Genomic DNA, 51,937 nt, shown 5'->3' on the forward strand with positions numbered 1-51,937 from the left:
CAATAAACTCTTATGGTGCTTTATTACAGCATTAGAAAAGTAGCTAAGATACTTCCCCTGGGCCTCTCAGGATCAGGGAGCTTCTATGGTCCTGGATGGAAGAGTCAAACATCTCCTTCCCATGCACCTCAGTTACTGTTGCCCCTTTGTGTTCTGTACATTGCAAGCATTTCATCTCCCTTTCCTTTCTTCTCTCTGTTCCACTTCAGTAAAATCTCCCCGCCACCACATTAGAACCAGCTGTCACCATACAAGACTGCCGATTAACCTTGAACAAACTTCCTCCTATTTTCAAAGTCCTCCCCATCACCAAGGAAGCACGGAGAATGTTTTCTTTTTCCCTGACTCCAACCAAAGGGAAATTCAACTCTGAGTCCCTGTTCATGGGCGTTAAAACACTGCCATCACCTTTTCCACTCCTAGTAGAGACAAGGTGGAACTGAAAACATGATGTAATTGAGCGGGGGTTGGGGGGGTGGGAGGGGGTGGGGGAGTTGCGGGGGGTGTCTCAGCTAGAACATGTTTGCCTAGCGTGGCCCAGGCTTTAGGTTCCATCCCCAGTGCTACGTACACTGAGCAGGGCAGCAGATGCCAATGATCTCAGCACTTGGCAAGTAGAGGCAGGAGGATCAGAAGCTCAAGGTTATCCTCAAGGAGACAGAGAGTTCAAGGCTATCCTGGGATACACAGCCTCAAAAAATTATGTGTGTATATATTTTTATATTACACACACACACACACACACACACACACACACACACACACACACACCTGGGATAAAATACAAACGCAATCTAAATATAAAAGGGTTTAGTCTGACTCAACAGTTTGAGGGTAAACTCAATTTTGGTGAGGAAGCCATGACCGTGGGAACTTGGCGGAAGCTGTTTACATTGCAGCCATGGTCAGGAGGCAGGTTTCCATGAACGCTGGTTCCCAGTTTGCTTTCTGCTTCTTCTTCAGGTTGGAATTGCAGTCAGTGGACTGGTATTGCCCACAGTTCTGGTGGGTCATCTTACCTCAGTCTAACCTGCATAATCCACACAGACATCCTCAGAGGCTTCTTATCTCTTCAGTGTAGAACTGAGATGGATACCAGCAGCTACCGTGCCTTACACAGTCTAAAGACTCATGTCTGCCTTCGTTAATCTTCTTTATTTAGCATTCTTTTCCTCATTGTTATGTTTGAATTTATCAAATGATTAATCGTGCGATTCAAGCCAACACAGTTAGTGGGCTTCTTTTATGTGCATATACCTGTGTTGAATACTCTATTTTTTCCCCAATTTCTATTTAAGAAATATCATCAAAGCACCTCATTCACATGCATCTAGGTAGAAAAGCACCTTTTGCCTATGGTGTCCCAAAGGCTACTTTTACAAATTCTCTTTTTAATGAAAAGAACAAACAGAATCATTTAGACCAGAAGCAAATAATTGAAAAACTGAACTCTCTCTCTCTCTCCCTCTCTCTCCCTCTCCCTCTCCCTCTCCCTCCCCCTCGCCTCTCTCTCTCTCTCTCTCTCTCTGTCTATCTCAACTAATTAATTATAAAGATAGCCACTAGTCAGTATTGATACATTCAGAAAAAAAAGTGTCATCATCAACAAGACATCTCTGCTCTTTAAACAGAGGCCTAGGAAACAAACACCTGTAACTCCAGCTCCTCTGGAGGCTGAAGCAGAGCGATCACAGAGCCTGAACCATCAGCAAGACCCTGTGTCAAAATAAGAACTACAGGGCTGGAGAGATGGCTCAGCTGTTAAAGGGTAGGCTCACAACCAAAAAATAAAAACTACAACTTAGGAGGGCCCAAGGGTAAGAAGCAGATCCCGTTTGTGTGCGGGCCTGTGCTCGGTTTCCAGCACCTCGGAACCGGTGTGGTCAAGCTTGTTACCTCAGCTGAAGAGAGACCCAGTCTCAAAGAATCCAGGACTGGGCTGCTGTAGACTCAGTGCTGGATTGCTAGTCCTGCATGCACCAGGCTCTGGGTTTGGATCTTAGCACTACTTCACTAACTAGTTAAATAAGAGAAAACGTTAAGGAACGAAGGATAACATTTAAACATGTTTCTATTAATAGATAATTTCTTTTAGCAACCAGGAAAACTCTGTGTTAATGAGTTACACTATCATATTATCTCCATGTTTACTCTGAGGAACAATAAATATTTCTTAAATAGGAAGATCATGGAACATTACATGATGAATCAAATCATCTTTCAGCTGAGCTTAGAGTGATTTTTATTAAATAAGGCTGGGGGGTAAAACAGAGAATAGGTGAATTTCGTTACCATACACATGGGCCCAAACAAGAAATTACTTAGACCAGCGGCTGTGGGAATCTACCTGATTTATTCAGTTGCTCTTTCTTATTCTAAAAGCCCCATGTGTGCGCATTGGGCTGAGTTCTGTTAGCACTAGCTATTAACAGAAGCCATTACATTATAGGAAAGGGTATATTTTAAAGGATTTATCACTTAATCTTAATCTTTATTGACTACAGAACAGAAACAGTAAAACAAAAACTATTGTTCCCATGAAAAAATAAATTATATTTTATTGGTATATTCTTTCTAGGAAGCAACTCACTACTATCATTTTTAATATGATAAAATTTAATATAAAAATCTTATTAAAATAGTATTTCTTTACTGTTTGCAGGGGAGATTCTTTATACAATTTTAGGAAATTTTTTTAATTGTTCTTGCCTTTTTTTAATGATCCAGAAATTTACCAGGGTTATAAGATATTCAATAAATTTATTCAGATCTTGAAAGAGTCAAGAAATGGAAACTATCTTTTTGAAAAGCCTAGGAATGTTCGTCGTTGATGTTTTTATGGTTTAGATTTCTTTATGACTTTCTCTTAATAAAAAGTAGAAAATTTTCAAAAATGTGCGCTGTCCACAGAGTTTCCGAGCAATCTGGGGCTTCACGGTAATTAGGAGCTTTATTCAGTTCCAAGTCCTGGAGTTCTAACAGGAGGACAACACGAAGACATTTCAGATATTCGTTGCCTCACAATGACCTTTCAACAATCTCTATTAAAAATCTCATATTAAAAATAAGCATGATTGGCCGGGCGGTGGTGGTGCACGCCTTTAATCCCAGCACTCAGGAGGCAGAGTCAGGCGGATCTCTATGCGTTCGAGGCCAGCCTGGGCTACCAAGTGAATCCCAGGAAAGGCACAAAGCTACACAGAGAAACCCTGTCTCGAAAGACAAAAAAAAAAAAAAAAAAAAAAAAAAAAAGCATGATCATCTCAGCACTTGAGAGGATTTCAAGTTCAAGTTCAGCCTGGGTTACCCAGGGTCTGAGCAAACAGAACTAACCATGGATGACTCCCCTGGCCTCCGCTTTCCCCGACTTCCTGCCTTCTCTTCTGGCTGTCCTGCCGCATTCTCCTCCCCTGCCTGCTCCCTTCTCATCTCTCACCCCAACTACCAGTGCAGCTCTAAGGGCCCCAGGCCCTTTCCAGGGCTCGCCTTCTCCAGCACGTCCCTTTTGAAACACTCTGCTCCTGCCTCCCTGCTCCCTGACTACCCACCACCTCCACCCCAGGGTCTCTTTTGGTAGACTTCTGTATGAGATTATCATGTTACACGGTCTCAAATTCAAGTCCTAGGTCTCCTGGGCTTCTCATGTTCTGAACTTTACTGTGGTAGTCTGATCAATCTCTCTATCAACTGCCACTTGTATTTCCTTTTCTGACCCAGCATTCCTCTGGGCTCCGGATCTGTGTATCCATTCACACTGTCCATTGCTGCTGGATCTCAAGATCTCCTCAAACTTGACTTGGAATAGTGGCCATCACTCCTTCATGCCAGTTATTGATGTCTCAGGAATGGCATTGTAATCACGCAGCCGCACAACCCACAGGCGTGGGTATTGGTTTTAAATCCCCCTTTCCACTAGCCCCGTTCCCTCACACTGTCCCCTCTCAAATGCCGCTCAGACCACCCATCTCTGAGTCTGCCCTAACCCACCTCTTTCTGCCTACACGGTAGGTAGCCATCACTTCTCTGACTTCCCACCGCGGCCAGAATCTCTTCTTTTTTAATGCCAGTTTGATTAAGCTGTTCGGCAGATCACTTCTTAACATTTCTTGCAGTAGTGATCTTATGCTTCGACGGCCTCTCCTACCCCATCTCCCTCCCCAGGAACTCCCTCCATCTCTCATCTGTCCTGCTAAGTTATTTTCAGCTATTTAAGGTGCTCTCTTCCCCTCAGCAGCAGCTGCCCAGCTTGCCTGATGCTGCTTTCTCTGCCTTCCTGAGGTTGCCTAGGTAACCCCTAATCAATTGACTAGATGTAAGGTCACTTTCTCACACAAGCCTTCGCTGGCCCTTGAGAATGAATCACATGCCCAGTTCTACACTTCCTCCCGGTGGAAATTGTCATCATCAGATGGTTATGGTGGTGTGAACCTGCAATTCCAGAACTGCAGAGGCTGAAGCTGAAGGGTCCCCAGTTCAAGGACAGACTAACATCGTTTCAAAATCACCAAAGGCTGGGGCTATAGCTCAGTGGGAGGGTGTTTTCCTACTATGTACAGGGTCCTGGATTCAACCGACAGCCCCACAAAAAGTCACCACTATCTAAAGAGAATAACGGTGGGAAAATGTTGGTCTTCTGTTCAGCTTTGGTCACTGAGGGCAGGGACTTTACCATTTTCCCTCAAAGCTCAGTACAGTGGCTCATACATAGTGAAGACTCGGTAATATGAGCCGGGTGTGGTGGTACACATTGTAGTTTCTTCACCCATGGGCAGAAAGATTGCCTGTTTGAGGCTAGCCTAGGCTACATAGTGGGATCCTGTCTCAAAAAAGAAAGAAAAAAGAGAAAGAGAAAGGAAATGAAAAAAAAGAGAGGCATCTGCTGATTGAACAAAAAATAAACAAATGAATGTCATAAATTTGTTCATAGTCAAGGCAGCAAGTTGAAACAGTGACCAGTTTTTTGTTTGTTTGAGACAAGGTCTCATATATTCAAGGCTGTCTCAAATTCAAAATGTAGCCTAGGCTGTCCTTAACTGGCTGATCATCCTATCTGTAGCTTCCAAGTACTGAGATTACAGGCGTGCACCACCTTGACAACCACAGCCAATTATTGTAATTTATAGTTCGAATCACTAGACTTCTGAACAATGAGCTTGTCCTCAATTTCATTCTGAGTCATTGGAACCACAGCAAATTCACAAGCCGTCGAATCCAATTTCTCGGCCGTACCATTTCCTTCAGATGGCATTTATTTAGCAAGGGGATGCTGTAGGTATAGTCATTTTCCATTTTTCGGTGAAGTATATGCTATCTGGTTGCTTCATCTTGGATGGGCTATTATAGCAAACCATGCCACTATTTCTAAGAAGAAGAAGAAACCACGTGTAGGTCAAAAAGAGCAATTTTGTCTTTTGCAATAGAGTTCCTTGTTCAAAAAAATGCTGTTAATTTGAAAACTGATACCTCTCAAAGCACATCTTATTAGGTGAGATAATCATCATCATATTCCCAGCCTAAACATGAGAAAAGAGAGGGCCACTTTGCTGTGTGAAAGTGGCCCATGTGTTTTATAAAATTCATGTAATATGGTCAGTGGTTCATGAAGCAGCTGGCGCACTTAAAAGACAAATGAGTTACCCGTGAAGATGCTGGAGATCTGCTGCTCAAGGGTCTTTGTGCCATGGATGAAAACGGATTCATTATTTTTAAACTGCCTCTGCTCACGTCAGAGGCTCCCTCTTGCAGCCCGTCCACTGGTTATAAGAACCCGGGAACCGCTGGCAGATCGTAGGCTGGGCCAGGCGAAGCCAACCTCCTGGTAAGCTTTACTGCCTCTGTCTGTGTTTCAGCTTCCATGTCACACCGTGGGATGGAAAGGAATCTCTGCTTATGCTGCTGTGGGTGTCTGTCCATCTGCGACGTGTATGTTGGGGACATTTCTCAGTTTAGGGTATTTCAAGTATTCTTTTTTGTTGCTATTTTAAATTCTTCTTCTTCTTCTTCTTCTTCTTCTTCTTCTTCTTCTTCTTCTTCCTCCTCCTCCTCCTCCTCCTCCTCCTCCTCCTCCTCCTCCTCCTCCTCCTTCTTCTTCTTCTTCTCTCCCCCCCTCCTCCTCCTCATTTTCTCTTCCTCTCTCTCTGTATCTTTCTCTCTCAGTTTTTGTAGTACCAGGGTTTGAACCCAGGGCTTTGTGAATGTTAAACAATCAATCTACCACAGAGGTATATCCCCAGCCAAAGTACTTTCTATTTCTTTACTATTTTGTTTCCACTAAAAAAAAAATCTGCTGCCTTAAGACTAAAGAGTGTATATAGATGTATATACATTTAAATGGCATACCTAGACTTTCTAGGTACAGTCACATTGCTTTTCTCAGCACAGTATAGTTTTTCCATCATTGTGAAGTGTTTTAAGCTAGTCCACTAAATTTCAAGAGCCTCATTTGCAGACAAACCTAAAAATAAACTGATTATAAAATTTAGGTGAACCATAATGCTATTTCTTCTCCTTTATCTGCCTGGGTCCTTGTTCTTTCTCTTGTCTCTGAGTGTCTTGGTGACCATAATTCCCCCTTTTATACAGCACCATGTCAAAAGTAACCCTCCTGCTGCTGTGGGCTGCCCTGGTACTGGCCAGCCATGTACATGGAGCCATGCTGAGAAATAAAGACTCGTGGAAGCCACTGAGCAACCCCAGGAACAGAGAACTGGTAAGAACACACCTGGGGGGCACTGGCTCAGGGATGCAGCTGGCACCTCTCAAGAATTATATGGAGGCAGGCAACCAAGAATTGAGAAGATTCTCATCAGGACAGGACTCGATTTTGCTCTCATAGTAGCTGGCATCCTAATATTTCTCTAGCTAGTTTACATTTATTTCTCTATGGAGATCAAGTTGATATTAGAAGTGATTTTATACGTACACAGCATGTCGCATTTGTACGTGATCTTATATATACACCGACACTGGAGCATTGATTTCTAATACACATACAATATGAAAGGAGTATTGGGACTTAGCTTGGTGTTAGAAAGCTTGTCTAGCATACACAAGGACCTGGGTGTGGCTCCCAGAACAGCAGAAAAAGGGGGAGAGGGAGAGGAGGAGATGGAGAGAGGAGGAAAGGGAAAGCAGGAGAGAGTCCCTTTTTTGTAAGGCCTATATCGAACTAATGACAAAACGGATTGTCCCACAGCAGCGTTTGCAAAACTTATTTGCAGAGACTGGAAGCGGACCCTGCACAGCTAGCTGTCAATGTCCAGCAAACAGATATCTAGAAAACAGAATTCAAAAGATCGGTAAAATACGCTTTTAAAGTATACCCAGATCAATGAGCACGTTGACATGACTATTTCAAATGCAGTTTTTCTAAAGAAAGTGATGTGAGCTACAACCACGAAGGCTTCGCTCTCTGCACGGCTTCTCGCTGTTCACTTGCTAAAGGCTTGTCTGGAAACAGAGACAGTGGTCCAGGACGGTAACTGGAGTCCCCTCAGACAGTGGAGAAGCGAAGCTGACTGCTTCGTGGAATGTGGTTTCATCTCTGACCTTGCTGGTCGGAGATGGTTCCCTATGAATCTCTGCCTGAAGTGTGACTTCATAATTTATACCTTCCCTGCGTTGCCACCAAGAATGCTGAATTGCCCTGTGAGAGCTGAAATATCTGAAAGCGGGCAGGCTTAGAAAGAAATGGGAGAAGCTTAAAGCCATTCTAGTTGATCCACTTCCTCTCTTCTCTGGTTAGCGTGTAAGTCGATTCAGGGAGAAGGCAGGGAGGTAAACATGAGGCTCTGGGCATTTGGATGTTTCTTTTGTAAGTCACTGAGCATTTTGTTTCTTTAGTTTTTCAGAAGCCTCCAGGCCTATTTTAAAGGCAGAGGACTTGATCTTGGGAACCTTCCGAATACTTTCTCCATGAATGAGGACCCCAGACCTCAATCTTTCCAGGCAGAACATATTGCTTCTGCGTTTGCAGACTACGAAGAGCAGAGAAACTCCCTCCCTAAGTCCTACAAGGGCTGAAAGCCTCAGAGCCCAGGTAATGCTGCCCCTTTGGCCCCAGGGTCTGTGGAAGCACACAGCCATGCAGGAGAGATTTTGAAAAGCTTTCTTAGAATTCAGTCCTCAGTTTTGATTATACCCATCACTATTAAATATTTAGATTTGGCTCAGGCAAAGTCTGGTTTTTAAAATAAATGATAGTGATGATGTTGAAGCACAGCCTTCTAGAGAGAAGTACAGCAAAATCATAGAATTGTCACGCTTAGGAGGATTTTTAAATTAATGAAACAGCACATAGTCTTACTTAAGCATTTTTTTTTCAGACCTGGTCATAAAGTAAGTTATATGGAAAATTATATGTAAAGAAATACATTAATTACTCGCAATAAATGGGAAAGTTAAAAGAGTAGTTCTTTGGGGGGAAAGGTGTGCATATCTTTGATCTTGGACTTTCTCACCTAGAAAAACAAATTACAATATTAGCAAAGATGGCATTTTTCTTATAGGAAAACATTTAGAATCTATTTATGGTTAAGATTTGAATTTCATTTTTTGCATTCTTATCAAACAAATAGGTATGGTTTTAGAAGCAGCAGGTTTGCTATATTCAAAACATTATTATTCTAGCTTGTTTAGCTGGCCAATAAAGGCAATGGGATCATAATTAAAATCCTTCCCCATTCTTCCGAAAGTACATGGGTTTCTTGTGAGTTAGCAACCACTGTTCCCTACTGCATTTGTGAAAGGCTTTCCATTTTAATTCTCTTAAAAGTAACAGGAAATGGTTGTTATTCTAAAATGATGGGATTTAACTTGTGGAATATGCATTTGAATGCTGCCCTAAAATGAGAATAACGTAGGGCAAAGGGAGAGGTCAAGAGCCTTCCCTTGAGTTTTTTTTTTTTTTTTTCCTACAGAGGCTCTAGGGTGTGGGGGTCTAAGACAGAGAACAGTTACTCCAATTGTAATTCCTACTCAGTGTGAAGCGTCTTCATGGCTACTTCACTACTCATCCCTAGCTCTTAGGAAACTTCAGAGAAAACAAGACAAATGCTCCTGTACACAGATGAGGAAGTACCTAGGGACATGAGACTAAGCACACCAGAAGTACTCACAGCTGAATTATGAGCTATCATCCAGCTATTTCTGGGATCGATTTGGGGTCCTTTATGTTACCAAATGCTCCTTATTGTCTTACACTGCAACTCTCTCTTACTTTTTCAGGTGTCGTCATGTTAAAACTGCAGAAAAGCTTTTCAGTAGAAAATTCAACCATGGCTGAAGCCTCGTGTGCATTTTCCCTTCCCTATTAGTCAATTTATAGTAATTTTATTCTACATTTCTGGATTTTGCATGTACACAATTGGACCTTTGCAACATATGATACTGACATGCATATTTCGGGAGTATTTTCCCCTTTATGACCATAATTACTGAGTGGGAGATTGCATGTATTTGAAGGAGTTACAAAAGTACAAGTGAAATAAAATGATGATTTTCCAAATTCAATGTTTTCTTGGAGCATGATTTAAAATCATCTTTTATATTTATTACCTATTATTAAGCAAAATTTTATTTAAAAATGTTTACTTTTTACTACAGTGTATTATACATAACAGGGATTCAGACCTGTTTATACAGTTTATCCTATATAATAGGGATTCAGATTTAGAATTTGTCTATATTTTTCCTTTAAAAAAGATGAGGAGTCCCACTTTTAGCTTGTGCCATTGAAAGACCTCATCACCTACTGAATAAGGGTGATGAATGTCCACTGGAGTTGAAGCAGAAGACAAACAGGATTCTAGTTGCCACAGGGTCTCTGGGAGATGCTTTCATGCTGCCTTCAAAGCTAAAAAGGGCCCCATGTCAAATATCCCATCTCTACCCTAGCCCCCCTTTAAATGCAAGTCACTCAACAAGGGACAGTAACAAAGGTGCATGTCCAGTCGATCAAGCAGTCCAGGACAGTCAGGGTTAAACACACAGAGAGAGAGAGAGAGAGAGAGAGAGAGAGAGAGAGAGAGAGAGAGAGAGAGAGAGAGAGAGAGAAGGGGAGGGGAGGGGAGGGGAGGGGAGGGGAGGGGAGGGGAGGGGAGGGGAGGAGAGAGGAGAGGAGAGGAGAGATAGATATGGGGGGACCCTATCTCAAAAAGGAAAAAAGTATGTGCTTCCTGCCCCAGAATGAGACGTCCACTTTCATGATGTTTGATATACAAAGATGAAGTATTGGAAAAAAAATCCACACGCTTTTGCAGAAGAATGAGAGGCCCATGGAAAAATGGTCTCCTCAGGAGCATCACAACTCTTTCTGTGTCGTTCCCTAACAAGGGAAAAAATAGAGTCACCTCTCTGTACTCTTTAATTCAATTGTCATGCTATAAATTCAATGTTCTACTTCCTTTAGACTTTCCATTTTGAGTCTCAAAAATCAGTCTGAAAGACACAATTGTTTCTTCTTGGCAGTTTCATTACTGCTGTAACAATTGGGCTCCATCTCCAGGTAAATGTGGTTGTCTCTGACTCATCAATGGACAAATCACTACAAGGAAGTAGAAAATGAAAAACAAGTTCAATTTGAAGACATTCTGTTATATTCTGACCCCTAGAAAACTTCCATGTCCTGAGGATGGTTCTTAGCAGAAGACATCTCCTCCCACCTCTGTCCATATCCCCTCTCCCTTTGATATGCATCTGTATCTATTGACCTGCCATTCTCATATTCCAGTCGGTCAACAGTAACAAGAGCCAACCTAAGCATTTATGTCTTGAGTGATTCCTTGAGAGGTAACCACGCTTCTTCTCTTTCTTTCTCTTTCCCCTGGCGACAGTTCTAACTTCTTAGACACAGTTCCCCAACTGCTTGAAGACTCCAGGGGAGTAGTCACCATAGCAGTTTCTGGGGATACAGTAACACACTCCATCTGCTCCTGTGTGTTTTCATGCCTGTGTAGGACACTGAGGATCCTTCTCCGTGAGAAAGTGACTCCTAACTGTAGATGTAACCAACCATCTTATTAAATAAGAAACACAGAACCAATGTAAAAGAGAAAGCCAAGAGGTCAGAGCTCAGAGCTAAAATCTTACCCTTCCTCCTGCGGTGCTCCTACCTCTCCGAAAGAGAGCTACTTCCTGTGTGTTTGTCTTTAATACAGTCTTTCTGTTCTGCCTTCTCATTGGTTGTAAACCCAAACACATGACTGCCTCGTCACTGCCTGTAAGTACAGCCCTCCAGGTCTCCAATGCTGGCTGTATCCCTGAACACACAGAGATCTATCTATCTCTGTCTACCAAGTGCTGGGATTAAAGGCGTGCGCCACCACCGCCTCGCTCTTGCTATGGCTCTAATAGCTCTGACCCCCGGGCAACTTTATTTATTAACATACAATTAAAATCACATTTCAGTACAAATAAATAAATAAAATACTACCATACCTAACTGAGACACCTTTCTGTCTTCTGACAATCTTGCTCTTGCTGGTCCTGCCCTCTGATTCTGTCACCCTGCTACAGATCACCTTCCCCTGGATTATCATAATGATGGTCAGGGATAGGCTCCCCGTAGCCTGTCTCTGAAGTCAGAAGTAGGCTGAGCTCAAGTCCTTTGCCCAAAGTTCCAAAGGCTCTTTTAGTTTCATTCAACTTGATTCACAAATCTGTTTTGAGTATGTTATTAGGTTAGTCAGGTTTATAATGACACATAAGCTAATGTTCTCATGGGTAGTAGTGCCTCAAGAACAGGACACAGAAATAGCTTTAATACAAGATAAGATGCAAATCATAGGAGCTCATAGGAGTAGAAAATGTTTCTCTCATTCTCTCTCTCTCTCTCTCTCTCTCTCTCTCTCTCTCTCTCTCTGTGTGTGTGTGTGTGTGTGTGTGTGTCTGTGTGTCTCTCTGTGTGTACATGTACATATGTTCATCGGTAGTGTTCTAGAATAGGACAAAGAAACACCTATAACATAAGACATGATGCAAACACAGGAGCTTATAGGAGTTGAAAATAATGGCCCGCCTCCCCCTCCCCTCCACCCCTTCCTCTCCTCAGTGACCGCCCCTCCCCCAAACCTTTCCACCTCAGGTGTTGCCCTTCTCCCTTTCATTTCGCATGCGTTCTATTACCCTCCCCACACCTCTCCCTTAGACCGTCCTTCTTCTCTTAGAAAAGCATTCTTTTGAGAGATGTATGTGACAGGCAAAAGAGCAGCCACCCTAGACGAGGAATTTCATTCCCTTTAAAAGTCTGAGTGTCCGGGACAGAAAAGTTGACTGACGTTAGAGCTAGAAGCCCAGGCAAACGCCGTGGGCCTGTGCTGCATCCCAGATCATGTCTCCTTCAGCCAGCAGCCCAGGGGAAGCTGGCTTCTGAAGCACGCACGCCTTGGGCTCTTCTCTGCCTGCAGGAGGCGGCCCCGGGGCCTAGAGCGCCGGCGGAACCCGAGTGCGCGGCCGCGGCGCAGGCCGGGGAGCTTTGCGGGGCGGACGCATCGCTCCGAGGCGCCGGCTCGAGCCCGGGTGTTCCCGCTTTCCCGGTCCGCTGCCCCCGCTTCGGCCCCCGCAGACATGTCGGGGTTCAGCCCGGAACTTATCGACTACCTGGAAGGGAAAATCTCCTTTGAGGAGTTCGAGAGGCGGAGAGAAGAGAGAAAAACCCGGGAGAAGAAAGTGAGTCGCTGGGCGCCGGTGCTCGTCGGTCCTGTTTTCCCGAAACAGCGGCGTGCGGTGCCCGCGGTGGGCGGGGGACCCGGCAGCTTCTTCCTCTCCCAGAAACTCCGGTTTTCACCCCCCGACCCCGGCACAGCGCCTCTGGAGGCGTCCCCCCCGCTGCAAAGCTGGCCTCCCCCGACTCCTTAGTGCTAATTCGGTGATAGCCCAGTGGTCTCCAGCTGACTGGAGCTGGGGCCGTCTGCAGCCAGGGTAGTCGTGACTCGTCCTCAACCTGATCTTGCCCCTAGGTTGTCACCGTGGGTCGGGCACCTACCTACGCGCCACCATGCTCTAGGAACCAGGCCTTTTGTTTTCGTCATACGTTTCAGTGGCCTTGGGGACCAACACTCAAGGCCTCCAGCTTGCAGGGCAAAAGTGCTCGCCCCTCCACTGAGCTACATACACCCCCGGGGTGCCTGTTTTTGAGGAGGCTCAGTGGTGTAATTTTATCTTAGACATAAAAGTGAACATATTTGCCTGAAAACAAGGTCGTCTTCTTTGTTTTTCAAATTTTAATAAATATCCGAGTTTTAAAAATGTTCTCACTTATTTGAAGGCTAAGGGAACGTGAAATCTGTTGACTTTTGAAGTTAGCCCGTGGTTTCTTATTGATCATGGACTACTAAGCATCCTATGTCTTATTTAAAGTGTTAAATTAATGAAATTAAAACATTTTAAATTATACATACTTGCAAGTGACTTACATAAACTAAAGTTAAGACTTCTCAGTACTTTGAAATGCTCCGAAACTATTCAAATTTAGATTCCATATCCCACAAGTGCAGGTTCAAGTTTTATAAAGATAACGCAAATGCCCAGTCCTAGGCCAGAAGAGTAAAATCTGCATTAGTTTTTGAACTGTTTAACTAATTTTCAATTGTGTCTTCAGGAAAAAGGAAAATCATCACCCAAAGAAAAACCAGATTCGGAAGTCCCATCCTCTTCAGGAATTGACTCTGCCAAGTCCCAGGACAAAGATGCCAATGAAGGTGTGTCGAATTCATTTGCTGCTTTAAATGTTAAGGGCACTTAAGCTCTGGGCTGCGGTGGTACACACCTTTAATCCCAGCACTTGGGAGGCAGAGGCAGGCTGATTTCTGTGAGTTCCAGGCCAGCCTGGTGTACAAACGGAATTCCAGGACAGCCAGGACTGTTACACAGAGAGACCCTGCCTTGAGAAACCACCACCAACAAAAGAGCACTTAGGCAAAGTGATTCAGTAATAACGTTATTTGCTTTCATTGTAATGATAGCCCAATTTTATTGCTACTATGTATCAGTGTTTGATACATAGTAGCTGCTTAATGTATTTCTTTAAACCGTTGTATTATCATGATGGTTGTTTTGTTATAGCTCCAGTGTTGTGAGGTTTAACATTGATGCCAACATTTGTTTAGGACCTTGTTATTGTCATTTTCAAAATTGACCTTTTCAATGGGACACTTCTTCTGGGCCGTACCAAATTTGTACTGCTGTAGAAACGTACATGCTTAGGCGGGACTTAACCTGCATCGTAGGTATTTGGATGTGCTGCCTTGCTCTAGCAGCCAGACTGGGATGCTTTTCGTCAGCTTGACACAGACTCGGGTCACCTAGGCAGAGGGACCTATTGGTTAGTAGGCATTGTCTATAGGTCGTTTTCTTGGTTAATGATGGATGTGGGAGGGCCCAGCAGCCCAGCCCTCTCTGGGTGGTGCCACTCCCCGCTAGGTGGTCCTGGTTGTGTGAGAAAGCAATCTTAGCAAGCTTTGGAGAGCAAGCCGGTGAGCAGTGTTCCTCCATGGTCTCTGCTGCATTTGTACGTCCAGCTTCTTACTCTGGCTTTTCCTGGAAGATGATGGCCTGTAACCTTGAAGCCAAATACGCCCTCTCTTCCTTCAGTGGATTTTGGTCACTGTGTTATCACAGTGACAGAAAGCAAAGTAGGACCCAGCCCTTAGCTTTTCATATCCAGATACTACATTCTGTTAGTACATCTGGGCTAACTAAGCCCATCATGACCTAAATGAGTATCTAAATGAGCACAGATATTTATCAGTTTCTAGTGACTGATGTATATTTCTAATGGTTAGAATGCTGACAGCTAATCGTATCCATTTACCTCTGTCATATTACTTGGGATGCTGGTGTCAATTAGAATGCAGCTTCATGTTTAGGGGCCTGGCTGGTGAGCTCGACTTTTGTGTGGTACTTTTCTCTCTGAGCAAGTAAGCTCTTGCATGGAAAACTCACACTTGATCCTGAGTTTCTGGACCATGTTGGAAGAAGAGACAAAGACAGTATTGAGGTTAGTGTCTTCCAGGCAAGCAGGGTAGGAAGGGACTGAAGAAGCGCTGGACAGCCTGTGGGTCTTCTGACCTGCTTAGGGAAAGGCGAGCTCTTCCGTAGACAGTCTCTGGGGCACAGTTACAGCAGTGGTGCCTCTGGTGATCGCCAGCCTTACTGTTTAAGGCCATTAGGGCCTTTCATGGGGGAGAGAGGATGGGAATAGGGTCAGCTGAATCCATTTCTGGTGGGTAAGAACTGGCTGGCTTGAGCTGAAGTCATCCTGTCAGTCCTCTGGAAGGACTGTCCGAACTCTTTGGAGATTCTCCATAGTGTAAGCATGTATTCAGAGTAGGTAAAAGGTCGCTTTGGACAAGACTGGCAGAATCTACAAATTGGAAAGATGTGGTCCCTAGAATCGTGTCTTTTTCCTCTTTAATGTTTCTGAATACCAATCGTTAAGGTCGTTTCCTACTACTTACCACACAGACCAGACCTTTTAATCTCATCTGCAGTTCATTATTGTTGGTTATAAAAGTGCCGTCCTGTGATCCCAGCTACTAGGGAGGCTGTGACAGATGGATCCCAGGTTCAAGACCATTCTGGGCTACAATGCCAGCCTGAACTTAGTGAGACTGTCTCAAAAAGAAAAGGGGAGTGAGGATACAACTTGGTGTGGAGTACTTACCTAGCACAGCGTATGCAAGGCCCTGGGTTCAATTTCTTTAAAAAAAATATGAATTTTTTTTAAAACCTGTATCTAATAACTTTGCCAGATAACTGTGTATTCTTACAGTTTGTATATAGAACCTTTGGGATTATATACAATATATCGTGTCTTCTGCGAATAATAATTTTATTTCCTTTGTTAAGCATGTGTGCATATGCATGTGTATGTGTGCATTTGTGCCCATGTATACATTATGGAGGCCAGAGATGAACACTGGGTGTCTCCCTTTATCACATTCCAGCATGTTTTTTTGAGACAGAGTTTCTCACTGTCTCAGTCACTGTTCTATTGCCATGAAGAGATACCATGACCACAGCAACTTGTATAAAGGAAAGCATTTAACTGAGGGCTTGCTTACAGTTCCAGGCTTAGTCCATTAGTATCACAGCATTGAGCGTAATGGCAGGAGGTACTGGAGAAGTAGCTGAGAGCTACATCCTGATCCTTAGGCAGAGAGAGAGGGACCCTGGGCCTGGGTGGGCTTTTGAAACTTCAGAGCCCACCCCCAGTGACGCACTTCCTCCCAAAAGGCCACACCCACTTCAACAAGGCCACACCTCCTAATCCTTCTCAAATAGTGCCACTCCCTGGTGACTCAAGTCTAGGAGCCTGTGGGGGCTGTTCTTACTTAAACCACCACACTTACTGAACCTGTAGCTCACCAATTAGCTACATCAGTTGGCTAACAAGCTCCTCTCCTGTCTGTAGCCTCACGCCTCTCAGGTGTCACTTACAGGGCATCATGCCACTAGGCTTGTCTAGGTCGTACATCTGTGCTGTACGTCACTAGGAAATGCTTCCCCTCTCCACTTTACCTGTTTCTGTACGTGCTTTTGACTCATCTCGTCATTTTGCTCTCGTATGTCTGGATGAGGTGTAGAGGGTGAAGCAGCCATGCCTGCAGAGTAAAAGACATGGCTTGTGGTAGCTTTTCTTCTTTGGGTGTGGAGAGGGTGTTTATTTGCCATTACTTTCAAGTTTGTTGTTCCTGTGGTTAGGGATTTGTACTCCAGGAACTAGCAGTTTTTAAAGTCATTTTTGTTGGTGTCCCTCCCACCCCCACAAAGTTCAATGTGCCTTTCCTTAGGAGAAACATCCGATGGAGTGAGTAAGTCAGTTCACAAAGTCTTTGCTTCCATGCTCGGGGAGACTGAAGATGATGAAGAGGAGGAGGAAGAAGAGGAGGAGGAGGAGGAAACATCTGAGCAACCCACCGCAGGCGATGTATTTGTGTTGGAGATGGTTCTCAACCGTGAAACCAAAAAAATGATGAAAGTAAGCTGTTAATTATTTTAGTACTTATAAAAATGTGAGAAAGTGAAAGTCATTTCAGTTATAATTAGGAAACAGTGCAACAGTAAGAGCAAAACCTGGGAGGCAACTGCCGTCATTCATTTCTTTCCATTTAAATTTTTATTTTTATTTTATATATGTGTACTGTATTTACATCATTTCCTGCCCTGTCTTCTCCCTCCCACCCCTCCTGTGTCATCTCTGCACCCCACTTTCAGATCATGGTCTCTGATTATCCTTGTTATGTGCGCGAGTGCTCGTGTGTGTGTGCGTGCGTGTGTGTGTGTGTGTGTGTGTTTGTGTGTGTGTGTGCGTGCGCGCGCGCGCGCAAGAGAGAGGGAGAGGGGGAGGGGGAGAGGGAGAGAAAGGGAGATATATATAGAGAGACAGAAAGGGAGATACAGAGAGAGAGAGAGAGAGAGAGAGAATAAATATATAAATACAACTTGCTGAGTTCCTTTAATGTTGCTCTTACGTGTATGTGTTTAGGGCTGACTGCTCGGGGTTGGTAACCTGTCAGGGTTACTAAGCTGATTCTCCCTCCCTTCCTCAGCAGCCTCGGTTGCTGTAGCTCTTCCTCCAGGGCTGGGGCCCTGTGAGATTTCCACCGTCCACACTGGCGTGTCAGTCGGCACTGCCATTCTCAGGTGTTACCTGGGTAACCATGCCGCTGAGATGTCATGGGTGCAGCTTCACGTCGAGGGCACTGTCTCTCCGCAGACATCCTGCTTCTCTGGCTTGGAACATCTTCGCAGCCCCTTTCTGCGGTGTTGCTGAGCCTTGGCTGTAGGAGGTGTGCTGGAGACTGTCATTTTGAGCAGCTGTGGCTTTCTGTAACCGTCCATGTGCTGCGGGAAGAAGCTTCTTTGGTGGGGTGAGAGCTGCCCGTCCTGTGGATGTAAGGATGAGGATGTAGAAGAACTCAGCTGTGGTGGTTTAGGAACGTGAGCTCTTCTCTGCGCTCCGTGGTTTCACCAGCCGTGAGCAGCTGCCCAGTTTGCAGGGCCGGGCACGCATCCCCTCTGGTTGAGGGGCTAAGCCCAGTAAGGTGGCTGTTGGTTACCCCAGGGTACATCTGTGCCATTATTGCGCTTTTCAGAGTCGCTGCTGCTCCGGTCGTAGTTGTGGTTTGTAGGCATTGCGGCTAAGTGTGACTGTTTATTGCTTTTCTCCCTTGGCGAAGGAGAAAACCTTTGGATATTATGAGAACTAGTCAGTCCTCTGGGAGGAGTCTTTCCGGTCCCTGCTAGTTCTGTTCTTCCATTCTCTGTCTGAAGTGTGTTTTGTCTTCAGCGAGAGAGTCTTACCTTCAGTTCTTATAAGCAACCAAGGGCCAAGGCAATGGCCTGTATTGTTTTGTGGGGTGGAGGTGGGGTCTTCTGCACTCCTGAGCAACAGCTCCAGAGGCATTTCCTCTGCCTGGCACTGGGCGTTTGTTAGATTAACTATCACTCTTGGGGGGAGCGTTCAACCCTAGTGGTGTAACTTCAGTAAACATTCATGAGCGTGTGCGCAAACACACACACACACACACACACACACACACACACACACACACACGTTTTAAGTAAACATAAACTACTATGATTTGTATGGCTTTTTCAAGCATCTTGTGCGCTGCTTACCCTCTTCCCCAGGTAAGTCTTCCTCACCAGCTTTTCCTGTTTTCCTTTCATAGCACCGTGTCCTGTTATTCCCTTCTCTATAACACCCTCCCCTCCTGCAAGGAAGACTTTCCATGTTTCTGCAGTTACTCCAGGTTATATGCTCACATCTGAAGACCTGGAGCCAGGATCCATAAACAAGAGAGAACATGTGATGTTTGTCTTTCTGGGTCTGGGTTACCTCGCTCAGTAAAATGCTTTCTAGTTTCATCCATTTACCTGCGTATGACATGATTTCATTTTTCTTTATAGCCGGATAGTATTCCATAATGCATATATACACACATTTTCATTATTAATTCATCTGTTCAAGGACATTTACATTGTTTCTTACCTATTGTGAATAGAGCAACAGTTACTATGGCGGAGGAATTATCTGTGGAGTGGGATGCCCTTTAGACATATACCAAGGAGCGCTATAGTTTAATTATATGTATTTTAGATTAATTTTCACTCTTTGAGGATTCTCCCCACTGATTGCCAGAGTGGCTAGACCAGTTTGCGTTCCCACTAACAGTGAACAGTCCTGCCCTCCATTCCTCCCCCATCCTTGAGACATTTGTTGTCTGTTGTTTTGTTGATCTGTGCCATTCTGATTAGTGTAAGATAAAATCTCCAAGTTATTTTTATTTGCATTTCCCTAGTAGATAAGGATGATGAACACTTCTTGAAGTATATCTTAGTCACTTTTATTTCATCTGAGAACTCTCTGTTCAGATTTCAAACCCATTTTTTTAATTGAATCATTTTTTTCTTGACTGTTTGTTTTTGAGTTCTTTATATATTCTGGATATTAATCCTCTGTCAGACGTGTAGTTCACAGAGTCTTTCCCACTCTGTCGGTTCCTTTTCACTTGGCTGATTATTTCCTGTACAAAGGCCTTTTGGTTTTATGAGGTCCCACTTGTCAGTTGTGGCCTTAATCCCTTGGGAAATGGGTCCTGTTTAGGAAGTCCTTCCTGACACCCGTCACGTGGGGTTTCCTGTGTTTTCTTCTGGCAGTTTCAGTATCAGGTTTCACATTGAGGTCTTTGCTGCATTTGGAGTTAGTTTTTGTATAGGGTGGTAGATCTGGGCTTTATTTTATTCTGTGTGTGGATATCCACTTCTCCCAGCATCTTTTGTTAAAGATGTTGTCTTTTCTCCCGTGTGTGTTTTTTTGGCATCTTTGATAGACAGGAGATGGCTGTAGCTGTGTGGACTCATGTTTGGGTCTTCTGTGTTGTTTAATTGGTACACTTGTGTGTCTTGTGTGAGTGCCATACTGTTTTTATTGCTATAACTCTCCTACTGTACCCTGAAATATGGAACGTTAAACCCTCCAGCATTGTGCTTTTTTCTCAGAACTGCTTTGGCTGTCTGGGGTATTTTGTGGTTCCATATGAGCTTTAGGATGGTTTTGTTTTTGTGGTTCTTTTTTTTCCCCATTTCTGTGAAGAACGTTTCGGGTGTTTTGACTGGGGTAGCATTGAATCCGTAAATTCCTTTGGTAGAATGGTCATTTTACAGTATTCTGCCAATCCGTAAGTTGGAGGTCTTTCCATCTTCTAGTGTCTGCCTTAATCTCGTCAGAGATGTGAAGTCATTGGAGAGCCTTTGACTACCTGGGCCTGGTGTAGACGTTTCCTTTTCTCTGAGGCGCTTGAGAATTGTCATTCATTTCCTAGGCTTCATCTTGGAGAATGTTGTATAAGCCTTGATTGTTCATATGTCAAATGTTTTGTAGTTCTGCTACTGAAAAATCCATAGTGTAACTCAGTGGGGTTTGTTGTTGTTTGTTTATCAAGTTTATGTTGATAAATTTCCAAGAAGGAGGACTTTCTGGTAAGTGTCTGGTATGGAATGGAATGGAATCATTTTGTTGTGTAATGATGCTGTATGTTGATGAGTGGTCCAGTAATTCTGACCATTGGGCAGTTTGTATTTAATTGTGCGTTGAACTTTCAACTATTGGAAGGTTTTGTTTTGTTTCTGTTTGTTTTGACTTTCTTTAGTGTTCCTCTTCAGAGAGTATCATAAAATAATTTGGTTCTTTCCTGCATTTGAATTTTAGCTTGCTTTGTGTAATTAGACCTAAAATTAAGGCATGAGAATTCTAATTACTACGTACCTAGTTCTGAGTTTAGAAGATTTAGAAGTTTTATATGTGTGTTTGGAATTGAAATCTGAGCTTTACTCTGTCTAAATCTCCTTGTTGTTTTCCTCTGGACAGGAGAAGAGGCCTCGGAGTAAACTGCCCAGAGCCCTGAGAGGTCTCATGGGTGAAGCCAATATTCGCTTTGCTCGAGGAGAACATGAAGAGGCGATATTGATGTGCATGGAAATCATAAGACAAGGTGTTTTCTGCAGGGACTTTAATTGATAATAGCTAACTGGTTGACTTCTTTAGCAAATGGGGAAGCATTTGATTGTGCTACTTATATAAAATACATTCAGAAGTCGAGGTGACTGTAATAGTAACCTGCCACTTTTCACATTGGTAGGAGTTACTAGAAAATGGAGACCACGGGATGTGATTCAGTGAAAAATTAGTAATATCTTTTGAACTCTTTCTGGCCCCTCTCTCCCCTTTCAACTTTTCATTTTAGGAAGTTTAGACTCTTATAGCATTAATCCCTTTTTGGGGGGAAGGGGGTTCCGAGACAGGGTTTCTCTGTGTAGTTTTGGCGCCTGTCCTAGAACTGACTCTGTAGACCAGGCTGGCCTCGAACTCACAGAGATCCACCTGACTGCTTCCCGAGTGCTGGGATTAAAGGCATGTGCCATCACCGCCTGTCTAGCATTAATCTTCTTAAGTCAGCCAGTTTCTGTATCCATTCATCCATCTGTCTCTATTGTGTTGTGGTTGAATCCACACCTTTCTGCACTATGGGCAAGTGCTCTACCAACTGAGTTATACCCCCAGCCCTGTTTATTTTTATATATATTTTAGTGGTGAGTGTATTGTTAGAATCACTTGAAGAACATTCTGATAAATTTCAGAATTTTTGATATTGTTAGTGATTTTTGTTCATTTTCTAGATTAGACAGTGCTAAATTATTTTAATCTATATTTTTGTAAAGACACATTTAGGTTTGTCATTTTATCCCCATTAGTTGGTACACCTTAGATATGTTGGAGGACGTCTTCAGTAGTGATTGTGACCAGTTGCTTCTGTCACATCACTTTTTTGGTTGCTATCAATTTGCCTTGCAGAGTGCCTTGGGTAGTTGTTACACTGCTAATACATTCATTCAGTGTTGTGGCATTTCCTTTTAGTTAGACAACTTTTAGAAGTCTTACTATAATCCAGGATTACTCATTAGGGTAACTTGTGGCTACTACATATTTCCTCAGTCCATCAGAAATAAGATTAACCAAGCATTTCTGTAGGATGTATTATTGCTTAGTTCTTGTTTTCCAATACTATTTATTTCAGCTTATAACTGTTTATTTTGGAAGCATTTTGACTTTAATGTGCAGCAGTTTTTGAGATTTTTTTCCCATAAATAATATTTTAGAAATATAGATTAACCGTTACATTTGACATCCTAGACTAAGGTCCTGTTTGGGTACCCTGTGTGCGATCATCCTCTATGATGCAGGAGTTTGAAATAGTGCAAGTTTGACCACACTGATGTGACTGATGCTTCCTGGGTGAAATCCCCAAGTTTTTAGGCCATATTTGGCCTTAGTATAAAGAGATTTTCACAAGGAAGGTGTGGTAGAAGGGAGGGTTTTCATGAAATTGTATTTTGTTAAAGGAAATAATGCTTTAAGAATGATGTTAGGTATGATGGCGCTTGCTTTGAATTTCTAGAACTGGGGAGGCTATCGGGGATCTCAGGTTGATGACCAGCCTGGTCTACACAGTCAGTTGAGGTCAGCCTGACCTCGGTAGCAAGAGTCCACCTCAAATGTAAATCAATAATAATGTCTAAAAGTGTTTGAAAATAAAGTATAATATAGTGTTTTGCATTTTTCAAAGTTCTGTTGAATAGTTTTTATAATTCTGTTGGAATGAGTTTAGATACTAGAAAAAAAAATCTGCACTTTGAACTGTAGTATCAATATCATCTTTAGCTTATTCCTTTAGCCAATGAAATTTATTTTGTTATTTTTATTATTATAGCTCCTTTGGCTTATGAGCCATTCTCTACACTTGCCATGATATACGAGGACCAAGGTGACATGGAGAAATCATTGCAGTTTGAGTTGATTGCTGCACATTTAAACCCCAGTGACACAGAAGAATGGGTTAGGCTGGCAGAAATGTCTCTGGAACAAGACAATATCAAGCAGGCTATTTTTTGCTATACAAAAGGTAATGACATTTTTCTTGTGTAGATGGGAAGATTGTTTTTTTGTTTTGTTTCATTAGGCGTTATATGATGGGTCATTAATGCATTTTTTTTGTGTGTTTTGTTAGCTCAAGTGTATTTGTTTCTCTCTCTTTTTTAAATTAAATTGTTTTGAGAACTTTATACATGAGGACTGTGTCTCAGTTGCTCCTGCCTCCCCTCCAGTCCCTCTCATGTCACCCTCTAAATTCATGCTCACCTGTTCATTAGAGAGAGAGTGTGTGTGTATACGTAAAGGTATATGTATAACCTACTAAATCCATTTGGCTTCCCTTACATGTATTTGTGTCCAGGGCTAACCACTTAGGATAGGAAAATAGCTCCCTCCTCCCTGGAGGAGACAGATTCTCTCTCTCAGTATCCATTGGTCACCTGTCATCTCCTAGGTGGGACCATGTGGAATTTTCCTTCCTTCTCCATGTTGACGTATCACCTAGTGGTGTCATTATGCTGGTCTTGTTCAGGGAACCGGGGTGCACTCTCCACGTCATCGTGTCTGGGGACACTATCTCACACCAATTACAGTCTTTCCACCTCATCTTCTGTGATCCCCGAGGAGGCTGAGGTGGACAGGTTGTGTTGCCAGCACTATTAGTTACGTGACAGCTGTTTCTTGCGTTTGTTGGCTTGTGCTCCTTGCCCAGATGTGTTTGTTCCTTATGGTCTTTCACGGCGTGTGTCTGGAGCCCTCGTCCTCACGTTCATCTGTGGCTTACTTTACATTGTGTTGAATACAGCACAGAATTGGAGAGTCCCACCGAGCTCAGTGTTGCTTTCAGGCCGTTAACTTTTGTGACTTGAGTAACCAAATGAGGATTACTGTAGAAAGTCCAGTCTGGTCTTAGACCAAGCGCAGTCAAGAATTCTTGTGAAGATAGATTTATTCCAGAATTATTTTCTTATTTCCAATGGGAAAGTGTTTATTACATTTTTGAGGTAAGTCACACCTTTTTTGATAAATAGTAATTTTTTTATTCTTCTTTTCTTTCTAGCTCTTAAATATGAACCTACTAATGTTCGTTACCTGTGGGAGAGATCAAGCCTGTATGAACAGATGGGTGATCATAAAATGGCCATGGATGGTTATAGGCGTATTTTAAATCTTTTGTCTCCATCTGATGGAGAACGTTTTATGCAGTTGGCTAGAGATATGGCAAAGTAAGTTTGAAGTGAAACACACACACACAAACACACGCCTTTATTAGTCATTTTGCAAATCAAAGCTATGTAAAATAGAATGTATTTTTGCATTGAGGTTCAAAGAAAATTTTTGTTTTCTGTATTTTATATTTAATCAATTATAGCATTTTTTTATTTAGTGATTTTTGGTTTCCAAGTCAACTGTGTGATTGCTTAGAAAGTTTTGTATGTGAGATTGCATTTCTAGGGCTCAGAAGCTGAGAAGTGAGGTGTTTTCTGCAAGGGGGTTGGACTCCAGGTTTCTGCGACTTAGCTGAAGTTGTATGTATTTGTGATTTTTTAAATAAGATTTTTTTATTGCAGATGTGTCATTGAAATCTTTGTGGTCTGCAATCTTCTGTAATCATCTTGAGTCAGCACTGGAATAGTAGGCTTCATGTTGCCCTGCCGCTGACACGGGCTCTTTCTTTAGAACCCACAGCATTTACTTGTCCTGCTGGGTTAGGAAGCAGAACAGAGCAGGAAGCATTTGGCGAAGTGGCGTTTCCTGCTGCTCTTTCTGTTTGAAGAGCACAGTGCAGCATTTCATCCTGGGCTTCACTGTCTCCATTTGGCATATTAGGATTGACCTGTTCGTCCTTTGCCTTGCGTTCTGATGCTGTGTAACTGGACTGCCCATCACCCTCTCAGGACAGTTACACAGGAGCAGTAGATACGTTTTTACAAGTTCAGTCAGGGAAGCAACTTTAGATTGATGGCTGATGCTATGTCGTGGGCACAGAGGGTCTTACCAGATTAGCTGCAGCTCATTTTGCAGCTACTAGAGTGCTTAGTCTAATGGACCTGAGGGGCATTAGGTGTCTCGTAATGACCAGCTTGGTTTTCACGTGTGTTATATGTGGAGCGTGGCAATGGCCAGTTGATTGATTCGGCTTTGCTTTGGTCCTCATTTGCCCTCCAGAAATACTCATTGACTATATCTTCCATAGGCCTGGTACAAGGAGCCAGGATGACCACTGTCAAGCAACTATTAAAAGTGCTCTGCCCTCCTGAGTCTGTAGCCCTGTGAGGGGAGATAGGCAGTGATCACATGACAGCCAGTTACTCAGTGTATCACATTGATCAGTGATGGAGAAAAGTTACACAGGGAAGGCAAAAGAAGTGTAAGGTATGGAGTGTGTTACTTTAAAGCATGTGAGTGAAGGACTCGGCTCCCCGCCTTCTGTGGTCCTCACTGAAGGGAGCTGGCGCTTAGGGAAGAGGACACAGCGATGTGCAGGGAACAAGAGGGAAGCTGATGTGTCAGGTGAGCACAGCAGGAGGTCCCAGAGGAGCAGAGCAGCCGGCCCGTGGGGGCTTTTACTCCAAATGAGTCTGGAAGGCACTGAAGGGTCTGAGGAGAAAGGGGCATGATTTGACTTAACTTTTAAGTGCATCAATTTTGGTTGTTCTTTTGAGCAAAAATTGAAGAGTGGGAAGGGACAGACAATTACTGAAATGATACTTGGGAGGGAAATCATAGCTTGATCAGGGCAGAGACAGGAAATTACTGAAATGATACTTGGGAGGGAAAGTCAGAGCTTGATGGGGCAGAGACAGCAGAAGGCAGTAAGGTGACCAGATTCTGGATGTAAGTGAAGAGTGTGGCTAAGGAGTGTGAGGTAGATGTGGGCAGTGTGCACGTGGGCTCGTGTGTACGGGAGGGGTGGAAGAACGGATGGTGAAAGAAGAAAGCTCTGAGGAAGGACCGACTCCCGAGTCACTCCAGCGTTTAGACGTCAGGGGAAAGAGGAGGCAGGCCGCAGATGAGAAGAAAATGCCCAGTGCGGGGAAGAAGCGAAGAACGGGGCATGCTAGCTTCACTGAAGAAAGCACTCCAGTGAGGCGGGTGGTCGTCCTTGGGAAGCTTGGCAGACAGGTCCCATGGAGCAGGAACTGAGGCAAGCTGCCCGGAGATCTTTGGCGGCGAGGTAGTGTTGGCACAGTGGGCGCTAGGTCAGGCGCTTCTCGCTTCTTCGTCTCTAATCCAGAGAATTGAAAGGAAGAGTCCACACAGCAGCAGGGAGCTTTTCAAAAGAAAAACAAAATACAGTTCGGAAAGAAACTGCAGGCCACACGACTGGGAGAGTATTCACGTGCCCAGGTTTCCCTCTGGGGTCCAGGAGGAGTTTGATTGTTTCGGTTGTGAAAGGCCATAGTCGGACAGTTCTCTGTTGTGACTGATAGATTAGGTGACGTATTCACCGTATTTGCTTTCTTACTGCACATGTCCCTTCCCATAATGCATCTGATTTTAATCCTGTACACACCCAGTTATGCATAAGGCTAAGATGGTAAATCGGGGATTCTCCCTAAAAATGTCCTGGAGGACCCTTGCCCTACTGCACATGCACCCAGTTGAATACAGAAGGCAAAGAGGATGGGACCTAAACCATTTTATGACATTGGTTGAATTGGTTTTCCTTGTTTGTAAGATTGTAAATACTAGGTGATCTGGTTTCCAGGCCTTTTAAAATCGGTAAGTGTGTCAGACTTTTCTCCTGCAAAGAATGAGAACTCAGCATTGGTGACATTATAGTTCTTAGACGGATTTTTTTCTTATAGCAATGATGTCATTGTCAAAGGCTCTAAGAAGGAGACCTAGAGATGAAGAAACTGGAGATGACTCAGGTTGTCATGAAGAGATTCACTTCTCTTCACTGGAGTGGCAGGGTCAGGGTGTTGGGGTCATTTGATGGAGGGCTGTATCTGTGCACTAGTTTACTTTCTGGTTTTCGCTACACAGCCTGCTGAAAGAACGTAATTCTGTTCTTGGGGCTACCTCCTTTTTCACAAATGCCCTTTTAACAAAACTAGGTCGGTCATATCCTAGTTGCTGTGAGTGTGTATTTCTGAATTTAAAAATTAGTATTACTGTGCTTTAGGTAACTAGAAAGTCTTACAGGCTCTCCTCACCTATGCCCTCTACCACTGCTAGGCTGTGCTAAAACAGTGGCTTACGATATAGGCGAGGTGGCAGTGGACACTGTCGTCATATTGACTCTAGACCTTTTCCTGCCCTGACGGCGCTCGGTGCCAGCCTGTCACCGACAAGTTTGAAAATAAAGTATAGTGTGTGTATGTTTTAGAATTCAGAGCAATACATACTTTTTTATAATTGAAGTTAACAAAAAGAATGAGAAAATGAATCTGTTACGGTAAATTTATAAAACTTCCTAAGCAAAAGTAAAATGACAGAAAGCTAGAGAGTGAAATTGCGTGTCACTCACAAGTGGAGTAGTTTTAGTAATTAACAACAAATCAAGGAAGTGCTCAGGCTGGATCAGCCAGTCCAGTCCGCCCTGGAAACACGGGAAAACTGAAATGATCTGAGTGCGACTGTTGCCGGGGAGGAGGAATGCACCCCGGAAGAGTTGGTGCCAGTTTTTTATGTTGGGAATGAGTTGGAAGTAGCTTTTGAAAGTGAGATACTTGAAATTACAACATTGTCAATATATCGTGAAACTGTATGTTTTTCTCTGCATCAGCTCTGATCATGACTATATATTTTACAAATAGAACATTTTTTCACTATTTAAAAAAACTAAAATCATGCAGATTCTTGGAGTAGGGAATTATCTCAATGGCACTGTGCTTGCCTAGAATGTACAAGATCCTAGGTTTGATCTAGGCACTAAATAAAACAAAACCAACAACAAAAATCCAGGGTTTTGGACCTGTTCATCAGCTTATTTAACAAGAGTACACCTTGTCACAGTTAACTCTCAAGTGAAGCCTCCTGGGTTTTCCCATTCCAAATTGAGCTTTTAAAGTGTTTTCACTTTTCTAACGAAGACATCCTGAGGGAGATTATGTCTTTTGTAATGTTACCTGGATTCGATCTACTGATCTTGTCTTTCATGTCATTTGTTTCTATGCTTCTCAGTGTATGATTCCCATTATCTTCTCCTTTGGGTAGACCTGGTGCTGTATGGAAGAGCTCTTCCATACTTCATTGTTGGACTCTTAGGAAAACCGTGAAACAAATGAGTAGTGATAGTCCTGGCACCAGCAGAGCTTACCGTGTCCTGGCACCTTTGACAGTAAGATCTGCGCCAGGAATAGGTAGTCGGGTTCTGCTTTGAAGACCTTCATTAATTACTGTGGATTCTCTACAGACCCATATTCACTTCAGATAGGACCATTGAAGTGCCGTGAATCTTTATGACTACTGTCCACCTGACCCACAGTGCTGGGGGTTGACCTCAGGGTTTTGTGCATGTTAGGCAAGCAGGGTACTCCTGACCTATGCCCTCCAAGCTCCGGTATTTCTTATATGGAGTATAGTATGTGCTTTCCCTTCATAGCAGTTTCTCTTAGGAAATGGGCTGTGACTTGTGTGTGTTCTTGTTCAGTTGCTCACGTGTGTGTGTGTGTGTGTGCGTGTGCGCGCGCGCGCGCGCGCCTATGCATGTGGAGGCCAGCCTTTGGTGGTATTCGCAGGACCTATCTATCTTTTTTTTGAGACAGGGTCGCAGCTAGAACCTGAGATTCACCAACTATGTTAGGCTGACTGCCCTGAGCCCCGGGGATTTACTTGTGTCTGTCTCCCAGCACCCGTCACCATGCTTGGCTTTTTGCTTGGGTCCTGGGACTTGAACTTGGAACCTCATGCTGACATAGCAAATACTTGACATTCTGGTGAATCTCTTCAGCCCTTGGGTCTGTTTTTGCCACCTTTGATTTCTTTGTGATGCTGGGGTTTGAACCAGGGCCTTTCACATGTTAGGCAAGTCCTCTGCCACTAGGCTGTCTGGTGTCACTGTTTGTAGGCATTGACCCTTCTACCCTTTAGTGCTGCTCTGAGAGGGAGGTGCTACTGCAATTCAAAGGCTTCCTCCTCCTAAGAAACTGAAATCACTTCATTGTTAGAGGGCCTAAGCAAGACATTGAGTTTTAGAGTCAGAATCAACTGCTCACTCACTTGCCTCTCACCTTTTTAGGAGTTACTACGAAGCCAATGACAGTGCTTCAGCTATAAACATAATCGAGGAAGCCTTCTCCAAACACCAGGGCTTAGTCTCCATGGAGGATGTTAACATCGCAGCTGAGTTATATATCTCCAACAAGCAGTATGACAAAGCTTTGGAGGTAGGATGCTCACGTGCGGCTCCTTTAGGATTAGACCTCTGCTTACGTTGCAGAAATGCTTAGAAATTAGCATCTTGTCATTTTGGTTATATTCTAAATTGCATATTTAAACTATGTAGAAATAATAGATTTCTGGATTCTGTGTGAAATACAAACTGTAATTATATGATAAATGATGTTGCCACTATAAAGCCTGTGTATCTAAACTTGATGGTGGCAGGACTCACCAGAGCCATATCTGTTGGAGAAAGGAGGTTGGTTTGCAGTTGAACTGATAAATCTTTGGTTTAGTCAATATGATGTAATAATGTTAATATTCTATAGTTAGAATTTCTTATTTCAAAGAGATTCTTTTTTTAATTTTATATTGTAAGGACTATTAGAAATAAATACTCACAAAAAGGTTTTTATATATAGCTTTTATTTCTCTTTTTTTTTTTTTTTCATTTTTTTAGGTAATTACAGATTTTTCTGGAATTGTCCTAGAGAAGGAAACTGTGGAAGAAGGCACCTCAGAAGAGAATAAAGGTTGTAGTTAACTTCACGTAGGGACGCATGCAGAACCCCTTGTTAGATGTAATGTTCTCGTCATGTCCACAGCAGGAGTCTGGCTTCTTATATTGGCTTTTATGAAATCTTCTTTTCTGTTTGCAATGCTAGGGTCAAACCCAGAGCCTGAGCATGAAGGACAAACACTTGACACTGAGATATATTGCTAGACCTTGGTTTATAAGCAATTTTAAAATATGTCTTGAGTTCCTTTATTAATATGCCCATTTGGACTTGCTACTTATCTTTTGTTTGTTTTATTCTTTTTGTCTCTCTCTCTCTCTCTCTCTCTCTCTCTCTCTTTGGTTTTTTGAGACAGGGTTTCTCTGTGTAGCTTTGCGCCTTTTCCTGGAACTCACTTGGTAGCCCAGGCTGGCCTCGAACTCACAGAGATCCGCCTGGCTCTGCCTCCCGAGTGCTGGGATTAAAGGCGTGCACCACCACCGCCTGGTTTATCTGTCTCTTTTTGAGATAGGATCTTACTCTGTAGCCTAACCTGGAACTTACCATGTAGCCCAGGCTGGCCTCAAACTCATGGCAGTCCTCCTGCCTCGGCCTCCAGAGTGCTATGGTTACAGGTAAGCAACATCATACCTAGCCAAACATAATTTTTTAGAAGAAAAAAAGTCTAAACCAAAAATCATGGCTAGGCACGGCACGGTGACACAATTCTGGCACTTGGAAGGCAGAGGCATGACAATTCTGAGTTTGAGGCTAGCAAGAGCTACACAGTAAGAACCTGTCCTAAAAAAAGACAGACAGAAAAAGAAGGGGACAGAGGGAGGAAGGAAGGAAGAGAAAGAGGAAAGAAAGAAAAGAGAAGAAAAAGTATGGCTGTAAAATAACGGGTGTCGGTCTCAGCTCTGTGTGGCATATGCAAACTAGCAGTGAGCCCTTTAGCTGCCCAGACTCCGTCTTCCTTCCCACCATCCTCAGCTGCTGCCTCATTCATCTCTCAGGCACCGACCCCAGCAAAGACCAAGACCTGTGCAGAGCGCGCAGGCCCTGCACCTGACCTCACTACCGCAGCCTCCTCTCTCCTCAGAGCAGCAGTTTCTACAGAAACTCTCTCACCATTGCAGTCCTCCCGCCCCAGCCTTCACATGCTTGGATCACAGATGTGCATCGCCACACTCAGCTCCTATTGATTCTTAGAAGAAAAGGAGTGAGTTACTGAGTAGATCGCACCTTAGATCCAGAGCAGTTTACTTTTCCCCAGGGCTTTAAGTGATCGACTGTTGAAAACTCTATTTAAGACTTAGTATTCACATAAAAAGTAGAGACTGGTATGGTTATCCTACCATGTGTGAAAGCTCAGGTGTATAATCACGGTCTGAGTAGACGGCTGTATCTGAAGTGTGCCTTCGCGTCTCTTCTAGCTCCTGCCTGGTCTTTGCACCACACCCATTGACCTAGTCTAAGAAAATGTTAACATGTATGACTTAGCCTCCAAGGTGGGACACACTTCTCATTTGGGGTCATAGTGTGTGTCCTTACTCCTGTGAGAGAGTCCCTGTGTGGTAGTTTTCATCCTTATCTTGAGAGGATTTTGGCAGGAGTTATGGGAAGTGAGTTGATGCCAAGTACTATCTGCTTCAGATAGCTTCCTGTGTATTTCATTAAATAGTTATTTGAGCTGCTATATCAAAACACTTTAGACTTGGTGGTCTACATACAGAAATTTCTAGAGGCTTGGAAGTCAAAGACCAAGGCAGCAGAGGTTTGATACGGTACCATCTGTGTGTCCTCATGTGGGAGACAGACACACAGAACTCCTTTAGACCTCTTTATAAAGACATGAATCCTCATCCTGAGGGCAGAGCTCTTGTGACCTTACCTTCCAGAGACCTTACCTCTTAATGCCATCATATACTATACCATGTGTTGGGGATATAAACATTCAGACCATGTTAAACAATAAACCAAAATGCTAGTATTTGGGATATAGAACAGTGACCGTATTGGTTAGTACTTTTGTAGGTGGGTAACCACAGATACAGTCTTCAGAAGAAGTATGCTGTAGGTACTGCCTTTAGTCAAGTAGACTTGACATGTGTCCTTAGGGAGCCTAGGTCTTGAGAGAGTAAAATGTCATGGTAGGAAAATTGTGTAGCATAAATATCAAAGTTAAATTTGTTATCATTTACTATCATGGTGTTCATTGTTAAAACAGTCTCATAATGAAATCATATTCCTATGATTGGTTAGCTCAGACAATTAACGGCAAATTCTGTAAAACGGATGAGATTATTTAATTTGTAAGTAACTTAAATTTGAGTCTACCACTAAAGGCACATCACTAATATCATGTATAGTTTATGAAATAGAAACAAACTGAATTGTAATTTAATGTGCAAAATATGAAATAATAGAATGCCTTTAATTTCCCAGAATTTTAAAAGTTGTTTTGCTATAATGAAGTTTTAGAAAGCAGAAAAGTATTTAGCCCCTTTTATAAATCTCTCAAGTAAAGTCTTAAGTGAAGCTTTTGAATTCAAGAATTTAAAAAGAGAGGTTTCATATATCCTGGTCATTTTTTATTTTTAATCCTCTGTCATCTGGTAAAAGGTATGGAAATTTGTGTTTGTCTGAAATAAGTTGATGTTAGGAAAAAGGCAGGCTAAAGTACAAACAAAAGACAGACTGAAGGAGGTCAGAAGCTGCTAACAGTTGACTAGAATAGCATTGACTGGGATCTTCCCTTAGAGTCGTTGGAAATTGGCTCTTGGGTGCAGGCTGGAGTTGCCTTAGGGTGCTCTACGTCCTGAGCTTGCACATAGGAATGCCTCTCTGATGTTCCCCAGCTGCGGAGACCGTCACCTGCTCTATACCTGACAGTGTGCCCATAGACATCACGGTGAAGCTGATGGTGTGCCTGGTGCATCTCAACATCCTCGAGCCACTCAATGTAAGTAGCACCGGGAACTGCGCCTGCCTACGCAGTAGGATCCTTCCCAGATGACCAGACATTGTAACTTGACTTTAGATTGTTACATTTCTTACAACGGGGAAGACACAGTAAACCTCAAATTTTCACCAGTAAAACACAGTAAAAATCAAAATTTCATGGGAATGGCTCATAAAAACAAAGTGTTTTGGAACTGGGCTTGCAATAATTTTCTTTTAAAGTGAGAACAATCCAGAGATCAGAAGTTGTGATTAGCCTTTAGGCAGTCTCTATAGTTGCTAGATCTCCTCTCTTTTTCTGACTTGGGAACAAGTATTTTATTGAATAAAAAATGTACTGGGCATCTGCTTTGTTGATCAAACCTTCTCTTCAGGGATGGATCTTTTGTTTTAAGGGATTAAATCTGTAAGTTATAGGTTGATGAAAAGTGTTATAAAGAAAAACAAGAAATATACAGAATGTAGGAATGGGAGAAAGCTGTATGTTTTTAGTAGAGGGGTCCCCTGAGAAGGTGACGCTTGAGTAAAAACTGACAGAGTAGCCTTTCAGGCATCAGCAAACACATGGAGCCAAAGGCACCGGCTTGTTGGGCTGGAGAGAGAAAGCACTCCCAGTGGGCTTACTCCCTAGCCGCTGCACACGTCGATGAAGGAAGGAATGAGTAAAGAAACGGTGAAAGTCTGAATCTTTTTAATAGACTTGCAGAGATGAGCAGAAAAATGACCACCAAGCCGTTAGTTTTGTTAGTCCTCACTGCTTTTCGGCTTATGTGGTGTAGCTGGTACAGAGATGTGGCTATTAGGGATGAATGTTTGACCTCGGGTTTTATTTGGGTTTAGCCTCTCTTAACAACGCTGGTGGAACAGAATCCTGAAGATATGGGCGACCTCTACCTTGATGTTGCTGAAGCTTTTCTGGATGTTGGTGAATATAATTCTGCGCTTCCCCTGCTCAGCGCGCTGGTCTGTTCTGAGAGGTACAACCTGGCAGTGGTTTGGCTCCGGCATGCAGGTAACGCTCTGCCGGGGAGGAAACAGTTTTAATCATACAGTCAGGCAGGCCTTTATATTCCCAGCACGGCAGTTATTATAACACAGTAGACTTGGTGCAAGTGTTTCCGGCTTCGTGTGGCCGGAAGATTAGGATTGCAGGAGTCTTGCTAGATTACTAAGTGTCAACATCCTTGAGCCCATTCCTTATGGGATATTAGGCTCTACTCCTCACGTAAGTGACATTAAGATACTTGAGGTCCAAGCCACAGTGTTCTCTCTAGAGGACAGTGAGTTTACTCGATATGGACTTTGCTGCACATCCTAGGGTGATAACAGAAAAGCTGACATGCCCCTTAAATACCCTCTTTGACTTGTCGTAACATAGATTATAGAACGGTATTATCAGATGGGCAAAATTATTTTTAAAGAGTTTTTATAAATGTATGTTTAATGTTGTTTTGAGAGAAAATAGTTAATGTGCTTTTCTGTGCTATTTGAGCCACACATGCTCAAGATTAACCTATTAATCATTTTGTTTTATTGTGATTTAAGTCCATGGTAGTCTGAAAATAAATCATTCAGAGTAAAGAGAAAACAGCTTAAAGCAACCAAATCTCTTAGACACATAAAAATAAAAGATAGTCTGATAGGTTGTCTTAAAGAAAAGAGATTTTTTAGTGCTGGGTCTGGTGGTGCACACCTGGGAAGCAAAGGCAGGCAGATTTCTGTTGAGTTCGAGGCCAGCCAGGGCTACATAGTGAGAACCTGTCTCAAACAAACAAAGTAACCCCCCAAAAGAAAAACAAAAGATATTAACTGAACAGTTTTCATTTAATATATTATATGTTAGAAAGTTTTTAAAATTATTTGAGAGAAGAAAGTCCTCTATAGCCAGAGAAGAACTACTTGACACGTTGGGACAGTAGCTCCATCACAGGCAGGATCTAGGAAAACTCCTTTCACTATTAAGAGGACATTTTTCTGTTTCGAAGAGTAAACATGAATATAATTGTAATACCTTTATACAAAGTTACCTTTGTGGGATTTGGAAAGAGAGGAGCCAGGGTTACCCAGAGTATGGGTGTGCATTGCCCTCCGAAGGCCATGGTACTGGGACTGCTCCTCTGTGTTTATTAGTAGACACTTAGAAATCCTTTATGATTCAGATTTGGATCATTGCTGCTTCCATTTTGAATCCATGTAGCTTGAAATTAGTGAATTGTATTAGTCAATTGAATTGTAGTGGAAACTAAAACTTCAGAGTCATCTTAAAAATCAGGAAGGACCATCAAAGGAATTAAATAGCTGTGGCATTACATGAAATAAATATGAGATGCCGTTACAATGATCTATTCATATTACTCTTCTAATTTGTTTTCAAGATTTAGCCTAATGTAGTGGCCAGGAGACATTTGAGGAAGCACTTTGAGGCGAGATATTTAGGAGGTCGTTAGGAGGCCGTTACAGTAGAAAGGGCACATGAGAAGATCCAGCTGGTGTTGGAGCTGCCAGAGTGGAGAGAGGAAGTGCGGATCAGGACGCGCCTCCAAGTTCAAACGATTTAACTTAGTGGTTCATTGAGGAATTTTACTTCTGAGGACTCGTTTTGAGGAGTGGAAGAATGTTGATATTGGGGGTTTGCAAACTGGGGAGCCCAGTAACAATGTGAGTGAAGCGGATATGTGGGAGGGATGAAAACTGGAGAGTCACATCTCCGTGGGTTCGTGATGCCATGTGAGAGGAGGGAGCTAGCTTGCTGTTGCCAATTAGAAGAAGCCAGTACCTGGATTTTATAAAATGCTAATTTCAAAATATGTAGGCAGTTAATGCCATATAAACATGTCTGTGGATTAAGTTGGGTCTCCCAGTCATGAACTCTCGATACATTGAGATGTTTCCTGTGGTGTGACCAGAGTGTTTGTTTGGAAACAAGCCCTGTATCAGTACAGTTAAATAATTATTAAGTAATTATGATTGGTTATTATATAACATTCAGAATGCCAGTGAAGGCCTGGGGAATGCTTAAACCATAGCATAAGTGAGTAGAGACAGCAAATTGAGTACAGACTCTGACTGCATCCTTGCGGCTGTTTAAATCTGATGGGCAGGGCTGGGATCCAGCTCATCACACAGCGTGCATGAGGCTTGGCTGTGATCTCAGAAGCACCAGGGACAGGATCAGTCGATTGATCAGTTAACAGAGAAGGAGTGGAGGGAGGGGAGGCTGTAGGTGAGGTGTGTTGTTCGAGAAAAGAATACATTTTAAAAAAGAAGAAAAAAGTGCTAACAATACATATCCATTCCATTGTTGCTCTAACAACAGATCTTTAAAATGTCAAACCCTGCCAGCTGGGGAAGTGTAAATGGGTAACCCCAGGCTTGGGAGGCTGGTGCAAGAGGATTGTAGACTTGAGAGCAGCCTCCACCACACAGTCAGACTCTGTCTCAAAAAGTAAAATAAAAAAGTATGTTACTAATTAAATTTGAAAGAAGTAGCTTTGTCCAGTTTACAGCTCAAGAATTGAACACCTTTTCTCTTCCCACCCTAGAATGTTTAAAGGCCTTGGGCTACATGGAACGGGCCGCTGAAAGCTACAGTAAGGTGGTTGACCTGGCCCCGCTCCATCTCGATGCGAGGATCTCACTTTCTATCCTGCAGCAGCAGCTAGGCCGTCCTGAGAAAGCTCTGGAAGCTCTGGAGCCCATGTATGACCCAGATACTTTAGCCCAGGATGCCAACGCTGCACAGCAGGTAGGCCACCTCACGGGGGTGCTTCTCTGGGTACTTCCTCCTCAGCTGTAGATCATTTGCCTGCTTTTATAGTTACTGCCAAAGTTTTTGTTCAGTGTGTTAATTTAGTGGAATTTGTTTGATGTGTGTGTTATGTAATAGTAGCATGAGTATGTGCATGTGTGGAGGTCAGAGACAGATGACGTGTATGTTGTATGTTCTAGTTAGTGTGTGTGTGTGCATGTTTGGAGGTCAGCGGCAGACATCAGGTATCTTTCCTAGATTTCTCTCAGCATATACTGATTTATTCATCTATTTATTGAGACAGTCTCTCACTGAACTTGAAGCTCATTGATTTGGCTGGCCAGGGAGCTTCAGGGACCCCTGTCTCTGCGCCCCCAGTGCTGTGGTGAGCCACTTGCCTGGCTTTTTATCCGTTAAGTTCTGGGGTCTGAACTCAGGTCTTCATGCATATCTCCCTAGCCTCTAAGTTAAGTGGTTTTGAAAAATGAGTTAGTCTCAAATTTTAGTCATTTTTTATTAGATATAAATTATAGCCTCTAATGTATTAGATTTTGATTATTATGTTATAAAGCAAATGTTCGTAGAGTCTGGGTTCTAAAGAAACCGTATTTCTGCAAATCAAGCCATTTTCAGCAAAGACGCCTATCACTCGCTGTCATGTGCTGTTCCGTAGGAACTGAAGCTGCTCCTTCACCGCTCCACGCTGCTGTTCTCACAAGGCAAGATGTACGGCTACCTGGACACCTTGCTGACCATGCTCGCCATGCTTTTAAAGGTGGGCAGGGACTGTGCTTTCTAGTAGCCCGGCCTAGTTTTCAGATGTTTAAATTTTGATGTAAGCAGGATGATAGCTTTGTAACTGTTCTGTCTTAGACATTTTAAAGTGAAGGGCAGGTGAGTCCAAAAGACTTAGAAATTAGTGATGTTATATGACTGGAGATTGACTCCAGGGCCATGCACATGTTGGGCAAGTACTGAACTATAGTCCAGCTAAGATTGGAAGTTCTACCTGGTAATATAAGCTTGACTAGAAAAAACAGTGAAATGAAATCTTTAAATCTACTTACTTTGTAATACGAAAACTCTAGAATTACCAGTTATAAGCCCTGTAGACTGTATTTAGTATGTACTAAAATGGTTCATTTTGCAAAACTTTTGTGCATTTTTGTGCATCCATTCTGAGTCTGTTTTTTGCAGGGAAGTGGCCTGCATTCATTCGCCCTCTCCTGCCCTGCATGTCATAGTAAATTGTCACTGTTCCCCTTGATATCAAAGGAATTTCAGTCACTACAGACATGCTAAGAAAAATCAATTCATTCTACTTTTAGGCATTTAAAAGATAGAGTAAGTTGCTGGAGAGCTTTCAGTCTGGTTTGTGGTACTCAGGTCTTCAGTCTTACTGTATAAATTATTGGCTAAGAAGCATCTCATCATCTTTTATTCAGGTTGCGATGAATAGAGCCCAAGTTTGTTTGATATCCAGTTCCAAATCTGGAGAAAGGCATCTCTACCTTATTAAAGTCTCAAGAGATAAAATCTCAGACAACAATGAGCAAGAAACATCCAATTATGATGCGAAAGGTAATTGCTTCATTTGCTTTATGTAAAAACTTGGCTGAATTGAAAAGGACTGGTGAAGTAATACCTGATAATAATCTAAATGAAATGAAAATTGTAATCTAAACCTGCCAGGTATAACCAACTCAATTCATGTTAAAAGGCTTAACTGTAAATACTTTCAGAAATTAAGAGGAAAATGCCCACTGAATCTTTCTCTGAAAAACATAAAGTAAAACAATTTTGACCTTTTAAGAAGAAAATTTGTGAAGATTAGATGCCAGTTACATTGGTTTTGTTGTGTTCAGTTCTTTTTTGACAAAGGAGGAGTCATAGAAACTATGAAAGAAAATTGCATTGACCCAGTCTAAGTCACAGGGTTTTAAAAGCACTGCGGATGTTTGAGGGAGGTGGTTACTCAGAGAAAGACCTTTAGAGATAAGACACAACTGGAGATGTCAGTCTGGCCAAACTCCGTCATTGTTAGCTAGCACAGCATTGATTAAACTGTTAGTCTGCCTCAGACTCCAGGGCCTATCCCGAGTCAAGAGCACTCAGCTGCCTGTGATCTAGGCTACAGGTGCTTCTGAGCCCTGCTGTCTCTTCAGTTCGTGGATTCTGGGTTTATTCCAGAAACTTCTCTATGGCATGTAGTTTGGACATGTTTCCCTAAAGTATTTTTCTCCATGTAAAACCTACCTTTGTCCTTCCTCGTTTCCGGTCTGTTGGTTTTTCCTAGTTTGGTAAGGTTACTAACTTCATCTTAGTGGCGGTGACATCAGATTGGATGTGTGAGCTAAGCTTCTTTCTGTTAGGTGCAGCTGTGTCGGGCTGGGGTCAGTCACAGGGTCTGGCACATGCTGAGCAGGTGTTCCACCGAAGGAACCTCTCTGTCCTACATCAGCTCAGTACTCTGGTTTTTCATAGACCTTTCTTGTGTTGCTCTACTCAGAGAATGTGCAGTAGTCCACTGGATAGCAACTGTGTCATTTATGAGGTCATTTCTTTCTGTTGTGGTGTAGGAATAGTAATGTAGAGTAAGCATCTTCATGAACAGATTTATCATGGTTTGGTGTGTAAGGTAGACTCCCAGGAGAGTAAGTGGTGGCTCAGTACAGATCTGTTGGCCTCTCTCCCTCCCCCATTGTTCTGTTCCAGTGGTGGGGATGAACTGAGGGACCTTCACAGGCTAGGCAAGCACTGCAGTCAGCAGCCCAAGTCTTTCTGTCCCTCCTCTCCTCGTCTACCCCCCCATCTCTTCTCTTCCTGTGGACCTACCCTCCTTCCTGTGTGCCCTCCCTCCTCTAAATTGCTTTGGCTAGTCTTGAACTTGCTATGTAGCCCAGGCTGGCCTTCAGCTCTCGGCACCCTCCTGCTTCATTATTCTGAGTACTGACATTTACAGGTGTGCTCTATCATGTCTGGCTTGCTGTTTTTTAAATGTAATTTTTTAAAGGAGACTTCTTATGGACAAATGAAAAGGAAGTTAAAGGCAAAGAAAACTGAGATTAGAAAAAGACCAAGAAACCCCAAATCTGTAAAGGGTGACAGTTGTTTTGCGAACATCAGAAGCTGTGTGGTCAGTCATCCATGGAGAAGACGCCTGTTCCCGCTGGAGCAGCGCGTGTCTGAGCTGAGACCGACAGAGGCACGTGGCTCGTTGGCTGTGCACGTGGACCGTTGGTTGTGCACGTGGACCGTTGGCTGTGCACGTGGACCGTTGGTTGTGCACGTGGACCGTTGGTTGTGCACGTGGACCGTTGGCTGTGCACGTGGACCGTTGGTTGTGCACGTGGACCGTTGGCTGTGCACGTGGACCGTTGGCTGTGCAGGGAGTCAGGCGTGGGAGTTAACTGGACTGCTAGGTTGTTGGCCACGCAGAGTGGAAGGACAGAGGATGGAAGGCGTCCCCACAAGCAGCTCTCTGTCCTCACCTCTGTCAGCTTCTCCACGGGTTAGGACGTAGGACCCAGGCTCTGAAGGCTGTCCGTGCACTCACCATGTGCACTTTTCTTTTCCAGGACTGCTGTTCCAGAACTAACAGTGTCCTGGTTGGTTTTCATTTGTCTCATTTTAGCAATATTTGCTGTACTCACAAGTGTCTTGCCAAAAGATGACTGGTGGAACCTTCTCTTGAAGGCCATATACACCTTGAGTGACTTATCCCGATTCCAGGAAGCTGAGTTGCTTGTAGATTCTTCACTGGAATATTACTCATTTTATGACGACAGACAAAAACGCAAAGAACTAGAATACTTCGGTCTATCTGCTGCAATTCTGGATAAAAATTTCAGAAAGGCATATGACTATATCAGGTAAGTTTCTAGTCATAAATCATGTTTCAAAAATACTCATGTGTATGTGTGTGTGCACTGTGCAGGATCCCCTGGAACTGGACTTGCACGTCCTGTGAGCCACCACGGGGGTGCTGGGAACTTGATCCTCTGCAGAAGCAGATGTGCTCTTAAGCACTGAGCCTGTCCCCAGCCCCTCCAGTCATATTTCGACTGTATTCTCTGATAGCTCATGTGTACTTGCGTGACGTAGGCCCTCCCTCACAGTCAAGAATTAGCAAGCTGTGTTGTTCTTAACGCTCCTGTGGTTTACTGGCTGAGTTCACAGGTGAGTCTTTGGTGTTCTTTCACGGGGTGATCTGGAGCTGGATGTCTCAGGTTCAGGTCCCCTGACACTTAACTTCTGGTAATGTGACATCAGGCCAGTTACTTACCCTCTCCTTCCTCAGTGTCCCATTTGTAAAAGACATTGTACTTTTATCATTAGGGTTAAATGGCTTATCACATCTAAAGCCTTTAAACAGTGCCAGGCACACTGTATTAGTCAAAGCTTCTGGTCCTGTAGCTACAGTAAGCTGGAAGGCAGGTAAACCAAGCCGTTAAATGGTTTAGATTAAGAGTTTTTTTGGTTTTTTTTTTGTTTTTTGTTTTTTTTTTTTTTAATCAAGAACGAGATAAAGAATTACTAACTTAAGAAGCATTTTCTAGGGAAAAAAAAAACCCAAAAAACTTTGATTGTAGAAGAGGTTTTGCTTTTCCTTGTTGGGGGACAGCACTCAAGAGTTTCATTCTTAAACTTCCCTATTTCTATTCTCATTCTCCCTCTCCTCTCTCTCTCCTCTCTCTCTCTCTCTCTCTCTCTTTCTCTCTCTCTCTCTCTCTCTCTCTCTCTCTCTCTCTCTCTCTCTCTCTCTCTCTCTCGTGCTTTCTGCTGTTTTAGGGTAATGGTAATGGAAAATGTCAATAAGCCCCAGCTGTGGAATATTTTCAATCAAGTTACCATGCACTCCCAAGATGTAAGACATCATCGCTTCTGCCTCCGTCTGATGCTGAAAAACCCGGATAACCATGCTCTGTGCGTTCTGAATGGACACAATGCATTCGTGTCCGGGAGCTTCAAACATGCTCTTGGTAAGTGTGCTGCCACCAGACTGTCAGCGTCGTGGTCGAGGGCCGGGCTTCTGCTCTGGAGCAGGACTGCCTGGGTTTCAAACGTCCTCTTTCCCATTGCAAAGCAGCCTCCGCAACAGATACAAGGACCTGTCGTAGAGATGATCTGAACAGTAAATGAGTTAGTATAAAGAAGTATTTAGAACAAAGTCTGCTATGTATAAGTGCTTCTAAGTAATCGTGAGAATGTTTGTTTGTTACTGTGTTTAAAGATCAAATAGGTCTAAGGTCAGCAGGTGTTCCTGCTCAGGGCTAGAAGTCATCAGCTGGCAGCAGTGTGCACACACATGCACTTGCCCACGCAGACACCACACACACCACACACACACATTCTCCCTTCACTTTGAAGAGAGATTTAAGGTCATAAAATAGATTATCACACTCCTAAATGATTTTAGAAGTATTCTGTATAGAAATGTCTCTCTGCTTAAATTACTCCTAATCATTAAGATACACTTATGAGGATACTTCTCATAGTACTGTTGTACATTGCTATAAAGCTTAAACTAATGTGTGTGTGGATGATATCAGGTCTTTATACATTAAAATCAGTGGTGTTTGGTTTTAAAACCATTTGAGTGATGAGGAAAGGAGGAATCTATTCTCAGCACATCATTGTCTGGTGCCTACTCTCTCCAGGACAGTATGTGCAAGCCTTCCGTGCCTACCCCAGCGAGCCCCTCTACAATCTCTGCATCGGCCTGACCTTCATCCACATGGCATCGCAGAAGTATGTGCTGAAGAGACACGCTCTGACTGTGCAGGTAATGAGTGAGCGTGGGTCATGTCTTCTCAAAAGCCATGCCTGATCGATACGCATGTTGGGAGTACTCCACACCTACACTTGTGTCCCAGCTCATGGGACTCAGCATATTGTTATACTGAAGATGAAGGCTGATTTACAGCCGTGTGTGTGCATAGACAGTCAGATCATGGCAGGTACAGGTAAATATACAGGATTTTAATTCAGGTCCTTTTATACTATAGGACCTCAGGTAGTTGGAGCTCCCATAAAGATTCATTGATTCATTTTGTGTGCCTACTCACATGTCTGTACAGGCATCAACACACATTGGTGTGCCTGTGTGGAGGCCAGAGGTTGAATCAGATGTCTTACAGGCTTTCCACTTCCTCTTCCATAATGCTCCCTGAGCCTTCAGAGGGTTTTGTAGATGTTTCCACTGGAATTGGGCTCTGTAACTCTGCATTTGTGGTTGTGGTTTTTTCTGGTGGTCTGTCTGTTGCAAAGAAAATGTTCCTTGATGAGGGGTGAAGACTGCACTTACCTGTGGGGATAAGAGCCAATGTTTAAAGGATTATTGTTAGGGATGATGCTGGTGTAGTGAAGTAGTGGTTGTGATTCTCCTCCTACAGCCATGACTTCACTGGCCGTGCTTTAGTAGCTAGCCAGGTTTCCAGCACCAGGCACGGTTCTCCTCTCGTGGAGTGGGTCTTAAGTACAGGTAGAGAAAGAGCTGTGGTGACTGCTGAGGGACGCCCCTGTCGGACTCGGCAGCCATGTGGCCGTCATAGCTGTGTGGGATGGTGGTCGCCTCCCTCCTGGGGAAGCTTGCACAGTGCCCTCTGGTATGGAGCTGGTCCTCAGAGAGGGGGCATTCAGGTCGGTTCCAGCTCAGGGGTTTCTGGGGCCTTCATCAGTAGGGACTCACTTTCCATTTCTGGGGGCCACCAAGGGCGACAGCAATAGGCTGGGTGTTTGGGGGTCTCTTGGGCAGCCTAGGCCAGCTACTCAGAAGAGGTTTCTCATCTCTGGTGTTGGGTTTTTCAGTCCTTGGCTCTTCAAGGGAGCACCAGATAAGTTCATTAGAATTATATATGTGTATTTATACACAGAATTACAGGGGGGTTTTAAGGCAAGTAGTTAAGTCTGTTTTCTTGTGTCTTTTTCAGACATTGTTATTTTACTTTCCTCCATTTCCTTTCTGTACTTCCTCCCTTTCAGCCCCAGAGCCTGTTAGTGCCTTTCCCATCAGATCACGTGTTCAGATTACGTATCCTCACTGTTCCTCTTTACCCTCCTCTCCTCCTGTCCTCACCTCCTTCCCTCTCACCTGTCAGATCACGTGCTCCCGCTGTTTACTCCCTTCTCTACTGCTCACCACCGCGTGTTCCCCCCCCCAACACACAGTGGTCCCAATTGATTTTCCTGAGTTCTGTGGTTACTACAGGCTGACCTCATTTCTGAGGACAGAGCTCGGAGCCTCCAGTGATTGAGAGCACACAGTTTGTCTTTGGGTCTGCGTTACTTCCCTCAGTAAGATCGTTTCTAGTTCCCCATTTACCTGCAAAGTTCACAGTTCATTTTTCTTTGCAGCTGACTAGTATTCCATGGTGTGTGTGAATCACATTCTCTTTATCCGTTTGTCAGTTTAGGACACTAGGTTGTTCTGTTTCCCAGCTTTTGTGATTAGAGCAGGAGTGGGAGGTCTTCTGGGCACACACCAGGTCCTGGGTCCTCACACCAGAGAGTAGTGGCCAGCTCATGTGGCAGGTTTCCTCCAGCTGGAGACTTCTCCACACAGTTTCCCATCCCTCCAGGGGTCAAGGAGGGTCTCTCTTTCCTTGCATCTCTTCATTTTGTCAGTTTTACTGATCTTTGCCTTTTGACCAGGGTAAGAGGAGATATTTCTCGGGCATTTTCTCTTTTTTTCTGAGAACTCTCTGTTCCCAGACTCATGTTTTGAATGGGTGGTGTGTGTCTTTTGACTGGTTTTTGAGTTGTGTGTTCTCGATGTTAACCTCTGTCAGATGCATAGCTGTGCAGCAGCTTTTCAGTCTTGGGAAGTCCCTCCTGTCACTTGTTGGTGAATAGTCCTGTTCAGGAGTCCTTTCCTACACCTACAGGCACTGCCTAGGTTTGCTTCTGGAATTGCAGGGTTTCGGGTTTAGGCCTTTGGTCCATTTGGAATTAGTTTTTGTGCAAGAACATTAGTTCCATGAATATGTCTAACTCTGCTAGAAAGGGAGTGCGAGAGGGAAATTTTCTCTTAGTTCTAATAACAGTTCAAAACTATGTTTAAAAAATAGTTTATTCTAATATGGATATAACCTCACCAGTGTGTGCTCAGAGGGTGGCAGGAGACTGGTCAAGGCTAGCTAGACTGGGCAGACAGATTATGAACTCTGATATGGTCAGTGTTGTTACGATTCACTGCATCAACAGCACATTGGTGGGTACTGTTGACGCAGCCAGACTCCAACAAGCCTGGCCTCCTCCTTCAGTGTGCTGCACTGAGTGAATGGAATCCTCAGCCATCCTTTTCCTTTTGCTAGGGCTTTTCCTTCCTTAATCGGTACCTGAGCATACGTGGACCTTGCCAGGAATCTTTCTACAATCTGGGCCGAGGCCTTCACCAACTGGGACTGGCTCACCTTGCGATCCACTATTACCAGAAGGCTCTGGCACTCCCTCCGCTCGTGGTAGAGGTAACTGACACATGGTTTCCTTTATCTGTAGAGAAGTACGCTCTGCTGTGTACTGTGGTCTAGACACTGAGGCAAATTCTAGTGTGTAGTAAAATGTGTTTGGGGCCAGGTGTAGTGATACATGTTAACAATCTCATGGGAAACCAAGCAGGACCTCAAGCTGAAGGCCATCTCAGACTTCATGAAGATCTTGTCTCAGAATGTTTTTTTCTGTAATATATTTATCCTCAGGTTCGGCAGTAGGAAAATCTTTGACATCCTGGCCTTAAGATCTATCACCAACCTTTTGAACCTGCTGTGCACATGTGGTTATGACCTTTAACCCTCTACAGTTATGCAGAGGCAGCTCCTGTGCTTTCCAGATAGGAGCTGGAAGTTGTGAATCCTGAATAGTGTACGCTGTTATTTTCCAAGTTCAACAACCACCTGTTTCATCAAAAACCAAACAAACCCTGCTTTGTATGTAGGGAGGTCATGTGATTGCAAGCATGCGTGTACCGTGGAGTTCTGAGAACAACTTGGTGGGTTGGTCCTTGCCCTCTGTCATGTCTGAGACAGAGCTGCTGTGCATACCAGCCTAGCTGGTCATGAGCTCCTGGGCGCCTCTCCGCAGCCCGGCTCCCTCCAGGCTCCCTGGTGTTACAGCTGTGCTGTTGCGTCTAGCTTTCCTGAGTCCTGGAGATCTGCACTCAGGTCCTCCTGTGTGCTCATCGAGCACTGTCCACTCAGCTGTCTCCCCACCTCCTCCTACAGACAGAGTGGCCATTATTAAGAGACTCTTTAAAGTTGAGCTGACACTTTAATTCCTGAAGCAAACTATGGGCAGCAGCCCACATTTTGGGCTCCATCAGTGAAAGTGAACTTTCAGCACGGCAGGGGAACTGCTGACAAGCCCTCAGTGGAGGCCACCGACCGCTCTGCAGTGCCATTCAGTGAGGCAGAATTGAAGTCTGCTGTGACTATTGGTTAGACAGTTGACGAAACCGTGACTATAATAATTACCTGAATCAGTGTAGGTAGGTCCAAGGTATTCTGTTTTTAGTATTATATGAATTGAAATCATTCTGGAAAATGACAGAAGTTTGTCATCATGTTGACATGGTTGACAGTTGGAAATAAAATACTCATTCATTTTTCCTCCTAGGGCATAGAGGTTGACCAGTTGGACCTCCGAAGAGATATTGCCTACAACATGTCTCTCATCTATCAGGGCAGCGGGAACACTGCAATGGCTCAAAGGCTTTTGTACACCTATTGTGTCATATAACCGAGAAAGCTGCTGTGCGGACCAGTGTCTTCTGTGACACTATTGTTCTTGATGGTAAAAATGGTGCTGACATCACCGCTAGCTACCAGTATAACCGCAGCTTTGAGGCGGGAGGTATAGCTCAGCTGTAGAGTGCCTGTTTGCTTTGTATGCACAAGGCCCTACATTCAAGCCACAAGCCTTTAGAAGCCCGAAACACTGCTTTTATCTCTGGAATATATACAGAGTTACCATTCCTGTGAAGATGTACATATTATCCTGTTATTTCCCCTTAGCATTCTATAATAAAATTATTCCCATGCAGAAATGGACACTCTAGCCTCTGAGTCAGGTGGAATTGAACATTATTTTTCCATTTAATGTCTGCTAACCTCCTGTGTAACAGGTGTTCCGACAAGTGCGGAGGATACTGAGAACAGACGGATGTGGTTTGTCCTCAAGGCATTACAGAGTGCACTACTGAGAGAGCCAGCACTGAGTCCAAGTATTTACGTATGGATTTTCTGTGCTGTGTTGAACCCAGGGCCTTGTGCCATGCTAAGCGAGCGCTCTAGCACTGAGCCACAGCCTCAGCCTGCGGTTCTCAAAGTGTGACGTGTGTTTCTTTAAGGGATATTTGCTGCTTTTCTGTGCAGTATCATCACCGTTCAGGTACACAGCAAAGGAGGTTGCTTACTAAAGGGAAAACAAATTTGGACTCTTACAGTAGTAGAATTATTTACAGTCAACACCTAACAAAATTATTTAAGATGCTTCTCTGGCAGGAAGACAAATCATTGATTTACTTCACTTTCGTCCGAGAGTATGTTAGTTTTGGAGTATAAGCCTTGGAAATGGATTTAATCTGAAGCACAGCACTCCAAGGCAAAACAATACATTTGTTTCCCAGTGGAGAAAAGGAATGAGCATGCTCCCCTGTACCGTGTTGTGCTCTCCAGTTCAGGGTCCCTAGCAGAGTACTAAAGACCGGGGAAGTTGGGTATATGGAATAAAGGGTTGATAAAGTTGAAAGATATTTACTTCATTACATGTCCTTGAATCTCAGATGAAAACATTTGCTAGATAGACTTTCTGTAATAACAGGATTTTAGTGCAGATGCTAATGTGTGGTTGATTCTAAGACACTTGTGAAAGGAAACGTGTTGAGACTGAATAAAATACAGTGGAGAAGCCGGGCGGTGGTGGCGCACGCCTTTAATCCCAGCACTCGGGAGGCAGAGGCAGGCGGATCTCTGTGAGTTCGAGGCCAGCCTGGTCTCCAAAGCGAGATCCAGGAAAGGCGCAAAGCTACACAGAGAAACCCTATCTCCAAAAACAAAAACAAAAACAAAATAGATAAATACAGTGGAGACTTTGAGGAGGTCTTAGCACTCTGTACTGAACATACAGCTTTCCAGTGGGGAAGCAGAATTTGTGTGTAATTAGTAACACATCTTGTATTCTGTATATATCTACATATAAATAAATCCTTTTTTAATTTTGAATTTTGTGTGCATTGGTGTTTTGCCTGCATGTTTGTCTGTTTGAGGGTGTCAGAAGCCCTGGAACTGGAGTTACGAACAATTGTGAGCTGCCATGTGGGTGCTGGGAATCGAACCTGGGTCCTCTAGAAGACCAGACAGTGCTCTTAACTGCTGAGCCATCTCTCCAGCCCTGTAAATTCTATTTTTATAGTTGAGATTTCACCTTTTTAAAAATTTCATTTCATGCCATTGAGTAATAGTGAGAAAACTAATTGCGATTGATAAATTTAGGTCTTGGAATCCTGTCTGCGTTCTCTGTATGTAGCTTCTCATATGAACTGAGTTCTCTGGATGGTAAACTGAGGAAAGAGATTGGGACTCTGTCAGTAGCTACTTCAGTCAGCAGCTAACAGTGATACATCCTACTGGGTAAGTCAGGGCTGCATCTCAGCTGATGGAGTACCTACCTGGTCGGCATGAGTTCAAGACTGGTGTGATGGGCAGAATCCGTAGTTCCAGCCCGTGGAGGTTCAGGGTCACTCTTGGCTGTAACACGGAAGTTCAAAGCCAGCTTGGGTCACACGAGACTGTCTCAAAAGCAAGGAAATAAAGCAGTTGGTGGTGGGAACACAGAAAACTGATGTGACTGTTTACTTCTCATTTTTCCTGTCTCTTCAACTACGTAGATGGAACGGCCTGGTTCCTCAGATCTGCTAAACAATATTGGTGGAAACAAGTCAACAGTTTCCTAAGAAAAAATAATCTGTGTTGTGTGTTTCACATTTACAATCACACCTGGAGCCGGGAAAATGGCCCAGTGAAATTGCTTGCCAAGAGCACTCAGACACTCAGTCCTGATGGCGGTGTCCACCCTGTGGTGGTGAAGTAGTCAGGGATGAGAAATGGGAGCTTGTGGGCTAGAGACCAGCCAGAGAGACCCTGCCTCAGCAATGTGGAAGGTGAGAACTAATTCCCAACAGTTGTCCTCTGACCTGCATGCCTGCAAACACACACACACACACACACACACACACACACACACACACACACACACAGCCATTTTTGAATGCCACTGTCCTGGATGCTAAGTACTCTTGAGATACATGACTTCTGATTTTGTGGAAGGCAAGCAACTAGTTGTTACTGTTCCCGCTCCAAAGAGGTTAAACATCCTGGCCAAGATTCATTAGCCCTGCCCAGAGAGATTCCTTCAGAGGAGTATCTGTTCCCATTTAGAGTAGCAAAGACAATGAGTTTACCCTTCCATTCTTCTTCCTGTCCTCACTCTCCATGCCAGGTCTGTCAGCTTTCTCTCAATATACTCGCTTCTGCTGAATTCTTTCTGCTGCGTGGAGTATTGCTCCTACCCAGCCAAACAAGAATTTCCTTCTTCCTTCTTCCTTGGGAATGTGGGATTTGAACTGTGGCGCTCCTGCTTTGCAGCAGTGAGCCTGCTCTGTTAGGAAAGGAGAGGCTTGCACATCAAGAGGAGGTAGAAGTGGGAGTAACCCTGAGTTACTGCAGATGGTACAGCTTCTCCGTTCATCTTAGGCGAGCCACAGTTCTCCTGAGTTCGTTCTGGTGATGTTGTTGGTGCTCTGGCTGTCTTACAGTTTTTATTGCTGTGAAGAGACACGACCACGGTAACTCTTACAAGGAAAACATTTCCTTGGGGTGGCTGGCTTACAGGTTCAGAGGTTCAGTCCATTATTATCATGGTGGGGAGTATGACAGCATACGGGTAGATGTGGTCCTGGCTACATCTGGATTTGCAGGCCACAGGAAGTCAACTGACAGACTTGGTGATACCCTGAGCATAGGAAACCTCAAAGCCCTCCCCCACAGTGACTTACTTCCTCCAACAAGGCCACACCCACTCCAACAAAGCCACACCTCCCAATAGTGCCACTCCCTGTGAGATTATGGGGGCCAATTACAGTCAAACCTGAACAATGGCTTCCACAGTAATCCTTATTGTGGCTTGAATTTTTCTGTAGATTATACCAAAATCTAACCGAACTCTGCCTTTTCATTTAACACTGTTGTTATATTTCACAAGGAGGCGTGTAGACAGCCAGAGACTACCCCCTGATGGTGTCAGCGGTGTGGCTTGTTCAGCTCTGCTCATGGAGTATAATGCTGCAAGACCCTACGGTAGTGTCTGTTACTCAAACCAATAGCCAAGGCAATCTGCTTGAAATGAGAAGTTGTTGATTTTGGCCCAGTTTTGGCCCCTGGTCACCAGGCTCATTTCTGGATCCAAACAATGGCAGAGTACGATACTTAAGCCCATGAAACTCAAACAGGGTAGAAAGCATGAGAACAAGGGAGTGAATGCCCATGATAGGTGAGGTAGGTAAAGAGAAACTAGAACTGAACCACCTCCGGGCCTGTAGTCCCCAGATCAACCCTTTTGTCATGACACAGCTGTAAGTTACAAGTTTTGAGGTAGTATAGAAGGAAAAAGAATCAATGAGCTGAAACTTGAGTGGATTCTGTAAGCTACTTGAGGACGTGTCCCAGCATGATTCCAGCCAATGGACTTGGAGATGAAGTCCTTCTTAGGTGATTCCCTCCAGCCTTGAAAGGGGCACCAGGCCAGTGCTCGGGACGCCCCGAGACTCAACATCTTTGGAAGGGTGGTGTGCTGTGGGCTGGACTGAGAACTGTGGCCGCTACTGCTTCAACCGTGCGGGGTGACCCGGCCCCATGCGTGCACGTTGACGGTTGTTCTTGAACGGAGAGAAACTTGAGGTGATAAGGCCACTAGTTTAATTAACATCCACATTCGGAGACGTCAGATGTGCACACAGGAAGACCAGACTGTAAAGTGCACAGACTGGAAACAGCTGAACCAGAGCCCTTGCCTACGATGTGTGAGGCTCTGGGTCCAAACACTAGAACTATAAACAATAGTAATAATTATACACACTGGTGATTCAAGAATGCGCAGGGTCGAGAGTGAACTAAAAATGTAACTTAGAAATTTGCATTTGGACTTAAAAATCAGTTGTAAAACAAACTATAGGTAGCTTGTCAGTCATTTATTGGAAATCAAAGCTTTTGGAGTTTTTATTTCATCCATTTCAATATGACTTGACTGGGTGATTTTTTTTTTTTTTTTTTTTTTTTTAAAGTCAAATCTAATATTAGGTAGCTCTCACAAAGACAGGAAACTCAGTCTCCATTTTGACCTGTTCCCTACGGGTAATCTCCAAAAAAATAGCTACCAGTTAGGGGGAGAGTTCTTAAAAACACAACAGAGCATTCTAGAGGGAAATCAAGATGCCTGGTCTAGAAAATAGAAGCCTTAAGGAAGAAATGTTAGTTCTCAAACAGCCGAGGGAAGGTGTGTGGGAGAGGGGCCACTCTTTCTGGTTGAGTGGTCAGAATAAACGGCATCTCCCTTTATCAGTGTGTGTGTGAGAGTGTGGTGTGTGTGTGTGTGTGTGTGTGTGTGTGTGTGTATTATGCATGTGTATACATATGGATGCATGTGGAGTCCAGAAGTTGATGTTTTCCTCTATTGCTTTCCACTTTTGAAAATCAAATTAGCTCTTTGACTGTTTCATCCATGTCTATTCTGATTCCTCTCCCCCATCTTCTCACATCTCCCTCCATTCCTTACAACTCTGCCCCCTTCCTACCAGTTCCTTTCCAGTAGTTTTGGTTTGATTTTGTTACCCATTTAGTTTAACCAGGGCTGTTTGTGCAACCGTTGCATTGGAACTACCCATTGGAGCTTGGTGGGTTATCAGTGGGGACATTGGAACTACCCACTGGAGCTTGGTGGGTTATCAGTGGGGACATTGGAACTACCCACTGGAGCTTGGTGGGTTATCAGTGGGGACATTGGAACTACCCATTGGAGCTTGATGGGTTATCAGTGGGGACATTGGAACTAGCCATTGGAACTTGGTGGGTTATCAGTGGGGACACAGCAGATGAGTTTTCAGTTGACAACAATCATGCCTCAGATCAGCCCATTGGTTAAGATACTGCCACTGTGATTATTGCTAATTATTGCTAATACTGAAGGCGATAACCTCTGACCTCCAGTTTATCAGTAGCCAATAGTTCCACGGTGCGCACAGGGCTTCTGGAGCTCCTCCCCAACCATGTCTGCCTGTGGCAAGCCCGTTCTTGTGCAGCTCACTGTGGGGGTTCACAGCTGCCCCGAGTTTGTGAATGTAGTGGCTGTGTTCTGCCTAAGATGGCGTTTCTCAGCCCTCCTCTGTCTTCTAGCATTCTCTCTACTTTACAT

General features: G+C 43.7%; 2 protein-coding genes and 1 long non-coding RNA gene across 3 annotated transcripts; 2 read left to right on the forward strand and 1 right to left on the reverse strand.

The window, feature by feature from the left end:
• The first annotated feature begins 6,500 nt into the window (after positions 1 to 6,500).
• C13H2orf66 (chromosome 13 C2orf66 homolog) lies at positions 6,501 to 8,134 on the forward strand. The gene is made up of 2 exons (XM_028885438.2): positions 6,501 to 6,709; positions 7,843 to 8,134. The coding sequence occupies exons 1-2, from the start codon at positions 6,587 to 6,589 to the stop codon at positions 8,020 to 8,022; spliced, it is 303 nt and encodes a 100-aa protein (XP_028741271.2). The 5' UTR covers positions 6,501 to 6,586; the 3' UTR covers positions 8,023 to 8,134.
• Positions 8,135 to 10,340: 2,206 nt separating this feature from the next.
• On the reverse strand, positions 10,341 to 12,673 carry LOC119088918. Its single transcript, XR_005092678.1, has 2 exons — positions 12,598 to 12,673; positions 10,341 to 10,543 (listed from the first exon to the last, which is right to left on the reverse strand). It is a non-coding gene; the product is annotated as an uncharacterized LOC119088918 (long non-coding RNA).
• On the forward strand, positions 12,469 to 46,528 carry Gtf3c3 (general transcription factor IIIC subunit 3). Its single transcript, XM_028886399.2, has 18 exons — positions 12,469 to 12,666; positions 13,598 to 13,697; positions 16,791 to 16,978; positions 20,873 to 20,996; positions 22,773 to 22,964; positions 23,994 to 24,159; positions 29,124 to 29,271; positions 29,727 to 29,799; positions 32,625 to 32,728; positions 33,568 to 33,739; positions 36,270 to 36,472; positions 37,149 to 37,250; positions 37,921 to 38,056; positions 40,110 to 40,347; positions 41,267 to 41,457; positions 42,136 to 42,260; positions 44,791 to 44,943; positions 46,088 to 46,528. Exons 1-18 carry the CDS (start codon positions 12,565 to 12,567, stop codon positions 46,208 to 46,210), a joined length of 2,640 nt encoding a protein of 879 aa, XP_028742232.1. The 5' UTR covers positions 12,469 to 12,564; the 3' UTR covers positions 46,211 to 46,528.
• The last annotated feature ends 5,409 nt before the right edge of the window (positions 46,529 to 51,937 follow it).

Source organism: Peromyscus leucopus, chromosome 13 (assembly GCF_004664715.2).
Source record: "Peromyscus leucopus breed LL Stock chromosome 13, UCI_PerLeu_2.1, whole genome shotgun sequence".
Lineage (NCBI taxonomy): Eukaryota > Metazoa > Chordata > Mammalia > Rodentia > Cricetidae > Peromyscus > Peromyscus leucopus.

What these genes read in the sequence shown, in the direction of transcription:
- Gtf3c3 (XM_028886399.2), top strand. Translation starts at nt 12,565, where the DNA reads ATGTCGGGGTTCAGCCCGGAACTTATCGACTACCTGGAAGGGAAAATC. An exon ending in CATGGAAATCATAAGACAAG is followed by an intron (nt 20,997 to 22,772) that starts GTGTTTTCTGCA and finishes TTATTATTATAG; the next exon opens with CTCCTTTGGCTTATGAGCCA. An exon ending in AAGGCATATGACTATATCAG is followed by an intron (nt 40,348 to 41,266) that starts GTAAGTTTCTAG and finishes CTGCTGTTTTAG; the next exon opens with GGTAATGGTAATGGAAAATG.
- C13H2orf66 (XM_028885438.2), top strand. Translation starts at nt 6,587, where the DNA reads ATGTCAAAAGTAACCCTCCTGCTGCTGTGGGCTGCCCTGGTACTGGCC. An exon ending in ACCCCAGGAACAGAGAACTG is followed by an intron (nt 6,710 to 7,842) that starts GTAAGAACACAC and finishes TTGTTTCTTTAG; the next exon opens with TTTTTCAGAAGCCTCCAGGC.